General features: G+C 38.6%; 3 protein-coding genes and 1 pseudogene across 3 annotated transcripts; 2 read left to right on the top strand and 2 right to left on the bottom strand.

The window, feature by feature from the left end:
• Nucleotides 1–22,014: 22,014 nt before the first annotated feature.
• On the bottom strand, nt 22,015–38,781 carry eef1g (eukaryotic translation elongation factor 1 gamma). Its single transcript, XM_063000625.1, has 10 exons — nt 38,731–38,781; nt 36,867–37,025; nt 36,716–36,779; nt 35,977–36,119; nt 34,556–34,699; nt 34,121–34,250; nt 31,013–31,244; nt 29,744–29,916; nt 22,701–22,825; nt 22,015–22,317 (listed from the first exon to the last, which is right to left on the bottom strand). Exons 1-10 carry the CDS (start codon nt 38,740–38,742, stop codon nt 22,159–22,161), a joined length of 1,341 nt encoding a protein of 446 aa, XP_062856695.1. The 5' UTR covers nt 38,743–38,781; the 3' UTR covers nt 22,015–22,158.
• Nucleotides 38,782–41,183: 2,402 nt separating this feature from the next.
• Nucleotides 41,184–46,210, bottom strand: polr2g (RNA polymerase II subunit G). The gene is made up of 8 exons (XM_062999974.1): nt 46,110–46,210; nt 43,740–43,849; nt 42,882–43,041; nt 42,726–42,776; nt 42,472–42,537; nt 42,322–42,393; nt 41,889–41,922; nt 41,184–41,704 (listed from the first exon to the last, which is right to left on the bottom strand). The coding sequence occupies exons 1-8, from the start codon at nt 46,119–46,121 to the stop codon at nt 41,691–41,693; spliced, it is 519 nt and encodes a 172-aa protein (XP_062856044.1). The 5' UTR covers nt 46,122–46,210; the 3' UTR covers nt 41,184–41,690.
• A 3,753-nt stretch (nt 46,211–49,963) lies between these two features.
• Nucleotides 49,964–53,112, top strand: LOC134318712 (proteinase-activated receptor 2-like; annotated as a pseudogene).
• A 7,171-nt stretch (nt 53,113–60,283) lies between these two features.
• LOC134318711 (proteinase-activated receptor 2-like) lies at nt 60,284–61,350 on the top strand. Its single transcript, XM_062999645.1, has one exon. It carries the CDS (start codon nt 60,284–60,286, stop codon nt 61,301–61,303), a length of 1,020 nt encoding a protein of 339 aa, XP_062855715.1. The 3' UTR covers nt 61,304–61,350.
• Nucleotides 61,351–72,089: the final 10,739 nt, after the last annotated feature.

Raw genomic sequence — 72,089 nt, 5'->3', positions numbered from 1 at the left:
ACATTTTCAGCCGGAGCCTGTTTCTATGGATTTCTGGAACGATACATATACTTTTCTTGCCTGGCATGTCTAAACTTTGTAGTAGTATGCTGGATGATGTCTATTCATGCACTCCACCTCCCCCATTGGTAATCTGAGCTTTTAAAGTTATGTATGGGGTCTCAAGTCCCAACATGCAGGGGTTTCTGTTTTCCCTCACTCATCTGATGCCTACACTGAAAAATTAACCACATTCTTGTCGGGAGTAAATTCTACATAGCAACTCAGATATGCTTTGAAATCTTATAATAAGTTTAAAGCGAACTGATTGCAAGCTAGTGGGGAGGATTCCACATTCTCCTTTAGCACCCTGACCTCCAACCCCTGCTCTGGAATGCAGAAATGCATCTGCAAATGTTTCCTTACAGTCCTCATGAAGAGCTATACCCGATCATAATTTAAAACCTGTCAGGGGTAAAATTACTTAGCTACTTGTTGTATCTTTGTTATCCAGTGATAGAAGTTTTGCTATGCTGGTTTTTCTTGAACTGATTCCAACCTGTCTTGTTATTTTTTCCTGGCAAAACAGAATGACTGACTCTAGTGGAAAATCCCAATATCAGCACAACACAGTGCAACCCAATTTTAAAGACGACACGTACGGATTGTTAGTTTTTCTTGTGTCATCTTTAATCAGCTACCGAAAGTGACATTTGCTATTCTTCATGTCATCTAACCCAGTATTGTAATTTATGCTTTACCTGAGTGTTTTTACTGTACCAGGATATACCAAAAGCCCGATTTTCTAGTTTCCAAAGTGGTGAAAGTGTTCTGGCACTGAGCAGCTGTTTTAGATGTGTAGAATATTTTTATACTTTACATCACATGGTACATGTTAAAGAACGCTTGGCCTGTATGAAGTGTATGTGCGAATGGAAAATATGCCGAGCAACTGCAACAGATGGACAAAATAACAAAAACCCCTAACAGTATATAAAATAATTTTCAATAAAGTTGGGACAGTATATAAAATCCAAATTTGTAAACTAAAACATAATAATTAAGTATTTCTGAGGTATTAAATTGACAACAGCACAAAGAAGAAATATTTTGTTGTACTTAATTAACTCTTTTTTGAATTCTGAAAAAAACTCATTTGATGCCTGCAACACATTCCAAAAAAAGTTGTTTCAGGGAAATATATGTCTTGAAAATTGGAATGTTCAATAGGTGATGCTGCCATGAATGTATATAAAAAGTGCACTAACAAAATGCTCAGTCATTTACAACAGAGGATTGGTCAAGGTTCAAAAAAGTGTGTGAGTACATCCGGCTGCGCTGGGCGGGAACATGAACAACGACTGGCTGTTGTTCACAGGGTGGGACAAGCTGGACCAGGGTTCCTCATAACTGGTACAATTACGACCTCTGCTGGCTGAGTAGAGGAATAATGCCGGGTGTGGCTCTCTGTGCACAAAGCCGATCCTCATATGAACTCGCCTCGTGCTGGTGAAAAGATGCATTCGGTATTGCACACGTCGAAGGGGGTGTGCGTCAGTTGCGAAGCTCCTCAGTCAGCAGTGGAGGGCTGTATTGGTAGAGGTGAAGCGTAACGCAATCAGGGTAATTGGATACGACTAGATTAGGGGAGAAAATTGGGGGGGAAAATTGGAGAAAAAGAGAAAAAAAATTTTTTGTAAAAGTTTAACAGTAACACATGATTTTTACCATCTACAGTCCAGGACATGACTGAGAATCCAAAGGGATCCCTGTACTTAAAAAGGTAGGGTCAAAACCAATTTTAAATATCCATGATCTACAATATTTCAGATGGCACTGTATTAAAAACTGACATATTTCTATAGTGAATGTGACCACATGGGCTCATGAATACTTCGGGAAACCCAAGTCAGCAAATACATATGTTGTTGCTGCATCTACAAATGCAAGTTAAAACTATGCCATGCAAGGTAGAAAGCTTAAGCTTAGATATAAAGCAAAGTGAAACTGTGTGCTGTGTTGTCTGACAAGTCTATCTTCATAATTGTTTTTATAAATAATGCACATTCTCAGAAATGTGTTCTCAGAAAATGTGTTCTGTAAAAATGCCTTACATATATTGGCAACAAATAATATAATCTAAGATGACCTAAGATGCCCCTTAAGATGCCCATCCTTCACAGTAGCAGATATTTTGGGGTAAATTCCTTCTTTTGGCTTTCTCCAACTATGCAGATGTATTAAAATTTGTTAAAAAGTTTATTCATAAGACCATTTTACTTGTTTCATGGTTCAGGTTTCTGCCATGTTGTGCTGCTTACACAGACTTGTTTTGGCTAGTGACCTTAAATTAGAAAATACTTTTAAATAGCCACTCTGGCATACATTTCTTCTTTGTAATACTCACAGTATACAGCTTATATGTTTTTATTTATTTAAGTGCTACATATCTCTGTCAGTATGCGTCTACTTTTAACTACTGTTTCTCTTTGCTGATACTGTTTGTTTATTACTGACATATGCTGCCATGACATTTGACACAGTTCCCTTTTGAAACATTAAGGTATTTTCCAGTTTGTAACTAAAGCTGCGGTTTCTGCACCCACTATTTGAATTCTGTTGTAGTTACCTCATGTTGTTTTTTTCAATATGTACAAGTGCTCATTGACATTTTATTGATACATGGGTTAGTAATTGTGATTGTTACTTCAAATTCAAAATGTGAGTACTGCTACTTTTTATACAATAAAGATAGTGTCTGTATGTATGGAGCTGAATACTTTGATTTTATGTAGCCATGTGTAAAAATATATCATCATTAATGCAAATGATGTAGGTCACAGCTGCTTGCAGCCAACAGGCACCTAACCTAATGTTGGATAAATTGTATTAGTCAAAGGTAGGAAGGAATCAGATTTTTGTATCAATAAAATTAGACTATAATTGGACTTTACTTTAGTTAGTTTTCAACAAACAGACTGGCTTAATAAATTTAACATGTAGCTAACAGGCTGAACCTTCTGATGTGACTGTTGCAAAAGCTAAACTACATATAAACAGTCTAATCTACAGGTATAGTAGGATAGCAACTAGATGTATATGAATAAAGAGCTTAAAGTTTTGATGTCCTCGTTTCAAACTCAATGTGTAGGATTACTGGTTTTAATCCAGTTTGTACAATAAACCCTGAGTGTATGATTTTTGTTTGGTTATGCCAAATCAGAAATCTATACAATACACATACAACACTCCTACTACTTCATCTCGTAAATGAAAAACAGCTTTGTCATTAATGTGACTCAGAAATACTTTATACTCTATAATCCATAATCATTCAAGATAAGTTGTTACTTTAATTTTAGTGTTGGTCTTAGTCAGTGTGGCAGCTCTGTGCAGAAGCTTGCTGCAGAAATGCAGCATGGAGGAGGTACTTGGTGGGGAAAAAATGGGGCGGGGAGAACCTTCTAAAGCCAAGAACACACAAGGGAGCTCGCTGGGCTTGTGTGTACGTGTGTGTATGTTTGCAGGCAGTGGGGGTGGAGGTAAGAGATCCAGGATTTTGCAGTGTTACTGTTGGCACTACATTGTGTATTGTTCTTCAAACTGGTTTGTTCGAGTCATTAAACCCTATTTTGAGTGAGCATGCACAAGGAAAGCGGAGGTTGGGTCCAGCTCTCCAAATGCAGTTAGCTTTTGGAAAATATTTCATCGCTTACTTCCCTTTTTCTTTTCTTGTTATAAATAGGTTTCTAAGATTCTGTATAACCTCGGGGTAAAACAACAACTGATAAGCCTTTATTGATGCCTAAACTAAAAAACAACCTTCACATTACTTTTTAAAGGCAAACATGAAAGCAAAAAGTGGGCTTAAGCCCAAGCTTCTCAAATTATATACTTTCCTGTTTTATTACAAATCTGAGCTAAGCTGATCTGAAAGGACCTTTGAAATTGAAAACCTTGTTTGCAAAACAAGAAACTTTGATAAATGCGGGTCTTGTAAAAACGTCAACCTGCAGCGTCCAAACTTACCCTCAAAGGGCCGATCAAGCTGCAGGCTTCTATTCCAGCTGAGCACAGCTAACACAACTTGTCCTTCATCTGAAAACCAATTGATTAAACTGGAATCAGGTGTGTTCCAGCTGGACCAAAATTTAAATCTATAGACACGTCGGCCCTTTGCAAATAAACAGAGGTTAGTAGTAGCAGGCAATGTTTATTCTTCAATGTTTCTTTAGGACCTTTTTTTTTTTGGTGGTATGTGTACTTTTACTCATGCATGCATGTAGACACAAATGTACTTTACTTGTGTACACTTCACCTAAAATCATAAATCACATAAACTTTTCTCCAGAGTTTAAGTTCATGGAGCTAACTGAGAACAGACAAGGAAAGTAACTCCTGACCATCCTAAATTGCATTTATTTTACGACTGGCTAGCAACTTTCCTCACTCAACATACTCAAATAAAGAAGAAGATAACACCAAGAGAATTGTAGGACATTCTCAGCCTAGGGAAGGTAGCCAAGAAACCTTATTAGTAGCCAATACCATGCCAGTGGTTTTAAATAAAAACACATGATTGAGGATCAGGTTTAAAAAAACGATTATTTATTATTTAGTCATCTATGTCCCTCTTTTCCATTCTTTTCACACTCCAGCACATGCAAGCTTATTTGGGCACACCAACATTCCTGAAGAAGGACACTACCTGCCTCCCTCTATATAAGTATGAATAAGTGTGAATATAAACAATTTAGTTAACAGTGCTTTCATACAGTGGTTCTTAACCTCCTTATCCAAGGGTAATAATGAGCTAAAATATAAGAACCACTTCCAAAAAATGTGCACAGCAATGCCTATTTTGTAACAATTACGCATGTAAAACTATATTAAATGTTGTGCTGATGGGGCGCCCAGGTGGCGCAGCAGGATATTCCGCTAGCACACCAGCGACGAGATTCTGAACACGTTGCCACCGGTCAGCTGGGCGCCATCTGGTGGGCATAATTGGCAGTGCCTGCAGAAGATACTAATTGGCCACCACTGCAGGGTGGGGACCGGACTATGTGTGTGTGGGTGGGACCTTCGTATGCTGTGTAAGGACCTCGATTGGTGGAAGAGACGCCTGTGCAGAATGTAGGGGCGAGAAGAACAGTGACGTGCTCTCCTTGGATGCAATCGAGTATCCCTCAGCAGCGGAAGACAAATTAAGTGCGCTAAATCGGGAGGAAAAATGGGGAGAAAATGCATTAAAAAATGTTGCGCTGATGTTAGTTATTTATAGTACACGTCTACAATGCAGCATTTATGAAAACCTTAGTGACTTTGATATGGGCCAAACATTTTATGGCCAGACAATGATGTTAAAGTATCTCCAAAACAGAAAGGGATGCTCACAAGCAGCTGTGGTGCAGACAGGCTATTGAACGGCCAAGACTTTTTGTTGCCAGTAATAAACGCTATGACACCTGGGTACAAACCAACAGAATGACCACTGTGGCACAAATTCCAGATCATTGTAATACTGCTGATGAAGTAATTGTATTACAACACACAGTGCATCAAACCCCTCTGTGTATGGGGCTGTATACTAGCAGGCCAGCCAAAGTGCCCATGCTAACTCCTGTACACTATCAGAGGACCTCCATGGACATGCAAGCATTGAAACTGGCCATCAGAGCTGTGAAGGTCAGAGGATAGCCATAAATCCTGTTTTTTTCAAGATCATGAGGACAGCCAGGTGCATTATTTACCCTTGGAAGAGAAGACAACAAGATCTATTGTAAGACAATCCATCTCACAATGGATTGAGCTGTTTGACAGCATATTAGGTGGGTATGTTTAATGTTTTGACTAATTTCATCATACAGAATGTGTTTAGTTGCAGGTTAATGCAGCTGTTACTTTCACAGAGGTGATGTGGTTGTTAAATCACTTGTCACTATGTCATCGGAATATTTGTATGTCAACAATGTAATGTTAAAAAAAAAAGCGCTGGAGCAGTTATGACAAATGTTGACAAGAAATGATCATCTTTATATTTTAGAATTTACAACATAGGTTCTGAACTTATATGAGTTTCATCAGGTGCAATACACGTACTGTATGTCTTCTATAAACCTGGTTTGGACCACACTCTTTTCCATCTGATTCTAATCCAAACAGCAGCTGAATTATGAAGTTAGAGCACAGAGGACATGCTTTGTATTTTGGGCTTTTGTGGTCTGTGCTGTCCATTTTGCCCCAGGCAACTGTCTAGTGTTTTTAAGTAGGTAGTTCAAGACCTGACAATCTAGAGTTAGAATTAGTTTTAGTGTATGTGTGTGGTTAAAGGATCTGGGTTTTCTTATTCCCAGGCACAATAAAAATGTCTCTGTTTGAACGTGCAAACACAGTGTGTTGTGAAACATGGAATCTTTTTAAAAAAGCATGAAAATTATATGTGATGGAGGATAAAGGAGGGTTTGCCATGGCTGATGAAACACGGCTCTGCCCTGTCCTTGGCTTCACTGGATTGCGCAGCACACCACCTCTTGAGGAACTACATCAACACAGTAGTGTCCTATTGTGATTACAAGTGCAGTATATTCCTAACATTTAGCTAGACCTTGGTTACTGCTGGCTACACCATGTGTGAGTTTGGGTAATCCTTGAGTTACCTTGGGTAATCCAGTTCATATCACTTCCCCAAATAGTCAGAAGGTAAAATTACTGGTGTAGGGGTAACTGTGTGATGCCCTGACTAACATTCAGTTCCAGGTGTATCCCAGCATGTAGACTGGTTACTCAGCCTTGTGATACTTTCAATCTAAAACATAGTTACTGGGTGGATTGTCTTCACTTAAAGAGAGGTGGCCTAGCATCCTGTCCAGGATGTGTTCCTGCCTTGCTCCAAGTTTTTGGAAGGCTCCAACTCTCTGATGCCATATCAGGAACTCATGGGAACACCAGTGGATCCTAACATTACACAAAGCTAGTAAGGGGAATATGTCTGTAATAATTTTATATTAGTATACTGAGAGGGGACGTTTTGATCATATCTGAATAACAGGCACGTGCACAGATAGACCCATAGTGGTGCTCAGGCACTTGCCCTTTTGCCCTGGATGAGAAAAGTGCCCTTTCTGCTGGAGCCCAATTTTTTTCTACATTCATCAATATTTAAAAATAAAAATTACCCTCTCTGTCCTCAAAAGTGTTTTGATATCTGACGAGCATTTATTTGAGTTCTTGTCCACCTTTAAAAAGCCACCTTTAGTCAAGGAGTTATTTTCATGCAAGCATTTATACTTCAACAGTTTACAAATGAGGAATAATTTTGCTAGGTAATTAACATTACAAAACTAATATATGTAGAAGGCTAAATATAATGTGCTATGATATAGAACAGCATACAAAAAATGATGAATAAATAGGAAAATGTTATTTAGCTGTTTATTTGATTTTATTGGCATAATAATAGGCCCGTTGTTAACATTAACTACCCAAAGTGGGTTTCTGATTTGAAATTAAAGGTAGGTCTTAAGTTGAGCTACATGACAGTCTGGTGAGGTAAATTGATACTAGTAATGGTATATTATTAGTGTAATGCTTCAACTATGTCAGAAAACAGTAAAATGATGTATACTGTGTTCTCCCCATTATAGAGATTCAGTAAGTTACTCTTGATTATTATGCACAACATTGATTTATCTCATTTACAAATTTTGCAGCATAATGCCAAGAAAAGAAAGGTTACAAAAGCAGAAAGAAAAGGAACTACAGCAAGCAGCTCGGGGTAGCAGCTCTCTTTTATCCTGGATTAGGCCATCTAGCAGTCAAGCAAATGAGGGAGATGTATCAGTATCAGTTGTTTGATTATTAAAAAGCGTGCACAATATGGCCTTGTTTTTGCCTGTTTTTCATTTCTTTATGCAATTTGATCATTTGAGTTATTTGATTAGATGTGTATTGATTGTGTTAACAAAAATAAATATATAAGTTAAATATCCTACTGTGTTTTTTTTAATTATTATTTTATTAATAATTTTGGCGATGGGTGCCCTTTTTTTTGGCTTGAGCACCTGCCCCCAAAAATGTCTGTGCACGTGCCTGCTGAATAATGTATATTGTGAATCGACCTTGATCAGGATTAAGTGAATGTTTGAAGTTGTATAACTTAGTGAATGAATAAATAAATGCATAATTAATTATTTAATTGATGTAGAATTTCTAAAAACAATCATTCTATCAATCTGAATGCTTAGAAGCTCTCCCTCCCTGCTGCATCACTAAACAAACTGTAACAGTGCTGTAAGGGAAGCAAAAGTCTCCTACCAACACCTATATTACAGACCCAAAAAGACATAAATTAAAACAATCAATGGGATATAATACGAGAAAAAGGGTGTATGAAGTGGTGTAAAAAAATCACTTTATGCGGGATTAAAACCGAGCTGTTGCACAAATACGTGTGAGGGATTCAATGATTCGGACAAGCGAACCGACTCTCGCTAAAGACTGAAAGTTCAGAAAAAAGACCAACTAAGCAAGTGAGTTGAAGCGCTAGGGAGAACCGCGACCGTGGACAGTGTATTAGCTACTCGGTTCAACAACACACCACTTCATGATCGTAAACCCTTAGTTTCGAGCACTCGGTCCTACCCTCACCCGGTCCTGTCTAACATGAGTCAAGTGACTCGTTTGAGGAGTCGATACTGTCGCCAAAAAGATCACAGTAAGAGTCGTTATTAGGTATATGCGTATAAGCCTCAGAAGTTATAAGGAAATATAGCGAGATACTAAATATGGTTACAACTCCATGCAAGCTCATGTCAAGTCATCTTTATTTATATAGTACATTTAAAAGACAGCCAGTGTTGTTGTGTAGTGTACAGTGCTGTAGATGTTTGGTGTGGAGGAATTTGACAGGCCTGCACAGAGCCTGTGTTTAACCCTATCCAACACACTGAAGACAGAAAACCAGTCCTCATTGTCCAAAACATGTCCCTAATGTCAGTAATACTATAAATGTAAATAAATTACTGCAATCATGTTCCAAAATCCAGTGGGAAGTCCATGTTACAGTTTTCTTAATTTTACACACACAAATCAAACAATGCACACAATTCTAAAAACTTAAAGCTCATGTATCAATGGCATGACTCCATACTGCTAAACGCTAAATACAATACCATTTGTTCAAACTCAAATATTATTCTAAGTTACAATTCCTCACATGTCTGAACACAAATTGCATAATTTAGCGCACTTCAGCCACCTATAAACACTGGGATTCAAAATGCAACACCCTGATCACCAATTAATCTTTCTCATGTTGCACCAAATCATTTGTCAGTGTATAAAAGAGGCATCAAATGACTTACCAGGTGTTAGGCAAGAAGAGCAGCAAAAACACAGAGGAAAAAAAACAATGAGAGTAAGATGTGGCCTAACAAGCCTCTGAGGCCACCAAGGACAAGAAGAATTAAGCGGAAGGCAAAGGCTTGAAATATTTCCAATGAAATACGTGCAACTTTGGTGACAATGTAATCAATTGTGGCCTTTCCTACTAGATGGGATGGGAACCAGGCGTGTTTGCACCAAAAATTTCCAAAACTTACAACGGACTTTATAACAGACTGGAATGAACAATAAGGAACTCCAATACATTTTTGCTAGTTATAACTTTTAGTTCAATTAGTTCAAAGAGGATGGGTCCCTGCTGAGACTGGTTCCTCTCAAGTTTTCTTTCTGTAATTTTAAGGGAGTTTTTTCTTGCCACTGTTGCCTTCGGCTTGCTCAGTAGGGGTTTTTGGTCTGTTGGTCCTGGATTCTGTAAAGTTGCTTTGACACAATGTCCATTGTAAAAAGTGCTATATAAATAAATTTGACTTGACTTGACCTAATCATGACTAAAGCTGAGCAGTGAGTTCATCAGCTGTACAGTAGCCTCAGTTATCCGGGCCATCCATGGATATCTACAGTGCTCACAGAAATGTACACTATCAGTGTAATGTTTTGTCTTACCTTTACATACATATACAGTAAAATGTGTCTTCTATAATTTATACATGTTACAAAATAGGAAAATGAGGAAGAGGTGTCAGGTGCCAATAATGTACAGATGAGCAAGCCACCATAGTAAACATGGTTTTGGAAAATAATGCCATCACCTTGAGGGAAATCAGAGACAGAGTCCTGGAAGACCATTTCACTAAAACGGACCAGATCAGGCTGTCCACAATCAATCATGTTTTGAATCAACACCAGGTGAGGATGAAACAGGTATATTGTGGACCATTAGAGTGCAACTCCGAGTGAAGGAGCAATGATACTTATATGTGTGTGTGAGTACAGCATCCTCTTATGCTGTCATATATCACCAAGTGCATCTTGGTCCCTATAACTTTTCCAGTTTGCTAATATTCCTTGATAAACTTTTAAAAAAATCCTCAACCTCCCACAGGAAGGGGAACAAGAGCAGCACACCTATGTTGTCAAGTTTCAACTGGGCCGTCCTGGTCCATGACTGGTGTGCCAACAACCCACATTTTGTAGTGCTGTACCTTCCAACATATTCCCTACTTCAAATTCCAATAGAGGAATACTTTTCAGCATGGATGCAAGTCCCACAAACGTGTGGCACTACTCCAGGCAATGAAAGAGGCATGTGATGACATCCACGCAGATGCCAGGGATAGATCTGCCATGCCAGACGTTTTTTTACCTAATGCTTTGCCAGGAAGAACATCACAGTCGATATAGATAAGGTTCTCTGGCCTGACCACGATCAGAGGATCAGAGGCAGTATGCAGAGTGATTGCATTTTGCATTTTTTTTTTATTCAGCTAAATCGTGAAGTAGAAGATAATTATTTTGTTACCTGTGCAATTATTTTGTATCTGTGCACTTATTTACTTTATTTACTTCTCATTGTGCTTACCTAGGTGAAATTGTAACATAACATTTGTGTTGCGTATACATGTAGTACTGTACATTAAATGCTATCTTAGTACAAAGTTTTTATTTCATCCCATCAGTGTTTATTTAATGCTGTTAGAAATAAGCATACAATAGCTGTGTGTATTGTTTTGGTGGAAGGAATGCGTTTTGAGCAGAGAGAACATGCTTTTAAGTGGTGTTTCAATTTGTAGAGTTTTGACAAATGCTTTTTAGTTTGTGTTTAAAGTTAAGAAATTGAGACATTGTTTTAGGAATGTGTTTAAACATTTGGGAAAAACTGTAAGGGTGTAATTTTACCCTGCATTATTTTACCCCCACAACCAAGAAGTATTGTTTTAAAGAACAACAACAATATCTGTTTGTATAATCTGCACTTTATTGCCGTGCCATATTTCCTCCCCAAATTTGTTCATCTTACCATTGAGATTTGCTGCTTCAGGAACAGCTTGTTTGTTTAGATTTCTGGTGATTAAGAAAGTAACATACAGCATGCACTACTATTAAGGAGGCCATATGTTTCTTTAATATACAGTGTATCACAAAAGTGAGTACACCCCTCACATTTCTGCAAATATTTCATTATATCTTTTCATGGGACAACACTATAGACATGAAACTTGGATATAACTTAGAGTAGTCAGTGTACAGCTTGTATAGCAGTGTAGATTTACTGTCTTCTGAAAATAACTCAACACACAGCCATTAATGTCTAAATAGCTGGCAACATAAGTGAATACACCCTACAGTGAACATGTCCAAATTGTGCCCAAGTGTGTCGTTGTCCCTCCCTGGTGTTATGTGTCAAGGTCCCAGGTGTAAATGGGGAGCAGGGCTGTTAAATTTGGTGTTTTGGGTACAATTCTCTCATACTGGCCACTGGATATTCAACATGGCACCTCATGGCAAAGAACTCTCTGAGGATGTGAGAAATAGAATTGTTGCTCTCCACAAAGATGGCCTGGGCTATAAGAAGATTGCCAACACCCTGAAACTGAGCTACAGCATGGTGGCCAAGGTCATACAGCGGTTTTCCAGGACAGGTTCCACTCGGAACAGGCTTCGCCAGGGTCGACCAAAGAAGTTGAGTCCATGTGTTCGGCGTCATATCCAGAGGTTGGCTTTAAAAAATAGACACATGAGTGCTGCCAGCATTGCTGCAGAGGTTGAAGACGTGGGAGGTCAGCCTGTCAGTGCTCAGACCATACGCCGCACACTGCATCAACTCGGTCTGCATGGTCGTCATCCCAGAAGGAAGCTGACGCACAAGAAAGCCAGCAAACAGTTTGCTGAAGACAAGCAGTCCAAGAACATGGATTACTGGAATGCCCTGTGGTCTGACGAGACCAAGATAAACTTGTTTGGCTCAGATGGTGTCCAGCATGTGTGGCGGCACCCTGGTGAGAAGTACCAAGACAACTGTATCTTGCCTACAGTCAAGCATGGTGGTGGTAGCATCATGGTCTTGGGCTGCATGAGTGTTGCTGGCACTGGGGAGCTGCAGTTCATTGAGGGAAACATGAATTCCAACATGTACTGTGACATTCTGAAACAGAGCATGATCCCCTCCCTTCGAAAACTGGGCCTCATGGCTGTTTTCCAACAGGATAACGACCCCAAACACAACCTCCAAGATGACAACTGCCTTGCTGAGGAAGCTGAAGGTAAAGGTGATGGACTAAACCCAATTGAGCACCTGTGGCGCATCCTCAAGTTGAAGGTGGAGGAGTTCAAGGTGTCTAACATCCACCAGCTCCGTGATGTCATCATGGAGGAGTGGAAGAGGATTCCAGTAGCAACCTGTGCAGCTCTGGTGAATTCCATGCCCAGGAGGGTTAAGGCAGTGCTGGATAATAATGGTGGTCACACAAAATATTGACACTTTGGGCACAATTTGGACATGTTCACTGTGGGGTGTACTCACTTATGTTGCCAGCTATTTAGACATTAATGGCTGTGTGTTGAGTTATTTTCAGAAGACAGTAAATCTACACTGCTATACAAGTTGTACACTGACTACTCTAAGTTATATCCAAGTTTCATGTCTATAGTGTTGTCCCATGAAAAGATATAATAAAATATTTGCAGAAATGTGAGGGGTGTACTCACTTTTGTGATACACTGTATGTGGCTTATTCGGTGGCTTAGTGGGTAGCGCTGTCGCCTCACAGCAAGAAGGTCCTAGGTGCAATCCCCAGGTTTGGCCGGTCTGGGTCCTTTCTGTGTGGAGTTTGCATGTTCTCCCCGTGTCTGCGTGGGTTTCCTCTGGGAGCTCCGGTTTTCTTCTACAGTCCAAAGACGTGCAAGTGAGGTGAATTGGAAATACGAAATTGTCCATGAGTGTGTTTGACATTAAACTTGAGAACTGATGAATCTTGTGTAATGAGTAACTACTGTTTCTGTCATGAAAGTAACCAAAGTGTGTAAAACATGACGTTAAAATCCTAATAAATAAATAAATATTCACAGTAACCACAACATGGGATTTAATCATGAAATGTTCGTCCATGTTCGACCTATATTTTTGTATAAGGCTTAGTAAATTATATAAATAGCAGTTTTTGTTGATGTGTGTAAACAGTGTATGTTTAAAACTGGGTGTGCAAAAGCAGTTCTACCCCAGTCATTCCACCCATTGTACCCCCACGTGGACACTTTTATAAAATCTTGCAGAAGATTTTCTTTAGCTTCCTTCTTTTAGTAAAGTAGGTTAGACGACTTTTCAGGAAAATTTTAATATTTTCGAGCTTTCATGAACATAAAAAGCCCTTTAATACCACCTACACTGAGCCTAAAGGTGTGGTTCAGAATAAAAAAATTGGCTTCCGTGGTTTAGGCTTACCTGTGGCTCCTCCAGGCTTCAGGGTGTGGCATCTGACATCCCAGCATGCCTTTATGCAAACTATTGTTTATGCTTGAGAATAAGCAGGCAAAGTCGACAAAGCAGCATGCATATTTTATTGTATTTATACCACATTCTAACTGCTGGGCAAAAAATGCACCATGCAGAGCTCTTCTATCTTTTACTAATCCTTTGTTTATTCTGCGTCTTTAAAGATTCATAAACCAGAAAGACCAGAGCATGTTAATTTAAGCATGAACTAACAGCCCTGGGAAAAAGGGCGAGCGGATAAACAAAGAAGAGGAATTTAAACTCAGTTTAATGTTAAGGCTGAAGTACAGTTCAAGACACTGCATACTTTTCTCAGCTAATCCTGGCTTCATGTCTTGGCTTGCTTACATAATTAAACATAATAGACTGCAAAACTTGTAAACGTAGCTAAAGTTACAGTGTCTTTTACTGCTCATCTATTGGGTCAAAATATACATACAGCGTGCCTAATATACTCACTTAGCTTTACACAATAGCCATTTGCTTTTGATAACCATAAGCTAGCTTCTGTCAGACCTTTGACCTGTTAGATCTTTTTATTTCGGAATTGAGTTTAACCAAATATGTTTTTATGGCTTTCCTGCATGGACTTAACTCTTCTCTACAGTTACAGTCCAATGGTAAGTGCTTTTCCTTTTTGAAATGTGTTGCTGGCTAAAAATGCAGAAATGGTTGTATATAAACAAATGAAATAAAGTTGGCAAAAAAATGAAATGTTTTGGATTAATACTGCATTTTTCAATTTGTATTGTCCATTCTGTCCGAACTTTTTCTGATTTGGGGTTGTATTTTACAATAAAATAAGTGTCCAAAAATTATAAAAAGAAAATAGGACAGAAATTGTCTATATTTAGTTAGTCTATATTGGCAGAATATGCATACAGAAAATGTAAGTAAAAGGTTAACAATGCATGACTGCCTCTGGTAGTTTATACATTAGCAAATAATATAAATATGACAATGTAAAAGGGGAAACTTTGAGCACGTTACCATTTTCCCTATTTGTTTCATTATTTTATAGGGCACTTAAAGTAACAGGGTTGCAGCAAATCCAGATATTGACAAATAATAACAATAATAATACATAGACTGTTATTATTAACACTACCCCGGGCAGTGGTATCTCAGCAGTTAAAGTCTAGAAATGGACTGGACTAGTAATCAAAAGGTTGAAGGTCAAAGCCCCCACCGCCACCAAGTTGCCACTGTTGGGCCTCTGAGCAAGGCAGTACGATGGCATATTAGGGCCACTTTAAAGAAAAATATTTTTTTAAGGTTCGATTTCGAGAATAAAATCGCATAAGTTCCGATTTCGAGAATAAAGTCGAAATGATTTCAAGATTAAAGTCGAAATATTATGGCCATAGCATTATGGCCTTGTGTTAAAATGAGGGATATTCATGATTTGGAAAGAAATCTCCTGGCACATCAGCACCAGTTTGTTATTATAATGTTATGTTATTATAATAAGGAAAACGGCTTTGCAATAAACCGAATGTGCGCCACCGGTGTGCTCGGTGTCTGCGTCGTCGCCAGTACTTCAACCGGCCTTATGGACTCGAACTAAAGCTGTATGGCATCGCTATAAATTGTTGCATTGACGGGTTTAGTCGTCATGTCATGTGGATGGAAGCGTACAATACAAACAACGACCCAAAAAAGTAATCGTGGGTTATTGGATAACCACAGTAACATTGGAGACTGTCCTCAGCACTTGCGTGCCGATCCAGGTATTGAGACCCGAGCTTCTCTGAACTGAAAAGCCTACGACGGCTGCATACGCTCTGGCCATAATATTTTGACTTTATTCTCATAATCATTTCGACTTTAATCTCGAAATAATTTCGATTTAATAATTTCGAAACTTATACGACTTTATTCTCGAAATTGAAACTTATACAACTTTATTCTCGAAATCGAAACTTATATGACTTTATTCTCGAAATCAAAACTTACAAATATTTTTTTACAGTGGCCCCCTAATACACCGTCGTAACGCTTTATCCCGCTTTTACTTTTATATTTTTGTCTAAGTTACATTGATCACTTGCAGATAAGAACTTTTTAAAAAGCATTTTAAAATATGAGGTTTTAAACACTTTAATAAAGTTTATAATATTAAAGTTTGTAATAATAAAATTATAATAAAGTTTTTTTTGCAAGGTGTAGGAGGTTTATTGAGGTACTAACCCAAATATAGTGTAAAAGTACAAACTGCTTGTTTTCAGTTTTAAACTGCATAGTTTTGTAAGGTAACTACTCAGCTTTGTTATTTAGACGTGTTCCTAAACTCCATTTCCAGAACACACCCTCTGTAGCTGGAGATTTTGGAAGTTGGTCTCCATTTTAGGAGTAGCACTGAACTGCTGGTATGTGAAGCTTTGGGCGACCTCTACTGTTTTAGTGGGGTAGCCTTCAAATGTCAGCCCTAATAATTTGACTTGGAAGCAACAATTCCAGGAATAGACTGTATAGATAGTTTCAAAGAAGTATAAAATCACCTCAGTATTGCAATAATTTACCTAATCAAGCAACAATTAAACATTTTGAACCAAAAAGATCAAAATGCTACAGGGTTGCTCAAGGGCTCAAACTGACAGTGGTGGGGTTTGAATCAGCAACCTTTTGATTACTACTCCAGTACCTTAACCACTAGGCTACAACTTGAGTCCTGACCTCAAGTCCATTAAAACCTTTGGATGAACTGGAACACAATCAAGACCTTATTGACCAATATCAATGCTTGACCTCACAAATGCTCTCACTCACCCATTCACTCACTCTCTTAACAGCTTATCCAATTAGGGTAGTGGTTGGTGGGGTTTGGTGCTGGAGTCTATCCCAGGTTTTCAATGGGGCGCCAGTCCATCACAGGGCAGACACACATACACACACTCATTCACCTATAGGGCAATTCAGTGTCTCCAATTAACCTGACTGCATGTTTTTGAACTGTGAGGAAATCCATGCAGACACGGGGAGAACATGCAAACTCCACACAGAAAGGACCCAGACCGCCCCGCCGGGGGATCAAACCCAGGACCTTCTTGCTCTCACAAATGCTTTAGGGCAAATTGGGTACAAATTCCTAGACACACCCCAACTATTGTGGAAAGCTAATTTACACGATGGATTACAAAAGTGAAACAACAATATGACAAACAGCAGCTTTGTTTAGACACAATACATTTAAATGTTATACTGTAGGTTATACTGCTTCCAAAATATAGTGAGCAAATGACATCCTAATTCAAATAAACTGCATTTATTATTTAGATGATCATTGAATACACTTTGGTTACCCACTTTTGCTAATGATAAAGAAAACCTTGGGTTATGTAATGAGATCATGGTTATTAGATTCCTTAAATATGTATACTTTAATAAATACTTCTATGTATGTACCTGGGATTATACCACAATGTTGATCCTTAAGAGTGAAGTTCTTTGCCGGATGGAATGTCTCAGCTGGTCAGTTGTACCTATCAAGCCATAGCCACCAAACCAAAGTTTGGCAAAAGCTTGTGATTAAAGACAGTTATTTTATTTCCAGTGTCAATTGAACAGATAAAAAGAACGAACAGATCAATGTTTACTGCTGTGAGTAACTTGACATTTGCGACTTTTGTCACTGGCATTCATAGGTAAACTAAAGCCAATGTCCAATCACAAATGACATGTGACTGACATTTAAAAAAAATAAAACGACAATGCTGCAGTTTTTTGGGAGCAACATGAATTTGTTGCACAGAAATTTGCTTATGTTTTGTGTTATTAAATAGATTGTTTTTTATGTATTTATTTGTTAATTAATTTCTATGCTGTTTTAGGCCTGTAGTTGTACAGTGTCCTTGGGTTTCCTGAAAGGCACTTACAAATAAAATGTAATTATTATTATTAAGTTTTCTTCACCTCTAAAATGTATTGTTTTAAAGCCCTAGCATATTCCTATACCCCTGACAACCCTCTGAACGTTAGTGCAAGCTCCATCACATCTAATTAGAGTTGCACCAAATCGAAGTTTTACAAAAGCCAGTCAGAGCTGTGAAATATTTTGCCTCCACAGTAACATTAATTCTTTCAAAATGTTTTGTAGTGTAATAATCTTAGATAGTTCTAAAGTGTGGACTGATGAGTAGCTCTTTATTATCTTTTAAAGAAATAGATTTGATACTTGGGGAAGCTATAGAAGAAGCTTGGAGATGCCTTGGTGTTGCATGTGTCCCTGAAACCTTAAATGTTTTGAGCAGTATCGAAGGGTGCATTAATAAACTGGAATATATAAACATTAGAAATATTGTTGGCTGCTATATGACCATGCAAAATTATTTTGGACCCGTTTGTTTGACACTGGTTTAAAAGCAACGCTGGACTTCCAAGTAATTAGACTATGATTCCTTTACCCCAAATCAGTCATGGGTCTAAGAAATGTTCTTTACACTTTTATTAAGGCTTTGCCACCGATTCATAGGGTGTTTTCAACCAAATATAAAAAAAAGACAGCTGTAAAAGAAATCTGCGTAAACTTCCTTCATACACATTTACCACATACCCTTTGATGTTTACCAATCGCATCCTGTTTTGCTCACTCCTCACGCATGTAACAGTATTATCCAAGCTCAGCTCAACCCTATGCTGCTAACTGTATATCAGAATGTTGTTGTTTTTTTGCCTCACTTATTATTTACTCAGTACCATGTACTGGCCAACACTACACTTGTCTCCTTGAATTACTTTTTAGATTAGAAATGTCTTCTGTATTTATTGTAAGTGTATATTGTATGGTCTTGCACTTTTTGTTCTGTGTTGCACCCTGCTCCTGGAGGAACATCATTTCATTTCAGTATGTACTTGTATATACAGTGTATCACAAAAGTGAGTACACCCCTCACATTTCTGCAAATATTTCATTATATCTTTTCATGGGACAACACTATAGACATGAAACTTGGATATAACTTAGAGTAGTCAGTGTACAGCTTGTATAGCAGTGTAGATTTACTGTCTTCTGAAAATAACTCAACACACAGCCATTAATGTCTAAATAGCTGGCAACATAAGTGAGTACACCCCACAGTGAACATGTCCAAATTGTGCCCAAATGTGTCGTTGTCCCTCCCTGGTGTCATGTGTCAAGGTCCCAGGTGTAAATGGGGAGCAGGGCTGTTAAATTTGGTGTTTTGGGTACAATTCTCTCATACTGGCCACTGGATATTCAACATGGCACCTCATGGCAAAGAACTCTCTGAGGATGTGAGAAATAGAATTGTTGCTCTCCACAAAGATGGCCTGGGCTATAAGAAGATTGCTAACACCCTGAAACTGAGCTACAGCATGGTGGCCAAGGTCATACAGCGGTTTTCCAGGACAGGTTCCACTCGGAACAGGCTTCGCCAGGGTCGACCAAAGAAGTTGAGTCCACGTGTTCGGCGTCATATCCAGAGGTTAGCTTTAAAAAATAGACATGAGTGCTGCCAGCATTGCTGCAGAGGTTGAAGACGTGGGAGGTCAGCCTGTCAGTGCTCAGACCATACGCCGCACACTGCATCAACTCGGTCTGCATGGTCGTCATCCCAGAAGGAAGCTGACGCACAAGAAAGCCAGCAAACAGTTTGCTGAAGACAAGCAGTCCAAGAACATGGATTACTGGAATGCCCTGTGGTCTGACGAGACCAAGATAAACTTGTTTGGCTCAGATGGTGTCCAGCATGTGTGGCGGCGCCCTGGTGAGAAGTACCAAGACAACTGTATCTTGCCTACAGTCAAGCATGGTGGTGGTAGCATCATGGTCTTGGGCTGCATGAGTGTTGCTGGCACTGGGGAGCTGCAGTTCATTGAGGGAAACATGAATTCCAACATGTACTGTGACATTCTGAAACAGAGCATGATCCCCTCCCTTCGAAAACTGTTTAGACATTAATGGCTGTGTGTTGAGTTATTTTCAGAAGACAGTAAATCTACACTGCTATACAAGCTGTACACTGACTACTCTAAGTTATATCCAAGTTTCATGTCTATAGTGTTGTCACATGAAAAGATATAATGAAATATTTGCAGAAATGTGAGGGGTGTACTCACTTTTGTGATACACTGTACACTGATCATCCATAACATTAAAACCACCTCCTTATTTCTACACTCACTGTCCATTTCATCAGCTCCACTTACCATATAGAAGCACTTTGTAGTTCTACAATTACTGACTGTAGTCCATCTGTTTCTCTGCATGCTTTGTTAGCCCCCTTTCACGCTGTTCTTCCATGGTCAGGACACTACAGAGCAGGTATTATTTGGGTGGGTAATTCTCAGCACTGCAGTGACACTGACATGGTGGTGGTGTGTTAGTGTGTGTTGTGCTGGTATGAGTGAATCAGACACAGCAGCGCTGATGGAGTTTTTAAACACCTCACTGTCACTGCTGGACTGAGAACAGTTCACCAACCAAAAACATCCAGCCAACAGCCCCCCGTGAGCAGCGTCCTGTGACTACTGATGAAGGTCTAAAAGATGACCAACTCAAACAGCAGCAACAGTTGAGCAATCGTCTCTGACTTTACATCTACAAGGTGGACCACCTAGGTAGGAGTGTCTAATAGAGTGGACAGTGAGTGGACACGGTATTTAAAAACTCCAGCAGTGCTGCTGTGTCTGATCCACTCATACCAGCACAACACACACTAACACACCACCACCATGTCACTGCAGTGCTGAGAATGATCCACCACCTAAATAATACCTGCTCTGTAGTGGTCCTGTGGGAATAATGACCATTGAATAACAGGGTGAAAGGGGGCTAACAAAGCATGCAGAGAAACAGATGGACTACAGTCAGTAATTGTACAACTACAAAGTGCTTCAATATGGTAAGTGGAGCTGATAAAATGGACAGTGTAGAAACAAGAAGATGGTTTTAATGTTATGGCTGAAATGACAAAGCCTCTTGAACTATTGGTTGTGGCCGGCAGACTTCAGGCAGACACCTGCTAATGCTAAACATCTCTGGGTCATCAAACAATTTGACCTCACAGTAACTCTGCCATAAATTCCACCACTGCCAGACTCATGAAACACTGTGTCTTTTTATGGTTTGACTTTAAACGCAACTACCAACCAACCTGTAAAGTGCCATTCATTTGCAGTATTGTTGGTGAGTCTTAACCAGTGTTCTCAACTGCTAAAGACGATATGTTTATTTTACTCTGGTGCAGTGATTTGGATATAGATATTTAGCTGTTTTTGTAGGTCAGGTTTAACAAAAGTAGCGTGGCTAGCTCCAGCAGGTGGTAGGTGAACTTGCGCTTCCAAGAAAACAATGAGCTCAGTTGTAACCAAGCCTGTGACAGTAAGTGATTAGATGAAATGGAAGTATCTGGTATTAGTTACATCCACATTACTTCCATGTAGCTAGTTAACCAATATAACACTACCAATTCACATGTGCATAGCATGATGTAAACAAGTAACCGCTATGAAGCTTTAACTATTGTTCATCCTGTAAACTGTACTGCCAATAAATTCACAATTGTTGCATATTTCTACCTAAAATCTGTCACAAATGCACAACTGTCCTTAAGAAATCATAGAAACGATACTTTTTCAAGTAAAGTAATTTCTAATGTACAAATCTTAAATTTACACCAACACACCAGAATTGACATTTCGAACTCTTCGGTTCGAAACTCAGCTCTGCCATCCGGTTGGGCGGCTACATGAACAATGTTTGGCTGTTGTTCATTCAGGGAGCAAAAAGCCGAATAGGGACCTCATAACTGATGCAATTACGACCTCTGCTGGCTGATTGGTGGCGTCTGAACAGAGTTGAGGGACAATGCGGTCAGGGTGATCCACATATGAACTCGCCTCGTGTAGGGAAAGATGCAGTCGGCTACAGAACACGTGTTGAAGGGGGCATGTGTCAGTTCGCTCTACTCAATCGGTGTGAGGGTCAGCACCAGTTAAGAGAAAGCATAACGCAATTGGGTAAAAATGGGAGAAAATGCATTAAAAAAATAAAAATAACAATAATTACTATTTGATTTAAATGCTAACAAAAACTGAGTGAATACTGAGCCATTTTATTTATTTAAAGGTATGAGGAGTCCATCTAAATATTACTTACAACCATCAACCTAAATTTGGCAGGTGACAATACCACAAATAAAAAATCCTTCCTTTGCATTAGAACAAATAAAAAGAAGAGAAACTGAGAAAAGCATTTTATTTCTCAACTCAAAACCTTTTTAGCACACAGCTCTCCAACTATGCATTTAAGTTCTTTTTTTCACACCAGGTTCCCTTCTGCATGTCCTTGGATTTCAACGTTGATTGGTAAGTGCCATCAGAGCTTACTTGAAGATCTTGCCTTGATTGAAAGGTTTGCCTACATGCTTAAATTCACCCTCCCATGCAAAGTACTCCTTCACCATGGTCTTGCACTCCTCGCTGTCCACATCCAGCTTGCGCCAGCTGTAGGACTCGTAGTCGATCTGCCAGTCGTCGGACAGCTGAAACAAGCAAACAATTATAAATATCCTGCAGCATGAGAATGTTTATTGTTATTATTAGAATTTTAACATGCTTTACACTTTGGTTACATTCATGACAGGAACGGTAGTTACTTAATACACAAGGTTCATCAGTTTACAAGGTTACATCGTCTTGGACAATTTTGTATCTCCAATTAACCTCACTTGCATGTCTTTGGACTGTGGGAGGAAACCAGAGCACCCGGAGGAAACCCACGCAGACACGGGGAGAACATGCAATTTAATAAACAGTAGCAAATAGATGGCACATTTAAAAAGAATTTAACTGAATATTATTAGAGACTAAAACAACTTAAGTACTACAGAAAGCTAGAATTAAAAAAAAAAACTGAAGTGCTTACAGGGAAAGCTAGATCCTGGCCTCTGACTACCCAGATGCCAGAGATGCAACTGTCGTTGTTGGTGCCAAAGAGGATGACGCTAGCAAAAGCATTCTTGCGCAGTTTATCCAGACGCTGGAACATTCCTAAAATCGGAGAACAAAAACGGGTGCGTAATTACAAACTCATCTATAAAACAAAAGACTACTGTTGTGACAATAAAATGTTTAAAGTAAAAATGTTAATTTAAGAGAAGTTGGGTCTTGTTAAGTAAAAGGCAAATAAAAACAATTTGGAAAATAATTTTGGCTCGTGTTGAAACAAATAGTACAAGGACAATTTTTCAATGTTTTATCTTATCAGGTATGTTTTCTAAAATTGATGCAGACAACACTTTACACAAGATGGAACAGGACTGATGAAAGACTGGAAGATGTCTTTCACATCCATGCCATCATGCATCGTGTATCAGGTAATCAAAAACACCAAGTTCTTTTCCCCATGACTGACCACATTACACACAAAACAAGAGGCAGGCTAGTCAGGATCAGTAATGTGTGACTGCGCTGACAAAATTGTCGCTGAAAAGGTCTAGACCCCCCTTATTATGGGGCATCAGAGCAGATTATTCTAGATGAAAAAAATATAACGAGCAAAATTTGCTGCTTTCTAAATAATCTTTAAAAGGCATATATGGTGGTGGGGACTAGGGCTGCAACTATCGATTATTTTTGTAATCGAGTATTCTATCGATTATTCCAGCGATTAATCGAGTAATCGGATAAGAAATACTTTTGCTTTAATAAAGAGCAAAAATAAATACATACTGCACATATAAGATTAAATACGACATGTCTCTTGAAACAAACTGTATATTTTTATTACTTGCATACAGGACAGTTTGAAGGGTTTATTATATATATATAAAACTTCTGTAAAGGTTCATTCATTCTTACTTTTCACTGACTAGTTCATCATGGGCCCCAGTGCAAAATGTTGGGCCCCCTCAACAAATATTATATATGTATATCAGCATATATACATATATATATACAGTGTATCACGAAAGTGAGTACACCCCTCACATTTCTGCAAATATTTCATTATATCTTTTCATGGGACAACACTATAGACATGAAACTTGGATATAACTTAGAGTAGTCAGTGTACAGCTTGTATAGCAGTGTAGATTTACTGTCTTCTGAAAATAACTCAACACACAGCCATTAATGTCTAAATAGCTGGCAACATAAGTGAGTACACCCCACAGTGAACATGTCCAAATTGTGCCCAAATGTGTCGTTGTCCCTCCCTGGTGTCATGTGTCAAGGTCCCAGGTGTAAATGGGGAGCAGGGCTGTTAAATTTGGTGTTTTGGGTACAATTCTCTCATACTGGCCACTGGATATTCAACATGGCACCTCATGGCAAAGAACTCTCTGAGGATGTGAGAAATAGAATTGTTGCTCTCCACAAAGATGGCCTGGGCTACAAGAAGATTGCTAACACCCTGAAACTGAGCTACAGCATGGTGGCCAAGGTCATACAGCGGTTTTCCAGGACAGGTTCCACTCGGAACAGGCTTCGCCAGGGTCGACCAAAGAAGTTGAGTCCACGTGTTCGGCGTCATATCCAGAGGTTGGCTTTAAAAAATAGACACATGAGTGCTGCCAGCATTGCTGCAGAGGTTGAAGACGTGGGAGGTCAGCCTGTCAGTGCTCAGACCATACACCGCATACTGCATCAACTCGGTCTGCATGGTCGTCATCCCAGAAGGAAGCTGACGCACAAGAAAGCCCGCAAACAGTTTGCTGAAGACAAGCAGTCCAAGAACATGGATTACTGGAATGCCCTGTGGTCTGACGAGACCAAGATAAACTTGTTTGGCTCAGATGGTGTCCAGCATGTGTGGCGGCGCCCTGGTGAGAAGTACCAAGACAACTGTATCTTGCCTACAGTCAAGCATGGTGGTGGTAGCATCATGGTCTTGGGCTGCATGAGTGTTGCTGGCACTGGGGAGCTGCAGTTCATTGAGGGAAACATGAATTCCAACATGTACTGTGACATTCTGAAACAGAGCATGATCCCCTCCCTTCGAAAACTGGGCCTCATGGCAGTTTTCCAACAGGATAACGACCCCAAACACAACCTCCAAGATGACAACTGCCTTGCTGAGGAAGCTGAAGGTAAAGGTGATGGACTAAACCCAATTGAGCACCTGTGGCGCATCCTCAAGTGGAAGGTGGAGGAGTTTAAGGTGTCTAACATCCACCAGCTCCGTGATGTCATCACGGAGGAGTGGAAGAGGATTCCAGTAGCAACCTGTGCAGCTCTGGTGAATTCCATGCCCAGGAGGGTTAAGGCAGTGATAATAATGGTGGTCACACAAAATATTGACACTTTAGGCACAATTTGGACATGTTCACTGTGGGGTGTACTCACTTATGTTGCCAGCTATTTAGACATTAATGGCTGTGTGTTGAGTTATTTTCAGAAGACAGTAAATCTACACTGCTATACAAGTTGTACACTGACTACTCTTAGTTATATCCAAGTTTCATGTCTATAGTGTTGTCCCATGAAAAGATATAATGAAATATTTGCAGAAATGTGAGGGGTGTACTCACTTTCGTGATACACTGTATATATATATATATATACAGGGGTTGGACAATGAAACTGAAACACCTGTCATTTTAGTGTGGGAGGTTTCATGGCTAAATTGGACCAGTCTGGTGGCCAATCTTCATTAATTGCACATTGCACCAGTAAGAGCAGAGTGTGAAGGTTCAATTAGCAGGGTAAGAGCACAGTTTTGCTCAAAATATTGCAATGCACACAACATTATGGGTGACATACCAGAGTTCAAAAGAGGACAAATTGTTGGTGCACGTCTTGCTGGCGCATCTGTGACCAAGACAGCAAGTCTTTGTGATGTATCAAGAGCCACGGTATCCAGGGTAATGTCAGCATACCACCAAGAAGGACAAACCACATCCAACAGGATTAACTGTGGACGCAAGAGGAAGCTGTCTGAAAGGGATGTTCGGGTGCTAACCCGGATTGTATCCAAAAAACATAAAACCACGGCTGCCCAAATCACGGCAGAATTAAATGTGCACCTCAACTCTCCTGTTTCCACCAGAACTGTCCGTCGGGAGCTCCACAGGGTCAATATACACGGCCGGGCTGCTATAGCCAAACCTTTGGTCACTCGTGCCAATGCCAAACGTCGGTTTCAATGGTGCAAGGAGCGCAAATCTTGGGCTGTGGACAATGTGAAACATGTATTGTTCTCTGATGAGTCCACCTTTACTGTTTTCCCCACATCTGGGAGAGTTACGGTGTGGAGAAGCCCCAAAGAAGCGTACCACCCAGACTGTTGCATGCCCAGAGTGAGGCATGGGGGTGGATCAGTGATGGTTTGGGCTGCCATATCATGGCATTCCCTTGGCCCAATACTTGTGCTAGATGGGCGCGTCACTGCCAAGGACTACCGAACCATTCTGGAGGACCATGTGCATCCAATGGTTCAAACATTGTATCCTGAAGGCGGTGCCGTGTATCAGGATGACAATGCACCAATACACACAGCAAGACTGGTGAAAGATTGGTTTGATGAACATGAAAGTGAAGTTGAACATCTTCCATGGCCTGCACAGTCACCAGATCTAAATATTATTGAGCCACTTTGGGGTGTTTTGGAGAAGCGAGTCAGGAAACGTTTTCCTCCACCAGCATCACGTAGTGACCTGGCCACTATCCTGCAAGAAGAATGGCTTAAAATCCCTCTGACCACTGTGCAGGACTTGTATATGTCATTTCCAAGACGAATTGACGCTGTATTGGCCGCAATTCAGTATATATATATATAAAATAAACAATAATACATAAACATTGCCTCTAATTTGTGCAACTTTCAGCTACAGCTCACGTGTTCTGAGTTTTCGTTTTTTCCAGTTTAAAATGATCTCAAACTTTCAGTCGTTTTCTCTGTTCCTCTCTGCTCATCCCGCTATATGCTCTCTCTCTCTCCACTTTACAGTCCGCGCTATCAAATCTCGGCTCCGTTTCAAATCGCTACTACATGAACAGTACGAGTGTGTACAAATAGGTGAAAAGTCATGTTAGGTACTGTTTAAGTGAGAGATTTGGGACGCAGCCGTCGGGCTTCCTCGCGTCACCTGAACACAGCGTAAACGCGTTGTGAAAGTGAAAGTCCGTGCGGAACACCGTGAGCTGTGTATCGGTGCATGGAATAAACGATTCCTCGATGCAAAAAATTTGAATCGATCATTTTTAGTAATCAAATTACTCGAGGAATCGTTTCAGCCCTAGTGGGGACACATGTTTTTGGGATTATGCACTTGTCAGCATGCTCTCATTCCTGGATAAAATAATAAGGGTTGCACCAAAAAGGGCAAGGTGCTAGACTAGTCTGCAAGTAGTCCAGACCCATATCCTATTCAAAACCAGTTAGATACAAGGATAAAGAAAAAGCATCACTTTTAAAATTGGATCGGCTGACAATTTTAGTCCCCCAAACAATTTCAGGCATCACATTTTATGATAATACTTAAATTTACATTTTCAGCATTTAGCAGAAGCTTTTATCCAATGCGACTTACAGTACTGTGACAGCATACAGTCTAAGCAATTGAGGGTAAAGGGCCTTGTTTAAGGGCCCAACAGTGGCAACCTGGCAGTGGTGGGGCTTGAACCGGCAACCTTTTGATTACTAGACCAGTACCTTAATCACTAAGCTACAACTGCTCTAATACTTCAAAGTAAAACAAGACTAAATTAGGTAATTTAACATGAAACTACCAGATTTATTTCAAATGTCTTAACAGCAGCTACATCTATTAGACACCAAACTATGATCCACATCCGTCCTTTACAATCAGAGGCAAATCCACCAAAGCCATGTTTCAGGAGGTGTGAAGAAAAGGCAGGGGGGTGGGGGGATTCCATGCTGAGAGACACAGAGAATATTTAAATCTTCTCGTGACATGGGTTAAATCCTGGCCACTTGTCAGTGTCTTAGGACACGTTGCTGTGCACACAATACAAGCCTATTGAACACACCACCCTGTTATTCGATACTTTACACTTTGCATAATTTAGCAGATAAAGCATGCAGACAGTCAAGCTGACGCATCTCCAGGTTTGTAAAAAAAATACTGAATTAAATACATTAACATTTTAATTTTATTTAATTTCACACCCCAGAGCTCAAATGCAAACAGATTCTGTAAATGTTTGTTCGTTTGTTTATTTATTGAGATTTTAACGTCATGTTCTACACTTTGGTTACATTCATGACTGGAACGGTAGTTACTCATTACACAAGATTCATCAGTTCACAAGTTTTAATATTAAACACAGTCCTGGACAATTTTGTGTCTCCAATTCACCTCACTTGCATGTCTTTGGACTGTGGGAGGAAACCCATGCAGACACGGGGAGAACATGCAAACTCCACACAGAAAGGACCCGGACCGCCCCACCTGAGGATCGAACCCAGGACCTTCTTACTGTGAGGCGACAGTGCTCCCCACTTAACCACCGTGCCACCTGATTCTGCGAATGTACACACCCGACCGGCCAACAGCACAGCTGGGGATTCAAACCATTGATACTAGCGATAGTAGCGAGATATAGCAATTTACCACAGCGCCACCAAAACAAACCCAAACAAAAAAACTTTCGATAATAAATTAACAATAAAAATTACTGGCAGACATGTGTGCAGTATGCATGTGTGCTTATTTTTTTTGGGATTTTAATGCCATGTTTAACATGTTAAATGCAATATGCAATGAACTGACTGCTTTTGAATCAAGCACCACAAGTTGAGTAATTTAGAATAGATTACATTAACAATATTAAGTTGCATGTTAAAGTAGAAGCCTGTATTACATTATTTGAAATAAGACTAATGCATATCAAGTACATTTAAGCTTTGACTCACTCAAATACCCTAAAAATAACCTAATATATTAAATATAACATTTTAAGTCCTCCCTTAAAGTTAAAAAATTTAGGCCTTGAAAGTACGATTGTACTGTAAACTTAGTGTAGTTTTGCTGATTGTTCCACCTTACTGAAACAACTTGCATAGATGTAATGAAAATACAAAGTACCAGTGCCAAAACTAAAGTAGTAGCTGCACTAACGCTGGATTAGTGCAACTCCCTTCCTGGCAGGTTCTCCCATGTCCACTATTAAAATCCTGCATCTATAATGCACTTACATCAGCCCAATGTCTTTTTAAATTGCTGTCCACATTCAGTTTAAAACAATGATGCTTGCTTACAGAATCATGCAACCTCCAAGCCACAAGTCACGTTTGGCTTGATCCTCCACCCATAACTCAAGGAAGACACACATCAAGGCTATTCTCTGTACTAGCACCCAAGTGGTGGAACAAACTTCCATCTGAGCCGATCACCATCTTCAAAAGATAATAAGACCCACCACTTACTTAGCACTTAAGTTGAGAACTAACATGCACTTACTGATCTGTCAAAAAATCTGTGTATACCTTTGTTCTAACAGGGTTCAGCAGATTTGTATCCTTGGACTGATGTCTACTTGAACTAGAGTAGGAAATTGTTTACTATGGAAGCACTTTTGTATGTCACTCTGGATAAGAGCATCTGCTAAATCCTGTAAATGTAATGCTGATACACTAGCGCCATCTAGGGACTATTCAAACAACATGACAAATGTTTTATACGGTTACATTTTTCAAGCACCTAGCAGACACTTCTATCCAATGACTAACCCTAATTACTTAAATTGTATTTGGTCAAAATTGGTCAAAGGCCTCAAGGGCCCAGTAATGGCATCTTGGCCATATAACATAGTGGGCAGCAACCTTCCAGCTGTCACGGCCCACTTCACAGTACTAAGGTTACAGAAGTGTACAAACATTTTCTAGCTGAATGAGCAAATGGATAATAAAAAAATTGGGTGAATTTAACTTAAAAAGTAGAACAAAGCAGGCCTTACTTTTCAACCAACATAAACATGAAATTTGTTAGTGTACTGTGTGTGTACCTGTGATAAGATTGCAGCTCATGAAGGTCATGGCCAGCTCCTGTGGATAGCGGTACTCGCCATACCAGATAGAAAAGCCCTCACGGTCAAAGTTTTCCCAGAAGTGTGGCAGAGCTACAGTCAGTGTGTCCTCATTAGAGTACTTTCTCTTGAAGTCGTCCATAACAAAAGCGCTGGTGAACAAAAATAGGTTCCATGTTTTAAACATAAATAGTACATACACACTGTTGTCACTGTACGATATCTCGTTTCAGCATCGTCATCGCGATGTGTGCATGCTCAGTCACATCGCAGTACGTGCGATGTTTCTTAATGCAAATTATATCAAATACGTCATGCTACAACTTTTTTGCTGCTTGACACAAAACGAAAATTCACACCGTTCTCATTTTCAATGACGGCTCACACGCCTTGTGTACTGAGCAGCAGCCAGTCAGAGGACTCATAGGATCCGGGTTCATTGAGATTTCGGACTCGTGATTCCTGATTCAGTACAAAGATTCGAATCATTAACCCGGTTGATTCAGGAACCGCCCAGCTCTAGTACTGAACAGTCTAATCTGCAGCATTTCTCTCCCATTGATAAAATACGGAACAAAGCGACATTTAGTTTTCAAATACGGAACGATTCCGTATTTTACGGGACGGTTGGCAACCCTAGCAGCGCTAACATGTCAATATAACATCTCGATTCGTGTACAGAAAACGGTTACATTTGCTGACAAGCCCAAACTTGCTAATAAAAACGCTCGTTAAAAATCAATAATTATTTATTTACGTTTGAAAATAACTTTGTCCGCTCCGTCAGCCATGTTTATTTTTCTGTGAGAGAAGAGATATTGAAGCTTTCTTAGTTTAATGCTCAGTTTCAACAACAGTACAAAGATGTAGCTTGTCATAATCTTTTGTATCCCTTGTAGGCACCACCCTTTTTCACAGATGAGCCCCTTATTTAGAGTAAGATACATGCATTATTAATATTATTAATAATGTGGTGAAAATTCCTGCATTTTTTTAATATCGCAATATATATCGCAGGGGAAAAAAAAATCACAATGTCAGTTTTTTCCAATATCGTGCAGCCCTATTAGAAAGGCTGTTTAGTTTTCTTAAAACCATCTACCAATATTTTTAAGTTTAACACATCAACCAAAGAGTAGATACAACCCAAACAAGATTTAAGTACAGCTTATTCTTACCCAAGTATTTAAACTCAAAATAAGCTCAACAAAATGGCATTAAAAAGGCAGAAGTGCAACAGGTTTATACCTCTTCGGAAGGTGTGCAAATGGGTCCTTGATTTTGGGTTCAGAAGCCAGAGCTGCTTCACACTCATCCATCTCTTCAGCAGGAGGGGCAGCTTTCTTCTCCTCCTTTATCTTTTCCTTTTTCTCCGGCTGTTGCTGGGGCTGCTGCTGCTGCTGCTTCCCAGCATCCTTGGCAGCTTTCTCTTTCTTGGCAGGTGTCTCTTTCTTGGGCTGGTTCTCAGCAAACTTCTTGGCTAGAATAACACAAGATAGGATACTTAAGCACCTATTAAATGGTGAGTTAATAAACTCCTCTTATTCTTGCTAGAAAATGACTTTTCCATAGTTTTTCCCAGCAGCGTGAATAATACAAAGCCGGCTTTATACTTCTCTCATGGCCAAGGAAGTTCAGAAAAGTCACACTGCCCACCTTGGTCAGCCAATGCATATCTAAAGAGCTAACATTTTTCTCTAGTAACTTGCTCAAATGCATGCTCATAACAGCAGTGGTAAGGAGTTGATTAAGTCTGCTATATAAACAAAACTATCTGTACACCAATACATTAGCATTGTTGTAAAGTTGCCCCCCCATTCACAGACACCTCCGCAAAATGTGTCTCTACTTTTCCACTAATGTTGGATGATAAGGCCTGGCTTAAAATCTACATTCCATCCCAGAGTTATTCAGTGGGGTTGAGATTGCAGGTCAATGTAGTTCCTCCTTACTAAACTCACCAAATACTACTTTGTAAATGGCACGGTCAAGCTTAAACAGACAGGCCACATTTCTGCCATGAAATACTTCACTATAATCAGTTAAATACATCTGTTAGCTATGTCCATGGCTAACAGAGGCAAAATTGAATTGGTAGATCAATTGTGTTGAACCAATGTTGACATGAGCTTGTCTTAATTGGTTTGAGTCAGCCTCTTGAGCTAAATAACTAAAGAATAATGTTTAGCATCTCACAGCATTTAGGTGATCGTTACTGACAAACCTGATTTAACAGCACCTTTTTTTGGGTGGGCAACTGCAATAAAAAAATGTGATTGAACGATGGTTTCCAAGGGGGTCAGCATTCCTCCTGAGGTCACATGTTCAAACACTATTTTGTAAGTAAACCTTGACAAGAAATACAATCATAAAGAAAGAAATACTATTCCTTCCACCCATACAGCAATGCCAATCATGCACCATCAGCAGATCTTGGGTGGCTACAAGCTCAAATGAAAGCAGCAAATAAGCACATTCATCAGCTTAACTGCATGGAACAGAAAAACTGAGGATGTTAAACTACATTAAAAAGATTAGACAATTGCCAATTGGACAAAACAGCACAAATTACTTGAATCTATGTAAATCATGCAATTGCAAATCTTTTAAGGGCTGTAAAGAATGCAAAATCATGTCCAATTGTTATTTAAAACCAACAGTTTTTCATTAATCATTAAATTTTCTTCACTAGTGTCTAGGGCTGGGCGATATATCGATATTTTAAAAATATCGATATATTTTCATACACGATATAAGATAAGACAATATCGCATATATCGATATAAATGTTGCGTTCCAGTTAGATCCGACAGTTCGTCTTTCTCTTCTCCCAGTTTGTCTCTGCACATGTTCACCTGCCCCGCCCTCACTGAACACAACTCGCCCCGCCCCCACCGCTTCACCAGTAAGTCCTGCAGGCAGCGATAGCATGGAGACGGATAAAGACATGACAGAAGCTATCGAAGAGGAGCTGCTTACTAAAAAGAAAAATAATGACTAATTTTGTAATTATTTGGAGATGGTTCGAATTCAAAGTGTCAGATGAGCAGCAGAATAATGTATTCTGTAGAGAACGCCGAAAACAAGTCCAGATAAAAGGTTCCAGCTCCGTGTACCTTCATTCGTGTTTCACTTCAAATACCAAAGTTAAAGAACAAGAAAACGAGTGGTTATTCTTTTCAAAAACCAACACAAGCGCATGCACGCGCTGACATGCACGTATTTACTTCACATTAAGTGTTGAGAAAGTAATAATAACGTAACGGTGCGTCTCCTGTTGTTCTGACTCTTGTGTTTGTATATGTGATGTGCATATATTTGCTCTATCTGTAAAAACAAACATTATGGGGATTTCTGTACTGGATGTTGTACGTGGTTGTGTTAGTTTATACTGGACGATCACCCGACGTCCGACACGTCATTTATTTATTTATCTTCTATTATAGTATTTCTTGTTGTCGGCCAATAAACAACCAAACATTATTAAATTGCATGAACTAACTCTGCAGTAAACAAGGAGCAAACAGCAATTAAACAACAAATAAAGCTGTTAAATAATAATAAAGTGCATGAAGAAGAACGCTGATTAAAATGCATTAAATGTTGTAATAGTTACACAGTAACATGAACGATTAGTTCTGCCTGTATTACAGAACTGAGTTCTATACAGTAAAAGAAAATATTAATGTAAATGTTAATGTTGTGGCGACATATACATAAAATAATGTATAAAGTCCAAACATGGGGGGGTGGGGGGTTAACGAGGGGTTTACTTTAACGGGGTTTTACTTTTAATGTCACACAAGCTCAGCCGGAAACCGTGTCATTCCAACATCTTCCCTACACACTCGCTCCCTGCACCCTATAGTACACTTAACATTCTTAAAGGGCCAGACAATATATTTGTAATTCACGTTAGACAACAGGAGATGCCTTAGAAAACAACTTTTTTTTTTTTCTTAGAATAGCTCTTTTTTTTTTTTTTTTTAAGCAAAAATAATTCTTGTGTGAAGCTTCCCCAGCATGAATTTTAATAAAAGTGCCTGTACAAAAATTGGAACATGTAGCTTTGTCTCAGAAGTGTCTTTTTGTTATTACCTTATGGAATAAAAAAATATCAAGATATATATCGTATATCGCCATTCAGAAAAAAATATCGAGATATAATTTTTGATCCATATCGCCCAGCCCTACTAGTGTCCAAGCATTTTTCATGTCAATATACAGTATATGCATGCTTATTGATTACCGCTAAGCTAATAGTACAAACTACAACAACCACCATGACTTTTAAACATCAGTCGGTGTATGACGTCACTGCTGCTGAAACAGAACCAAAGAGAGACAGTATTTTACCATCAAACTGTGCCATCTTCTCACAGAGCTTGACCTCTCCAAGAACAGCCTTAAACTGGGGCTGGTTGATGCAGGTCACAAACCAGCGGTTGACGTTGGGGTAGGGTTGACGGAAAGCAGGCTCAAGAACCTAAAATTGAAAGAGCAGCAAATGATAAAGCAGGATAATCAAAAAGTATGGATGTCTTCTAGCATTTCTGACTAGCAATTGATCAATAGAGGACAATATTAATTTCTAATTGTAATTTTTCTGTAAGTAAACAGATGCAAGCTTGTGAAACTACTGAAATGATAACAGCTCAGTTTTATTTAACTTTACATAAAAATGCCACAAAACAAGGTGCAATCTGCCTCCGTTATCCGTTATTTAAGAATCATTCCATCCGACTAAATGTGCATTGTAGTTTACAATAAGAAATTATTACAAAAATGTACCTGCTTGTAGAGCCAAAGCAAAGAGCAGACCACAGTGATGTCAGCCAGGCTCACACGCTCGCCAACCAAAAAAGTGCGGGTGTTTAAGTGCTGGTTCAGAACAGCAAGCACACGCTTCACCTCCTCCTTGGCCTGCTCAGTGGCCTAGAAATGAGAAAGAAGACAGAAAATCAGTACAACATCTATAAAACTGGAGCCCACCAGAAGTATTATACATCTACATCAACGTCTAGCAGACACTTTTATCGAAAGCAAGTTATAAATGTGCCATATGAAACATGCGATTAATGATTAATTAAGATATCAGCAATGGCAGAGTAATGCCTAGCTCACACTACACGATTTTTGCTCGCCGACTGGTCGCTGCTAGATGTGGCAGCTCGGAAGCAACTTGGCGTTCGCTCGGGGATCTTAACTCTGCTCTCGATCACTGTGTGTGAACTGTTCAACAACTCGATCAACGACTGAAGAAAAAATATCTAGAATGTGAAATATCTGGACCAGTCTCCAACTCAAAATTGTGTAGTGTTAAAGGCATTACGAGCAGGTTGAGTGGCAGCGAGTGCCATGTCGAACTACAGCCAATGAGAACACAGGATACGGGGTGAGGAGAAACCCAGGGGAGGAGATGTAAAAACGTGGGACAGAGGAATAATATGATTTCTATCAGAATACATCGGCACACACAAAGCTTCACAGTATTTTGTGATCTTATCATTCACGCCAAACCATAATACCAACGATGCATTGCAAAAAATATATATTTACCTCTAATTCACTACAGTACAGACGATCCTTGCTGGTCACGTAACCCAATCCACTCAAATTCCTTTATTTTTCCTACTTGCTTTTACGCTGCACATCAGCACACAAACAACTTTGATCGCTCGCTTTCTGTTGACGTGCATTTTTGAACGTGGCATCATTAAACCCCTCGACTTCTCGTGACAAAACATAGTTTGGGAGACCAGACAGATTTGCCTGCGATTCCTCATGGTGACAGATCCCCTATTGCAGATCAGTCTTGTAGTGTGAAATACACAAAAACTTAAGACTCCTGACTGCAAGAGATCCAGTTGTGTAGTGTGAATTGTACAGCAATCTGAGGACTTGGAAAATCATGTAGTGTGAACTTGGCATAAGCTTGGTGGTTAAGGTACTCAACTAGTAATCAGATGGTTGCTAGTTTAAACCCCACCACAGTCACCAACGTTGGTTGCTAGATTTTTCGGGAGTCTGTGAGCAATCAGCAAGCCTCTCTGATTGTGCCACGTTCACACATAGCAACCAAGAGCCAATTTTTGAGCCCTGAGCAAAGGCTGAGTCTGACGGGCGAACAGGGTGAAAACCATGTAGTGTGAACTTAACCTAAGCCAACACCGACCGATCTACTTAAGACTAAAGCAACAAAAACTACCCACCTGTTTGTTGAACTGCATGATACCCAGAGTTGGAAAGACCCAGGCACTGGCTGGGGGGATGATCTCAGAGTCAGCAAAGTTGACCCACTGCAGCACCTGGGCACTGGCTTGAGGAGTGCTTCCACGGAGGGCATCATTGCTCACTAACAGAAACGAGATTGACAAGGTCATGTGTGCAGAACTGTTACAGTATTATTTACTAATGAAATACAAAAAGCAACCATAAATACATATGTATATAGTCTATCCACCTTTTAATGCCGCGTTTACTCTTGTGAGTTACATTCACAGTAGGAAAGGTATCCGTTAGGTAGTCTCTGATATGGTGTGTATTCCTAATTTAGTGATTGCAGTGAAGTTCTAGGTTAAAAATGTCAATCATTGTTCCAGCTATGGTACCCCTTTGGTGTTTAGACCGGGTCAGGCACCTACACAGACATGACTGGCTATTTCTAAGTGGGGAGGTTGAACAGCCTAGTCACTGGGACATACACATGTCAGGGCACTTTTGGTGCCAGTCCCAAGTCCAGAGAAAAATAAGGAGGGTTACTTCAGAAAGAGCACAAAAACTGTGCCAAATCAGGTATGCAAACCAGAATGACTCGTAAATAAAGGAGCAGCCAAAGAACAAAAAATTATCAATGAAAAATGAGAACTCCACTAAATGTAATGACAGTCAAACATACCATTTTGACACATCAGCATATGTCTAATGTATATTTGAAAAAAATATGCTTACGGTAGTGAGCGATGGCGTTGCTCTCAAACAGACAGAAGCCATCATCACCCTGATAAGCTGGAACCTAAAGACAAAACAAGCCATGAAGAAAAACAGACAACAAATACTGTATTGTAGGTACTTTATTTAGCAAAGACAGATTAATACCTACCTTGCCCAAGGGAAAGTTGCTGAGGAAGGCAGGGGAGCGGTTTGTCTGCCCGAAGGTGAAGGCAGGGGGGGCGCTCGCCACCTTCAGACGAGCCCCGCTGTACTGGGCCGCAATCTGAGCCTTGAAGGCCCTCCAGTTCTCTGGGTATGTGAAGAGAGTCTGTGGAAAGCAGAATGCTACAGTTAAGGTTTCTATTCAACATGGAATTACTACACTTGTACAGACAATGCACCAATCCTCATTTCTTGGCAAGGCTAATGCTACTACTAGCAGTTTGGTAACAAACACATTTTACTATAGACGTTTGTCAAAGAAGGCTGATATTCACAGCGTGACAAATCCAATCACATACCAGGCCTACTTTTAAGGCCTGTATCAGCTATAACCGAGTCAAGAAACTGTTTTCCAGTTTATAATGCCCGAATAGATGTTATGTTGGGGGGCATCCGTCATTAAATGAAATCCAGCGCACCAATGCAATTCAAATTGCACAGTGTAACAAAAGCTGTGGCTCTCAATTTTTGGCAGCACGGGGGCAACAGTTGCCAAAAGCCTGTAAAGGGTGCTAAGGCTATTATGTAAAAACACACCAATCCAACATAAGACTAAACTATTAATAGTCTTTATTAAACATATGGTACAAGACAACCCCAGTAGTGGCAATAGTGATTTAACCAAGGAACTTTTAATAACTACTGCAATAGTTTTAACAGGTGTGCTTAAACATATATCCTATAAGACAAATTTCTTTACATGTAGTGCAGCCGGTATTGAGTCTAAGCCATCATTTAATGTATACAAATAAAATTACATACATAGTTTAGCTACAATTGGAAATATTCAGCTCACAATTTGATTACAATTTGCATAGTAACCCAACTTTAGTTCATACAGACTAGCTGTAGATTTTAAGATCATCAGTATTACATAGGGGTTGAATAACTGACATGGCAGTATTTACATATACTGCTACTCTAGAACACTTCATTTACTTTATGAGTCCACTGATAAACACTTAATGTAAAGCAAAATCTAGCTCTAAAATGCATAATCCTCGTTTCATTAAAGGGGGTGAATATTTGTGCAATTGCCACTGTATATTCAAAATAATGTACAAAAGTATGCTGTATGAGCAATCATTCGATCCTTAGCTAATATAAGGCTGACTAACTGTATAAACAGTTTTTACACTTCGTGCAAACAAAGTTGCACCTCAGGTAAGTTATTAACCACAGAACGCACTAAGTAGGGTGTATGACCTGCTGATATTTAAAGCTAAAACAATCATTATTAGATGAGTAGTGCGCTATACAGCTGGTAGCTGTTACTTTATTCATCAGTCAGTAAAAAACTAATACCCACAGCTAATTAGAAGACAGACAGTGGATAACATAAGGCAAGGGAGTCATTCCACACACATACAATATGAGGTTGAAATCTTGGATAATTACACACAATAAAAAGGGCGCTTAGGTAGTGAACAAAACAGCATTTGGGACACAGCCGCGGTTTGACATAACTAACGTTAATCAGCAAACAGTGTTGTCATTTACACACCAGCGAGCTGACAACATAATATTTTAATCTAGGTTTGTAGCAGGACAACAGCAGGGCGTTAAAGCAGAACGTTAAACGTGGCACAAACGACCCGGTGTAGCAGTGCTTCATTCACACAAACTGGTAACACCGGAGACCCAGACAACGTTTCACCAAAATAACCAGCTCTGTGTATTGTATCCAACCTACAAATCAAGCCCGTAACACGAACAAAATTTTAAGAAAGAGGATGGCGGTGATGGAGGACAGATTGAAGGGACAACTATAAAGCTAGCAAGAAAACTAGCTTTTCTTCCATCTTACTCACCCCTGCCGCCATCTTCAGGATGAGAGAAAGAAGGAGCGGAGGCGCGCTCTGCTGTCGTATAGAGCCCCATGTCGCACAAATAATACGTTGCACGTGCCGGTCAGAATTACTTTCTTATTTAATTGAAATAAAACATTTCTGTGCTCGATTTCTTAACTGTTATTTAACATAGGAAATAAATTACATTATTTTAAAAAAAACTATCATTAGTTTTGCTCTGGAAGAATGAATTATTTTATCTATGAATATTCATTATAATTTAAATTGAATTAAACCTCATTACCCCGATAGATAAATAAATAAGTAAATAAATCAATATTTCAATTGATTATAAGAAGGTACAGTAGACCCTTGACTTACGAACTTAATTGGTTCCAAAGGGCTGTTCTTAAGCCAAAAGGTTCGTACCTATTTTTCCCATAAGAAATAATGTAAATACAATTAATCCATGCCAGACCTCCCAAACCACCCCCTTACCTAACCTTTCTAATGTCTTAAATGGTCTTTTTTGTTATAAATACAACTATATTTCCCTTAAATCTTAAATTATAGAATAGACATTCCTGCAATAAAAAATAATGAACAACAATCCAGTAGTACTGTACATAAAAAAACACACATCACATTTTAGTACAGTACGTGTGCTGTACCATACACCATAATACATTTCCTTCTTTTTTTTTTTAATATAAAATGTATCTACCAGAAACAACAATAACTCTCATATTTCTCTATTATTTCCTTTTTTATTTCAGTAGTGTTGTATTTTGTAGGTGTAAGTGCACGAAAGAAAGAATACTTTACTCAGCCGATTTCCTTCTTCTCTCTCACTCACTGTCCCCTCTGCCTGATACACGGTGACAGCTACTGGCAGGAGTAATTATACAACAACATATGTAATGTTTCTTAGCTCTGCGCTCTCTCTGCACCTTATTTGGGGACATTTTAATATTGAAAACACCGGAAAAACACAGTCCGCTGTGCGAATGTTCGCTCTCTGTATATATACAGAGAGAGAGACGCTCGGAGTCAACTTGTTCGTGACGTCACGTGTTTCGCGAATTTTGGTTCGTAATCCGAAATTTGTTCGAACGTTAAGTTGAAAAAGATCGTTCGTAACCCGAAATGTTTGTATGGTAAACCGTTCGTAACTCAAGAGTCGACTGTAAGTGCATAAGCTCAGTTATTTTTATTTTATTATTATGCTGACCAGTGTCTGTTTAATAGCCTATACCTGTTAAAAATGAATTACGTTGATGTCACACAACACTGTTAAAGTATTACAATAATTATTTTTGATTTTTTAACACTCATTGCTCTTAGATGGCAAGGGAGCATAAATATGATTTTAAAAATCTGGTAGTTTGTTCAATATGACAAACCAATCAAATAATGCTTGATGAAATATATACATGGTGGATTCAGAAAGGATTCAGACCCTTGACTTTTTGTGCACTTTACTGTTTTGTGGATTTGTTTTTGATCTAACTGCCCTTTTATTCATCCATCCACACAACCATAATGACATAGGAAAGTGTTTTTACATGTTTTCCCCCAAAATTAGGCTATTTAACTTCAATGCATATTGCACTCTAATCCTCTCAGGTGTATAGAGCTAACTATCAAGGCCTTAATAAATCACTCTACAGGTGTAAGCAAAAGTACAGTTAAACGCTGTAGGACTATGTGCAGCCATCTGGTAAATGAATAGGTCTGTTGATTTGGATGTATAGCAGCTAATAAAATCATTTAACAGTACTAGGTGCAAATGTTTTTTTGTTTTATTTAATTAATTTGGCTCTTTTTACCCAAACTAGTCATATTCATATGCAATCCTGCTTCTGCTGCCCCCACCTCCAACCTGTGCATAGGGAGAGTCGGCACTGCCATCCACAATCAACCATCCCTTGTGTTGGCAACTTAACCGGTCAGCAGAGGCCATAGTTTCAGCAGTGAAGAAAAATACCTGCTCAACCATAGTTCCTCACCCCACATACCACAGCCAATCGTTTGTCCATATAAGCACCTGGATGGTCGTTAGCACAGCTGAGATTTGAACACTGATGTCAGCGGTGAGCAAACACATCTTGTTTATGATTTTTACATACTCCAGGTTGAAACACTATTGAAGTGGAGTGCAAAACATTTTTAGAGATGGCTTTGAAAAAATTCAAAATTCCCCAAAAATTTTAAATCTGTATAATTTATATCTCCAGATATGGGCCAAAACTTAAACACACGTATACAGTATACGTATACTGTAGTTATACAATATCAGTGTATTCAGAGTGTTCAATAGTCTCAGTTTAAAAATGGCATACTATTGACTTTCATTAATAAATGGTTTATCAACTGGCCTTGCCCAAACAGGTAACTGTACATAAACAACAAATGTGATAGAAAAAAGGCTGGGACAATATTTCTTTAAATAAATAAATACACAATAAAACATGTTTCTTTTACAAGACTTATTTATAAAAGTATGTACAAAATCATTGGACAATTCTGACATGGCATAACGAGAAATCTGGACATTAGTTATCGAAACGTAGGCAAATCAGTTTTATAGTACAGCAAAAACAACTAACTGCAGTGTTAAAGGCTAACTGGTGTTGCTTGATGAACCTTTTAATCAGCGATGTCTAAAGCAATAGCAAAAAGCTTCACTTTGTAAGAAGTTGACACCAAACATACTTATCTAAAAGCATCATTGACTGACCAATTATCTGATTGCTCAAATTCTGTCCATGACTGCAAATGTCCCAGCTGAAGGCTGGTAAATGACTTCCCTTTACACAACTCTGTTTGCATTTTGTTTAAAGTTCTAACAAAAAAAATCTAATTAGGTCTAGAGAAAAAAACAAACAATAAAAGAGTAGCAGATGTGCTAGATTCTACACTAGATTTGTGCAGAGAAATACTATATACAAGCATATATGAGGACTCCTCTGAGAGACACATCAGCTAACAAGACCTGAAAGACAACAAAGAACTTGAGTTAATAACTAGCAAACCAGGAACCTTTTGCAGATCAATAAAATATTCTGTTAATTTTAATCATCCATTTAACCATTTATTATCCAGAAAGAATAAAGAAACAACTACCTTTTGAAATACTATATATTCTACATGAACAAAATTAAGTCCAAAATAATTACCCAGATAGTCGTCCATCAGAGAGCCAATGGCAAACTACAAAAAAAGAAAAACATCATTACATACAGTATATTTACATTAACACAACAATTATACAAACACAAAAAATTGCCACTGCAGTGTTCAGACTCATGACACACAAACACATTTGGCTGTGTTTGAGGGAGGGAAGGTCAGACGGGGTCTTTCTCCACTGCTGCTGTGATATGCAAAATCCTGGACTGGTCAGGGTAGGGGGCCTTACACAAAGAAATAATGTGGCTCTCTGTACACGACATGGCTCTGTGTGGGAACACAATTAAAGTGGCTGGCAACTGGTGGTGTGTCAGAGGGGCTGCATGATGGTCTACAGCATCCTTGGCCAAATGAAGGTAGTGCAAGCAGGTAATGGGAAATGACTAGATTAGGAGAAAAATGGCAAAAATTAAGACTTACAATATCATTCTTGTCCACTCGAGTACCAACAATCTTCAATCTGATTTCATCGTCTTGTTGAATTACGATGTCCTAAGGAAAAGAAAGCATGTAATAAATAAAAATCTATTTCATATTAGAACTAACAATGTATTTAGCTGTTAAGCTTACCTCATCCAGTGTCTTGTAGCAGGGAGGATTCGAGTTTGGATCAAATTCCATTTCTGAGGGTATAGACTAGACAAGAAGAGAACAAAAAAATCTATAATTAATAAATTATTAAATAATTAAAGATTTCTGGATTTAAAAAAAGACAGATCAGGTCCAATTAAAGACAGATTGTAATAGAAATTATAGTGTCAATCTATTATCTATAATCTATCTATTATCTGACAGTGTGACATGTACAAAGTGAAATGACTTACATGGCGTGAAATAAAGCAAGACATTGGTCCGATTTCTGTGAACAGTCCAACCTGTAAAACACATAAAAGTTAAAAACACTAAAAATTTTCCAAAACAAAACAAAAAAACTAAAACTAGTACAGATAAGGGGACAGATAGATATGCTAAATCCATACCTTGTTAACCTGAGTAACCACCGCATCCACTACCTCCCCTTTAAACGGCCGGAACACAATGGCTCTGTATTTGACAGGGTACAACACAAAACCCCTGCCTGGCTGGATCACACCTGCCCCGATGTTGTCAATTGTGGTCACTGCGATGACAAAGCCATATCTAAAAACACAAGAGAGACCCAGATCAGTTGGCTGCTGACAAAAGAGTAGATGAACTTTGTTGCTGAAGTTAATACCAGCCACTGATACACATTTTCAATCAATCAGCCAGCAGAGGTTGTAATTGCCTCAGTTATAAGGAGTTCCCTGACCGGCTCCCATCCTGTATGAACAACAACCAATTGTTGTTCATGTAGGCTCCCAGCCCAGCTGGATGGCAGAGCTACGTTTTGATCCGATGAGTTCGAAATGTCAGCTCTGGTGTGTTATCGTGTTTTACCGCTGTGCCACCTGAGCGCCCTATCTTATTTTTTTTATTAAGATATGTAAACAAGGTAAGTTTGCTGAAGATGAGGCTGTGCCATAATTTTCCATGACTGACTGAAAACAATAGCAGTAGCAGCAGTGTCTCAGCAGTGTTTTTGGAGCCATGTTTTTTCTCTAATGCTTTGCTAACCTCAACATTTTTTTTCTTTGGTAATTATGTGCATATGAAACTCCTATCATTATGCCCACTACTGCCGAGATTCAGGGTTTGAATCTGGAGTGATGCTTTCGACCAGTCGGCAACTGTACAGACACGATATCTGGTGGCCAAAGAACATAACCATTGGGAGGCGTAATCAACCAATATTTCCCTTATTATATTAGAAAAGATGCAATAAAATGTACATTCATAATTAACATTGCTGGACTTACTTTCCAGTGCAAGTTCCTTCCACCTCTGTAAACAGCTTCTGCTTGACAGTGTTTAACAGGTTTGGGCCGAAGTAGCGAGGGTGAAGGAGAATCTCATGTTCTAAAGAAATCTACAAAAACATACATGTAAAAAAAGTACGGCATTGAGATATCTTGTAATCTTTTGGCCTTTTCTGATCTTACAGTAGTCTTTACACCATTATGTTTCTCCTACAAAATACAAATGTATTACAAATGTGGTATCTTCTGACTGGATCATGTTTTACAATAATGTAATGTTAACATGTTAGTCAGAGAGTTAAGCTCACAGGTAAACAGTAGTAATGTAAAGTCGTGGTATTCCACATATTGTTTAAAACGCATAATTTTTTCCAACTATTTAACTCTGCAGACGAATAATTATCTTAATCACCTGGATAATGACTTACTTGCATTTAGGACCTAAATTATTCAGTTTTAAGTAACCATGTAAAATAAAAATAAAGTGTAATATCCACTGGCTGATGTGCAGTATCAAACAAAATAGTGTTAAGCGAAATTCAAATTATTAATAATGCCTCCCAAGTACTTTGGCGTGAAACAGAAATATATATATATATAACGCAATTCATAAACAACTTTTGCAGAGACTTGATGCTTTCTATTGCGATTCTTGCTTCAGCTACACAACCGATGCTTCAGCTACTACTGCGTAGACATACAGGGGTTGGACAAAATAACTGAAACACCTGGTTTTAGACCACAATAATTTATTAGTATGGTCTAGGGCCTCCTTTTGCGGCCAATACAGCGTCAATTAGTCTTGGAAATGACATATACAAGTCCTGCACAGTGGTCAGAGGGATTTTAAGCCATTCTTCTTGCAGGATAGTGGCCAGGTCACTACGTGATGCTGGTGGAGGAAAACGTTTCCTGACTCGCTTCTCCAAAACACCCCAAAGTGGCTCAATAATATTTAGATCTGGTGACTGTGCAGGCCATGGGAGATGTTCAACTTCACTTTCATGTTCATCAAACCAATCTTTCACCAGTCTTGCTGTGTGTATTGGTGCATTGTCATCCTGATACACGGCACCGCCATTGGATGCACATGGTCCTCCAGAATGGTTTGGTAGTCCTTGGCAGTGACACGCCCATCTAGCACAAGTATTGGGCCAAGGGAATGCCATGATATGGCAGCCCAAACCATCACTGATCCACCCCCATGCTTCACTCTGGGCATGCAACAGTCTGGGTGGTACGCTTCTTTGGGGCTTCTCCACACCGTAACTCTCCCGGATGTGGGGAAAACAGTAAAGGTGGACTCATCAGAGAACAATACATGTTTCACATTGTCCACAGCCCAAGATTTGCGCTCCTTGCACCATTGAAAACGACGTTTGGCATCGGCACGAGTGACCAAAGGTTTGGCTATAGCAGCCCGGCCGTGTATATTGACCCTGTGGAGCTCCCGACGGACAGTTCTGGTGGAAACAGGAGAGTTGAGGTGCACATTTAATTCTGCCGTGATTTGGGCAGCCGTGGTTTTATGTTTTTTGGATACAATCCGGGTTAGCACCCGAACATCCCTTTCAGACAGCTTCCTCTTGCTTCCACAGTTAATCCTGTTGGATGTGGTTTGTCCTTCTTGGTGGTATGCTGACATTACCCTGGATACCGTGGCTCTTGATACATCACAAAGACTTGCTGTCTTGGTCACAGATGCGCCAGCAAGACGTGCACCAACAATTTGTCCTCTTTTGAACTCTGGTATGTCACCCATAATGTTGTGTGCATTGCAATATTTTGAGCAAAACTGTGCTCTTACCCTGCTAATTGAACCTTCACACTCTGCTCTTACTGGTGCAATGTGCAATTAATGAAGATTGGCCACCAGACTGGTCCAATTTAGCCATGAAACCTCCCACACTAAAATGACAGGTGTTTCAGTTATTTTGTCCAACCCCTGTACTTGTATTAAATCGGTAAAAAAATTGTGGGAGTTTAAGTTCAAGCCTTGCCAACGACCCACTGTGACCCTGACCAGGATTAAGGAGCTACTGAAATTACATTAATAAATTCAAGGCTAACTTTAATGTAACACAATAGAGTTTAACGGAACACCGCGACTTTACGTAAATTAAATAGATAAAATAATTTAATTACAATATTCTTACACTATTCAATGCTGTAAAACTAAACATATTTGTTATTTAAACATTATAAACGCTTTTATAAAAAACTTAAGCTAACCATCGAAATACAACTTGCACTGCTAGCAGCATTGGCTATGTAAGCATCACACTCGTCGTTTATATAAAGCAGTTAAATTATTACTCATAATTTATTTAAATAACTAGGTCATAAAAATTTTAATTAATAAAAACTTACGTGATAAAACATGTCTTTCTGTTATTTCAGAAGCGTTTATTGCTACTAATTTGCTAATACACGCTACAGTAAACCGAACACTAGAACAACGCAGTCGCAGAACTGACTACACTACCTTCCGAACATATTTCATAATAAAAGTCTTAGCAGTTTCTACTCGGTTATTTTGAAAATACTTATTTATATTTCCAAAACTTTACACAGTTGTAAAATCTTAAACATGAACAAAGGTGAAAGATGAAATGATAACATTGTGGTATTTCCAAAGATATGTTTATTTCTATTTTTTAACAATAAATTGTTGATGTATTTATTTAAATGAATACGACAATTGAGATGTCCGCGGATATATATATATATATATATATACAGGTCCTTCTCAAAAAATTAGCATATTGTGATAAAGTTCATTATTTTCCATAATGTAATGATAAAAATTAAACTTTCATATATTTTAGATTCATTGCACACCAACTGAAATATTTCAGGTCTTTTATTGTTTTAATACTGATGATTTTGGCATACAGCTCATGAAAACCCAAAATTCCTATCTCAAAAAATTAGCATATCATGAAAAGGTTCTCTAAACGAGCTATTAACCTAATCATCTGAATCAACTAATTAACTCTAAACACCTGCAAAAGATTCCTGAGGCTTTTAAAAACTCCCAGCCTGGTTCATTACTCAAAACTGCAATCATGGGTAAGACTGCCGACCTGACTGCTGTCCAGAAGGCCATCATTGACACCCTCAAGCAAGAGGGTAAGACACAGAAAGAAATTTCTGAACGAATAGGCTGTTCCCAGAGTGCTGTATCAAGGCACCTCAGTGGGAAGTCTGTGGGAAGGAAAAAGTGTGGCAGAAAACGCTGCACAACGAGAAGAGGTGACCGGACCCTGAGGAAGATTGTGGAGAAGGGCCGATTCCAGACCTTGGGGGACCTGCGGAAGCAGTGGACTGAGTCTGGAGTAGAAACATCCAGAGCCACCGTGCACAGGTGTGTGCAGGAAATGGGCTACAGGTGCCGCATTCCCCAGGTCAAGCCACTTTTGAACCAGAAACAGCGGCAGAAGCGCCTGACCTGGGCTACAGAGAAGCAGCACTGGACTGTTGCTCAGTGGTCCAAAGTACTGTTTTCGGATGAAAGCAAATTTTGCATGTCATTCGGAAATCAAGGTGCCAGTGTCAAGTACCCACAGTCAGTGATGGTCTGGGGTGCCATGTCAGCTGCTGGTGTTGGTCCACTGTGTTTTATCAAGGGCAGGGTCAATGCAGCTAGCTATCAGGAGATTTTGGAGCACTTCATGCTTCCATCTGCTGAAAAGCTTTATGGAGATGAAGATTTCATTTTTCAGCACGACCTGGCACCTGCTCACAGTGCCAAAACCACTGGTGAATGGTTTACTGACCATGGTATTACTGTGCTCAATTGGCCTGCCAACTCTCCTGACCTGAACCCCATAGAGAATCTGTGGGATATTGTGAAGAGAAAGTTGAGAGACACAAGACCCAACACTCTGGATGAGCTTAAGGCCGCTATCGAAGCATCCTGGGCCTCCATAACACCTCAGCAGTGCCACAGGCTGATTGCCTCCATGCCACGCCGCATTGAAGCAGTCATTTCTGCAAAAGGATTCCCGACCAAGTATTGAGTGCATAACTGAACATAATTATTTGAAGGTTGACTTTTTTTGTATTAAAAACACTTTTCTTTTATTGGTCGGATGAAATATGCTAATTTTTTGAGATAGGAATTTTGGGTTTTCATGAGCTGTATGCCAAAATCATCAGTATTAAAACAATAAAAGACCTGAAATATTTCAGTTGGTGTGCAATGAATCTAAAATATATGAAAGTTAAATTTTTATCATTACATTATGGAAAATATCACAATATGCTAATTTTTTGAGAAGGACCTGTATATATATATATATATATATATATATATGTATATATATATATATATATATATATATATATATATATATATATATATATATATATATATATATATATATATATATATATAAAATTTGAAAGCATATAAGAAATGTGTTTTTGAGATTCTGAAATATATACTGTAGTAACACAAAATAACCACTAGATGTCAGAATAACTATATTAAACGTGCTTCTCGTTTATGAAAAGCAGTACTGAGACCAAACACATGTAGCAGAGCGAGGTGTGGGGATATTTTACTGCAGTAAATGAAAAAAGAGAAGTGCATCAAAAGAAGAAAATTTAATTTTGTTATTATATTATAGTACAACCCCAAATCAGAAAAAGTTGGGACAGTATGGAAAATGCAAATAACATAAAAATGCAGTGTCCCTTCCATTTATTTTGACTACATTTATTTGATTGCAGACAGTTTGAACTCAAGATATTTTATGTTTTGTCCGCTCTTCATTTCATTTGCTAATAAACCTCCATTCCTGCATTTTAGGTCTGCAACACATTCCAAAAAAAGTTGGGACGAGGGCAATTTAGAGCTAGTAATGAGGTAAAAAAAACTAAATAATGATGTGATTCTAAACAGGTGATTGTAATCATGGTTCAGTACAAAAGCAGCATCCAGGAAAGGCTGAGTCTTTGATGAGCAAAGATGATCTCCAGTTTGTCAACAAATGTGTGAGAAAATTATTGAAATGTTTAAGAACAATGAACCTCAAAGAAAGATTGAAAGGGATTTGCATATCTCCCTCTACAGTGCATAATATCCTGAAACGATTCAAGGAATCAGGAGAAATTTTAGTTTTCAACTAGACAATGCAAAACCACATGCTGCACACATTACAAAGGCATGACTGTGGACGAAGAGGGTATGGGTACTAGACTGGCCTGCCTGCAATCCTGACCTGTCCCCAATAGAGAATGTGTGGAGGATTTTGAAATGAAAAATGCGACAACTACGACCCCATACTGTTGTACATCTTAAGACGTGTTTGCAGGAAGAATGGGACAAAATAAAAGCTGAAACACTAAATCACTTGGTATCCTCGGTGAGGAAACGTCTTTTAAGTGTGGTGAAAAGGAATGGCAACATTACAAAGTGGTAAATGCTTTACTGTTCCAACTTTTTTTGGAATGTGTTGCAGACCTAAAATGCAGAATGAATGTTTATTAATAAATGACATGAAGTTGACCAAACAAAACATGTCCCAACTTTTTCTGATTTGGGGTTGTATATTAATCATTAGCATGACTAGACATAATTAGTTCAAAATAATTAACCACCGTTAAAATTAAACATGGGGTGGCACTGTGGCTTGATGGGTGGCACTGTTGCTTCACAGCAAGAGGGTCCAGGGTTTGATTCCCAGGCGGAGTGGTCCAGGTCTTTTCTGTGTGGAGTTTGCATGTTCTTCCTGGGTCGCTCCGGTCTCTCCCATAGTCTAATGACATGCAGTCAGGTTACATGGAGACACTAAATTACCCCAGGTGTGTGTGTTTGCCCTGTGACGGACTGGCAACCTGTCCAAGGTGGTTCCTGAACTTCGCCTAGTGAATTGTACCAGTGCAACCTTAAATCTGAAACAAATGAATAAATATGATGGAACACTTAACATTACTAAACATACTGTATCAGCAAAGATCCTTTTCTCAGCAGACACATACTGTTGAAATCATAAGCTGTAAAAAACTGGCACTTAGGTTTTGGGCTGCAGACGCTCCATTGCCGGAACTGGGTGATTTAGCTGGTCAATTATGCTGCCAGACTCACACACACACACACACACTCTTATAGTGAGGGTGTGTGACTTAATTGAACCCATTAAAAACAGAAACGCCATTAGAATTAGCATTGGTTACAAAGATAATTGATGTAAAATCATTTGAACAAATAAAGAGCCATGCTAATGGTGTTTACTCACCACTTCACATTTTTCAGTCCAATTCGACAAGAGACCAGCACCAGAGCAATACCTGAACCATCTGAAGCTGGCTTTGGTCTGCTGTGACACACTTTTGGGAATCTGTGCCTTCAGTAAACAGCTGGATATTCACTATAACACTGATACTGTCAACTTTATTCTTGATATTTAATATACAATGAATTTAAGCGTGGTAAACTATTTAAAAATACAGGAACATCTAGGTGAGTAGCTTTGTTTTATCAACTGCATTACATTTACTTTCTTGACAGGTTATTTATATACGGACTGGTTGGTGTGTGTTCAATGTGGTGTTTTCTTAACTTTGTTAGTGAAATAATGTTATAAATATACAATAAAACAAAAATACGTATATACAATAAGTACATTTACTCAAATACAATTAGTTAAAAAAAACACACTATTTTTAAATGTTTGAATATGGTGGTAGGTCCATTGTAATTTTGTCAAATCTTTGTTGGTCAGAGTCAGCGTTTGTCAGACTTCCCAGAAATCATGAGACACAATGCAGTAACACACACTGCACCCCTTTATTAGATACTCTGATCAGCCATAACATTAAAACCACCTCCTTGTTTTTACACCTACTGTCTATTTTATCAGCTCCACTTACCATATAGAAGCACTTTGTAGTTCTACAATTACTGACTGTAGTCCATCTGTTTCTCTACATACTTTTTAGCCTGCTTTCACCCTGTTCTTCAATGGTCAGGACCCTCACATGACCCCCACAGAGCAGGTATTATTTAGGTGGTGGATGATTCTCAGCACTGCAGTGACACTGACATGGTGGTGTGTTAGTGTGTGTTGTGCTGGTATGAGTGGATCAGAGACAGCATCACTGCTGTGTCCACTCTGTTAGACACTCCTACCTAGTTGGTCCACCTTGTAGATGTAAAGTCAGAGACGATCACTCATCTATTGCTGCTGTTTGAGTTGGTCATCTTCTAGACCTTCATCAGTGGTCACAGGACGCTGCCCACGGGGCGCTGTTGGCTGGATGTTTTTAGTTGGTGGACTATTCTCAATCCAGCAGTGACAGTGAGGTGTTTAAAAACTCCAGCAGAATTGCTGTGTCTGATCCACTCATACCAGCACAACACACACTAACACACCACCACCATGTCAATGTCACTGCAGTGCTGAGAATGATCCACCATCAAATTAATACCTACTCTGTGGTGGTCCTGGGAGAGTCCTGACCACTGAAGAACAGCATGAAAGGGGGCTAACAAAGTATGTAGAGAAACAGACGGACAGTCAGTAATTGTAGAACTACAAAGTGCTTCGACATGGTAAGTGAAGCTGATAAAATAGACAGTAAGTGTAGAAACAAGGAGGTGTTTTTAATGTTATGTCTGATCAGTGTATAGCCAATCATTTCTGTATGTAGATACTAGACTGGCCAATTTGCACTGCTGGGGATTTGAATCCTGAATCACAGCTGTAGTGAACTAGAGCATATTTTTCTAATGTTGATAAATGACCAAATAAATTTAGCCTTTAATTTGTTTTTCTGTGTAATTCTGAGCTAGTAACAAAAGTTCTTATAACCCGGCGGAACGGTGGCTAACTGGGTATCACTGTCGCCTCACAGCAAGAAGGTCCTGGGTTCGATCCCCAGGTGGGGCAGTCTGGGTCCTTTCTGTGTGGAGTTTGTATGTTCTGCTTGGGTTTCCTCCGGGGGCTCCGGTTTCCTCCCACAGTCCAAAGACATGCAAGTGAGGTGAATTGGAGACACTAAATTGTCCATGACTGTGTTCGATATAACCCTGTGTCAAATGATGATTTTGTAATGAGTAACTACCGTTCCTGTCATAAATGTAACCAAAGTGTAAAACATGATGTTAAAATGCTAATAAACAAACACACAAACATCTCATAACCCTTTTCTTAACTGTCTTTAGTTTTCCAATAATTTTAAACATTGTTTTTTAAGTTCCCCTTGGAGTTTTGATGCATTTTCCATCTGCGCTTTCCATTAACTGTCATATTAATTGTACTTTTTAAAATTAATTTTATTTTCTATATATATTTAACTTTATTTTATTTTTTTCCAAATAGGTGATGAAAACCCTTATGAGGCCAAAACAGGAAGCTTTCTAGGAAAACCCCTGTCAGGTTACCCAGATCAGAAGATAAAAGAGGCTGCTATAAGTGTAGCTGGCAAGGAATTAATTAAAAGTGATCTCACCAATGTCTTCATACATCTACATCATTGTCTTTATCATGGGACTTCCCACCAATGCCATGGCCATCTGGGTCTTCCTGTTTAGAACCAAGAAAAAGCATCCAGCGTCCATCCTAATGGTCAGCCTGGCACTGGCTGACCTTCTCTTTGTTATTTGGCTTCCACTAAAGATCGCCTACCACTTTAATGGCAATAACTGGATTTTTGGAGAGACACTGTGTAAGGTCCTGGTGGGGTCTTTCTACAGCAACATGTACTTGTCCATTATATTCATAGCATGCATCAGTGTGCAGCGCTACTGGGCAGTTGTGCACCCACTTTCTGATAAACTGAATAGCCGGGTAGCAGGGTTTGTATCTGTGTTAGTATGGGTTATAGTCTGGCTCCTCAGTATACCACTATACCTGTATGACCAGACGATTAAAATTAGTAACATCAACATCACCACCTGCCATGATGTTGCGTACTATAGTCAATCACAGTTCTATGTTGCATACTTTCTGACTATGGGTGTTGTGGGATTTGTAGTTCCCTGTATTGTGTGTGTGGTGGCGTATGTGCTGATGTTTTACCATCTCAGAAATTCTATTATAGATGGCAATAGCAAGGAAAAGAAAAAGAAAGCGATCAGGCTCATGATTGTGGTATTGGTCTTGTTTTTGGTGAGTTTCACTCCCAGTAATGTCTTACTGATGGTGCATTACTCTAAGCTGAGTGCAGGGTTAAATGATGATGTCTATGGCTTATACATTGTTGCACTGTGCCTGTCCAGCCTCAACAGCTGTATCGACCCATTTGTGTATTATTTTATCTCAGAGGAGTTTAGAAATCATGTAAAGAATACGTTAATGTGTCGAAGTGAACGAACAGCCAAGAGAATAAAGATTTCCACAACTGACAACAGCAAATAGCAATTGGAGAGCAGTTATCCCATTAAATCTGGAATGAAAAAGAAAGTTCAGATTATTACTTATTAAAACGTTAAGTAGATTTCATAATGCAACATAATAATAAATCGTTTTACAGTACGGTACATTACAGTAGTACGAGACATGCAATGATCAAAAACATATCCAATTATAACTCATAACAATATCAAAACATTCCAATTAAAAATCTGTCTACCTCTGTCAAGAGCTGAATTATAGTAGGATTATGTCTGGGCCCTGTGTCTAGTCATTAACTACCCCAATGATGGACCTCTTTTTGTGCACAGACTAATAGAAAACGTTGAAATGGTACTTCTCCAAACAGTTGTCACCGCCTATCAAACACAAATGATCTCAATTTTACTATAATCATTGACATTAGTATTTCTCTGCACTAGAACTAAGTGGTCTATCCCAAACACAAACTGCACACAAAGCCATTATTTATAGTCTACCTGGGCAGCTCCAGAGTAGAAATGTATTCAAGTTCTTCTGCATGCTTTTCTATTTACTACTGTTTGTATATGCTTCAGCTTTAATATTATATTACAAATATAAATGTTTGCAACATACTGAGTGTATTACATCTAATAGCATGTTTCATTTACAGGCAGCATTAGCATTTAAACAAATAAATAAAATATGTAATGAAATACGTATTTATGCTAAATGAATTAACCTTCTATATAAATGTGTATGTGGAGCTTACTTTAGTTTATTGTAAAACATTAAATAAAGTTTAATCATAAAGAATCATTTTGCTGAGTTTTTGCTGACTTCTATAGCTGGTGTCTTCCCTGTGCCCCCCAGTCTTGGCTTCTTCCTTCAATGTCCCTGATTAGGGATTGTACAGTATATTAATTATTGGCATGACTAGACATAATTAGTTTAAAAAAAAATTACCACCGTTGAAATTAAACATGGGGTGTCACGGTTGCCTGATGGGTAGCACTGTTGTCTCACAGCAAGAAGGTCCAGGGTTTGATTCCCAGGCAGAGTGGTCCGGGTCCTTTCTGTGTGGAGTTTGCCTCTTATAGACCACTGAAGTCGTGCGTCATTCTGTAGTCCTCGTTATGCCCATATTTGGAGACCCGGGTCTAAGCCCGATTTCCAATGGCAAAAATTAATGGGGTTTCCAGAAATCGGCTCTAACGCATCCTGTGCTAAATAAACATGTTTAGTACCCTATACGTTTTGTCCTATGTACATTTTTCTCCTGTATATCACTGGATCCTCTGAATTACGAGGTTGTTAAAGGGTAATACTTTAATACGTAATACTAATAATGCTACACGTAATCAGTGCTAATGCTACTGCACAATAATTAGACGTCACTGAACTACACCAAACGAATCGACGGAATGAGCAAGCCCGTATTTGTTGACTTCAACCAAAGGTGTAACACCCAACCATCCTTGCTTTCTACTTTAATGTAGCTAGCTACTAAAAATATAAACTAAAACTGCGCTGCTTCGTGTGGTTATTTAAGAGGCTTATAAAAGAGAAAAAAAAGGAAAAAATTAAGAGGCTTTCAGTCTAGTGACATCAATTCAGTGCGCAGTAGCATTAACTTAAATGTAGCAATATTCATATTTTGACTCTTTATTAACTTCATAATTTAGAGGATCCAGTGATAATAGACAGAAGAATCTCCATAAAACAAAACGTAACAGCTTTGGAACACTTTTTATGACTACAGGATGCGAAAGAGGCAATTTTCGAAATCACCATTCATTTGTTCCATTCAAAATTTCTCTTAGACCCGGGTTACCAAATATGGGCATAACAACATGATTTATCTGGTCAATTACGCTGCCAGGCTAACACACACACTCTCTTATAGTGAGGGTGTGTGACTTAACTGAACCCATTAAAACCCATCTGAAGCTGGCTTTGGTCTGCTCTGACACACTTCTGGGAATCTGTGCCATTAGTAAACAGCTGGATATTCACTGTAACACTGATACTGTCAACTTTATTCTTGACATTTAATATACAATGAATTTAAGCGCGATGAACGATTCAAAAACACTGGAACATCTAGGTGAGTAGCTTTGTTTTTATCAACTTCATTACATTTACTTACTTGACATGTTATTTATATACAGACTGGTTAGTGTGTGCTCAATGTGGTGTTTTCTTAACTTAGTGAAATAATGTTTTAAATATACAATGAGATGTGTTTACAAATATACAATAAGTACATTTACTTAAATACAGGAAGTAAATAACCACTATTTTTAAATGTTTGACTATAGTGGTAGGTTCACTGCAATTTTGTCAAATCTTTGTTGCCATTGAGGTGCCATTTATTTGTGTAAATGTTTAATTAGTGATCTTAAAATTATCTTTATCTTTTCATTTTTTTAATGGCCTATTTAAAAACCAGCCTCACTGTGTGGGGGAGCAAAGTATCCTTTTTCCAGAGAATGTCAGAACATCTCTGGTTAAATTTGTATGTATTTACCTTAACTCATTCTGTGTTTTTACAAGAACACATATGTTGCATTTCAGTAAATGAACTTTATTTTCAAGTTTTACTACAGCTTTATCCAGGTCAGAGTCAGTGTTTGTCAGACTTCCCCGAAATCATGAGACACAATGCAGTAATACACACTGCACCCCTTTATTAGATACTCTGATCAGCCATAACATTAAAACCACCTCCTTGTTTTTACACCTACTGTCTATTTTATCAGCTCCACTTCCCATGTACAAGCACTCTGTAGTTCTACAATTACTGACTGTAGTCCATCTGTTTCTCTACATATTTTAGCCTGCTGTCACCCTGTTCTTCAATGGTCAGGACTCTCACAGGACCACCATAGAACAGGTATTATTTAGGTGGTGGATGATTCTCAGCACTGCAGGGACACTGACATGGTGGTGGTGTGTTAGTGTGTGTTGTGCTTTTATGAGTGGATCAGACACAGCAGCACTGCTGGAGTTTTTAAATACTGTGTCCACTCACTGTCCACTTTGTTAGACACTCCTACCTAGCTGGTCCACCTTGTAGATGTAAAGTCAGAGACGATTGCTCATCTATTGCTGCTGTTTGAGTTGGTCATCTTCTAGACCTTCATCAGTGGTCACAGGAGGCTGCCCACGGGGCGCTGTTGGCTGGATGTTTTTAGTTGGTTGACTATTCTCAGTCCAGCAGTGACAGAGAGGTGTTTAAAAACTCCAGCAGCATTGCTGTGTCTTATCCACTCATACTAGCACAACACACACTAACACACCACCACCATGTCATAGTCACTGCAGTGCTGAGAATGATCCACCACCCAAATAATACCTACTCTGTAGTGGTCCTTGGAGAGTCCTGACCATTGAATAACAGCATGAAATGGGGCTAACAAAGCATGCAGAAAAAACAGACGGACTACAGTCAGTAATTGTAGAACTACAAAGTGTTTCTATATGGTAAGTGAAGCTGATAAACTAGACAGTGAGTGTAGAAACAAGGAGGTGTTTTTAATGTTATGTCTGATCAGTGTATAGCCAGTCATTTATCTATGTAGATACTAGACTGGCCAATTTGCACTGCTGGGGATTTAAATCCTGGACACAGCTGTAGGTACAGTGTATCACAAAAGTGAGTACACCTCTCACATTTTTGCAGATATTTAAGTATATCTTTTCATGGGACAACACTGACAAAATGACACTTTGACACAATGAAAAGTAGTCTGTGTGCAGCTTATATAACAGTGTAAATTTATTCTTCTCTCAAAATAACTCAATATACAGCCATTAATGTCTAAACCACCGGCAACAAAAGTGAGTACACCCCTTAGTGAAAGTTCCTGAAGTGTCAATATTTTGTGCGGCCACCATTATTTCCCAGAACTGCCTTAACTCTCCTGGGCATGGAGTTTACCAGAGCTTCACAGGTTGCCACTGGAATGCTTTTCCACTCCTCCATGACGACATCACGGAGCCGGCGGATATTCGAGACTTTGCGTTCCTCCACCTTCCGCTTGAGGATGCCCCAAAGATGTTCTATTGGGTTTAGGTCTGGAAACATGCTTGGCCAGTCCATCACCTTTACCCTCAGCCTCTTCAATAAAGCAGTGGTCGTCTTAGAGGTGTGTTTGGGGTCATTATCATGCTGGAACACTGCCCTGCGACCCAGTTTCCGGAGGGAGGGGATCATGCTCTTCTCAGTATTTCACAGTACATATTGGAGTTCATGTGTCCCTCAATGAAATGTAACTCCCCAACACCTGCTGCACTCATGCAGCCCCAGACCATGGCATTCCCACCACCATGCTTGACTGTAGGCATGACACACTTATCTTTGTACTCCTCACCTGATTGCCGCCACACATGCTTGAGACCATCTGAACCAAACAAATTAATCTTGGTCTCATCAGACCATAAGACATGGTTCCAGTAATCCATGTCCTTTGTTGACATGTCTTCAGCAAACTGTTTGCGAGCTTTCTTGTGTAGAGACTTCAGAAGAGGCTTCCTTCTGGGGTGACAGCCATGCAGACCAATTTGATGTAGTGTGCGGCGTATGGTCTGAGCACTGACAGGCTGACCCCCCACCTTCTCAATCTCTGCAGCAATGCTGACAGCACTCCTGCGCCTGTCTTTCAAAGACAGCAGCTGGATGTGACGCTGAGCACGTGCACTCAGCTTCTTTGGACGACCAACACGAGGTCTGTTCTGAGTGGACCCTGCTCTTTTAAAACGCTGGATGATCTTGGCCACTGTGCTGCAGCTCAGTTTCAGGGTGTTGGCAATCTTCTTGTAGCCTTGGCCATCTTCATGTAGCGCAACAATTCGTCTTTTAAGATCCTCAGAGAGTTCTTTGCCATGAGGTGCCATGTTGGAACTTTCAGTGACCAGTATGAGAGAGTGTGAGAGCTGTACTACTAAATTGAACACACCTGCTCCCTATGCACACCTGAGACCTAGTAACACTAACAAATCACATGACATTTTGGAGGGAAAATGACAAGCAGTGCTCAATTTGGACATTTAGGGGTGTAGTCTCTTAGGGGTGTACTCACTTTTGTTGCCGATGGTTTAGACATTAATGGCTGTATATTGAGTTATTTTGAGGGAAGAATAAATTTACACTGTTATATAAGCTGCACACAGACTACTTTTCATTGTGTCAAAGTGTCATTTTGTCAGTGTTGTCCCATGAAAAGATATACTTAAATATCTGCAGAAATGTGAGGGGTGTACTCACTTTTGTGATACACTGTAACTAGAGCATATTTTTCTAATGTTGATAAATTTTGCCTGTGTCACCTACACTCTAAAAAGTAATTCAGATGGCCTTTAACCAGTACTTAAATATATGCACTGCTGTATGACAAAAAATCAAGTTACATTATATTACACAATTTTTTACTTGCAGTTGTTATTTTATTGAGTTCTGATAACGCACAAATTATAAGTGTTGTTTCAACACACTATAATGAATCACCTGAACTTAAGATATTGGGTTGAACAATAAAGAACAAAATTTAGCTTCTAGCAACTTAAAATACATACACTGTAGGACTTAATTTTCTCATTAGTTTGAATTCGCCCCGCCCACACGGACAGAAACGGTCTGTGTTTTCAAGGCGCCCTTTCTTCACTGTGGAGTGAGTCTTTCACAAGCAAGGTGAGCATTCTAACTGTTACAAACATTTTTTTGACCTATATATCTACAGATTTCACTTTTGTGATTTGAATAATTTGCCCGCTTTGCAGTTGAAGGTCGGCAGGCACAAACTACAAGAGCGAGAGAGCGGGAAAGAGAGAGTTTGAGTGCTATGCAAATGAGCTAGCTAGCTTTTCTTCAGAGTGGCATGGACCAACACACCATTTGGTGATATATACTGAGTAAAACTTGACTTTTTCATGGATTAAAATATTTCCAGTGACATAAAATTTCCCTGGTGAGCTATTAAAAACTTATTTTTTGTCTAGTCTATTTTACGATGTTTGTGTAGCAAAAGTAGCCAACAACTATGCTAAGGTTGGCTAGCTAATTATTACGTGTTTGCGTTCTAGGTAAAAATAAACTAAACAATAAACATTACTCATTTGTTTAATGCATATAATTTTTAAAATACTGATTTTACAGACTGATATGTGGAATTTGTTTTTTCATAGTTTTTATTGTTGTCCACTAATGGGATTTGTTAAAAGTAGATGTGTTCTGTAATAAATGACTTTTGGTAATAATTCATGTTTCCTTGTTCTTGTATCATTGTTTAAATTGTTTTACATTCAGCAAATTCAGTGCAATGCTAACAAACATTAAAATTAATGTTTAGAGATATTAGGCTACAGGATGTTGGATCAACGTAATTCTACGAGCAGTTGGCATAACTCAAAAAGACTAATGCAAAATGTTGCCTTGATTTTTTCTGTTGACCCAATGTTATATTTAGTATTAAAACTTTTAAGTTAAATGAATATTAAATAAAACATTGGGTCAACAAAAAAAATCAAGGCAACATTTTGCATTAGTCTTTTTGAGTTATGCCAACTGCTTGTAGAATTACGTTGATCCAACACAATATTTTAGGTTTTCATAATTCAGTAAAAAGCATTTTTAAATAACACTAACTTAAAAATATGTGTTCATGTTGACAGTTATTAAGTTTGTGTAATTTAAAATATTGTGTTGGGTCAACGTAATTCTAGGAGAAGTTGGCATAACTCAAAAAGACTAATGCAAAACGTTGCCTTAATTTTTTTTGTTGACCCAATGTTTTATTTTTTAGAGTGTATGCCTATGTTTGTTCAATTGAATTTGGGTTTCTGTGTTGTCAGTGTAACTCTGAGCTAATTAACACAAGTTCTCATAACCCTTTTCTTAACTGTCTTTAGTTTTCCAATAATTTTGAAAGTTGTTTTTTACGTTCCCTGTTGAGTTTTGATGCATTTTCCATCTGCACTTCCAGTAACTGTTATTTCAATTGTACCTTTTAAAATTACTTATAAATTATATAATTATATATATATAAATATATATATAAATATATATATATATATATATATATATATTTTTTTTTTTATATATATATATATATATATATATATATATATATAACTTTACTTTATTTTTTCCAAATAGGTCAAGAACCTGATGAAATCCGTCGAACGCTCCATCCAGTGGTCAATCAAATACATTTCATGTTCATGGCAACAAACTTTCTAGAAGAACGCCTGTTAATTTCCACAGATCAGAAGATAAAAGAGGCTGCTGTAAGTGTAGCTGGCAAAGAATTCATTAAAAGTGATCTCACCAATGTCTTCATACCGGTCATCTACATCATTGTCTTTATCATGGGACTTCCCACCAATGCCATGGCCATCTGGGTCTTCCTGTTTAGAACCAAGAAAAAGCATCCAGCGTCCATCCTAATGGTCAGCCTGGCACTGGCTGACCTTCTCTTTGTTATTTGGCTTCCACTAAAGATCGCCTACCACTTTAATGGCAATAACTGGATTTTTGGAGAGACACTGTGTAAGGTCCTGGTGGGGTCTTTCTACAGCAACATGTACTTGTCCATTATATTCATAGCATGCATCAGTGTGCAGCGCTACTGGGCAGTTGTGCACCCACTTTCTGATAAACTGAATAGCCGGGTAGCAGGGTTTGTATCTGTGTTAGTATGGGTTATAGTCTGGCTCCTCAGTATACCACTATACCTGTATGACCAGACGATTAAAATTAGTAACATCAACATCACCACCTGCCATGATGTTGCGTACTATAGTCAATCACAGTTCCCTGTTGCATACTTTCTGACTATGGGTGTTGTGGGATTTGTAGTTCCCTGTATTGTGTGTGTGGTGGCGTATGTGCTGATGTTTTACCATCTCAGAAATTCTATTATAGATGGCAATAGCAAGGAAAAGAAAAAGAAAGCGATCAGGCTCATGATTGTGGTATTGGTCTTGTTTTTGGTGAGTTTCACTCCCAGTAATGTCTTACTGATGGTGCATTACTCTAAGCTGAGTGCAGGGTTAAATGATGATGTCTATGGCTTATACATCGTTGCACTGTGCCTGTCCAGCCTCAACAGCTGTATCGACCCATTTGTGTATTATTTTATCTCAGAGGAGTTTAGAAATCATGTAAAGAATACGTTAATGTGTCGAAGTGAACGAACAGCCAAGAGAATAAAGATTTCCACAACTGACAACAGCAAATAGCAATTGGAGAGCAGTTATCCCATTAAATCTGGAATGAAAAAGAAAGTTCAGATTATTACTTATTAAAACGTTTAGTACATTTCAAAATGCAACATAACAATGAATTGTTTTACAGTACTGTACATTACAGTAGTTTGAGACTTGCAATGATCAAAAACATATCCAATTATAACTCATAACAATATCAAAACATTCCTATTAAAAATCTGTCTATCTCTGTCAAGAGCTGAATTATAGTAGGATTATGTCTGGGCCCTGTGTCTAGTCATTAACTACCCCAATGATGGACCTCCCTTTGTGCACAGACTAATTGAAAATGTTGAAATGGTACTTCTCCAAACAGTTGTCACCGCCTATCAAACAAATGATCTCAATTTTACTATAATCTTTGACATTAGTATTTCTCTGCACTAGAACTAAGTGGTCTATCCCAAAGACAAACTGCACACAAAGCCATTATTTATAGTCTACCTGGGCAGCTCCAGAGTAGAAATGTATTCAAGTTCTTCTGCATGCTTTTCTATTTACTACTGTTTGTATATTCTTCACCTTTAGTATTATATTACAAATATTAATGTTTGCAACATACTGAGTGTATTACATTTAATAGCATGATTCATTTACAGGCAGCATTAGCATTTAAACAAATAAATAAATATGTAATGAAATATGTATTTATGCAAAATTGATTAACCTTCTATATAAATGTGTATGTGGAGCTTACTTTGGTTAATTGTAACACATTATCATCATTATGCTGACTTTTTGCTGACATCTATAGCTGGTGTCTTCCCTGTGCCCCCAGTCTTGGCTTCTTTCTTTAATGTCATAGATAAGACAAGTGTAAACTACACTGCTAGGAATGAGATACTAATATAAGTGAGAGGACGCTAAAAAAGATCTTCATCTGCACAACTGGCAGTGCCTGCAGCAGACAATAATTGGGTGGGGTCTTCAAACACTGTGTAAGATCCCTGGTTAGCAGATAGAGACGTCTGTGCAGAAAACATGGGTAAGAAGAGGTGGGGCCGCTAAGGAGGAGGCGTGAGCAGAAAATATACCCTCCTTGAATGCAATCAGGGACCCCAGCAGCGGAAGACAGATTGACTACGCTAAATCTGGAAAAAAGTAAAGAAAATGCATTCTGCATGAAAGACTACACTGCTTAATATAAAATATTAGTAGAATGCACTAGTAGAAATGCTAGTAGAATATATTAAAACATGAAATACCAGTACAATAAACTATCAACAAAGAAACGCCAGTCAAATTGCAAATAAAAGCCAATATAATACAATGCCAGAAATGTAAATACAGTGGACCCTTGACTTACGAATTTAATTGGTTTCAAAGGGCTGTTCTTAAGTTAAACTGTTTGTTAGTTAAACCTATTTTTCCCATAAGAAATAATGTAAAAAGAATTAATCTGTGCCAGACCTCTCAAACCACCCCCTTACCTAACCTTTCTAATGTCTTAAATGCTCTTTTTTGTTATAAATACAACTATATTTTCTTTTGAATCTTAAATTATAGAATAGACATTACTGTAATAAACAATAATAAACAACAATACACAGTAGTAGTACTGTACATAAAAACACACCACATCACATTTCAGTATGTGTGCTGTACCATACACCATAATACATTTCCTTCTTTTTATATAAAATGTATCTACCAGAAACAGCAATAACTCTCATATTTCTCTATTATTTTCTTCTTTATTTCAATAGTGTTGTATTTTGTAGGTGTAATTGCACGAAAGAAAGAATACTTTACTCAGCGAATTCCTTCTTCTCTCTCTCACTCACTGTCCCCTCTGCCTGATACACAGTGACAGCTACTGGCAGTAGTAATTATACAACAACAAATAGTGATTTTTTTTTTTCATTTTCTCGTCACTGCACTTCCTCTGCACCTTCTTTGAGGCTATTTTAATATTGAATTTTACAAAATATAAAGAAAACACCGGAAAAACACTGTCCGCTATCCGAATGTTCGCTCACTGTATATAGAGAGAGAGATGGTTGGAGTGAACATGTTCGTGATGTCACGTGTTTCGCGAATTTCTGTTCGTAATCCGAAATTTGTTCGTATGTTAATTTGAAAAAGATCGTTCGTAACTCGAAATGTTCGTATGTAAACCGTTCGTAACTCAAGGGTCTGGTGTACAGTGCCATGGTAAAATACAGTGCCAAAATGAAATTCAAGCATATTCTCTGCAAGAAATAAATTACCAATAAAATATACTGCCAGAAATAAAATGTCAGTAGAACTCACTTCCAGAATTACCAGTAAAATAAATCAGCAATAAATCTTACTGCCAGAAATAGAATGGCAGTAGAATACTATAATCGTGTCTCACTGTCAGAAATACAAAAAAGTAAAATGCACAGCCAGAAATTAAAAGCCAGTGGCACTAATTAGCAGAAATGAAATGTCTTTGCACCATACTGTAAAATGTATATGTTGCTCTGTACTCTTTGTCACCCTGTTTTACTATATTCATCAATCAAAATGGATCAAAAACTCCACTAATTGTAGTTAAAATGAAAAGAAGTACAGCAAATGTTTTGATTTTTAAGAGTAATGTTTTGTTTTTCCACAAGAGGACGCTATAGTCCAAAACAACTCGATTACTGTGCACGTTTGGAGTTGATCTACGAATTGGGAACTGCTATAAAACATACAGGTCCCATTTACTATTGAAACTTTTACTTTTGCTATTGGGGTAGAAGATGCTGCAAAAATATTGTATAAAGAGAGGTAACAGCAAAGTAATGAACTGCCTAAGTGGCTGCTACTAGTGAGGGTCCTTAGGACCTGTGTTTATTTCTCTCTTCTGGACACTATCTGTGAAGAGGTTTTTAATTATTATATATTTAACCTAATGTTCTGAACATATTTCGTAAATACAGTGTAGTGTTAGTAAATCAAGAATTTTATATGTATAGTAGGTTTTACTTTATGCATAGATACACCATGTGAATAAAGGTATGTAGACATCTAACCATGCGCATGTTGGACATCCCATACCAAAACCATTGGTATTATTATGGAGTTGGCCTCCTATTACAGCTATAAGAGTCTTTTCTTTTCTGGGGGCTTTCCTCAACATTTGAAGCGTTTTTGTGGGATTTAAATGAGGTGGACGGTTAGGGTTCTGTGCAGATAACTGCTTTTCTGGACTTTGCTGTGCACAGGGACACAGCCATGCTGAAACAGGCACATCCTACACAAACTATTGCCACATTGTTGGAGAAATATAATTTATACACAGACTTAATACACAAACTGTCCTCACACTGACAAGTCACCCTTTTCCCTGCACTGATTCTACATTTCATACTACACACATATGTATATATTTATATATAGTATAGATTGTGTTTTCTTATATAGTTGTATTTGTGGTACTGCATTTAATATTTTTTATAATTGTTTTACTTTATTTTTATTTTATTCTACTCTATTTTATTTAGTCTATTTACTGTATTTACACTGTACTGGAGCTGCTGCAACACAAAGGAATCTTATCTTATTTTATGTATTTTACACTTTTTAACATTAGGCATTACTGAAGATCCTGAAGTCATTAGGAAAAGCAACCACATCACATACTCTGGCCATATAATAAACAGTAGACAAAACTTCAGGACTTTAGATTTTTATGGACTAGCTGACTAAGACTAATATTTGTAATGTTATTTGTAGACTTATATAGTTCTCTACTTTTTCTCAAACTCTATACTTGGTTGTTCACAGTGTTTTTCTTCCCACTTCGTGCACATCTTTTTCTTTTATACAGATGGGTAACACCAAAAACATAATAGAAAAAACATAATAGTTACAAATGTTGTTGGATTATTTTGCTGACATGATTTGGGTCTGCTTGTCCCCTAAGAGCAAATAGGTCTATACTAATGTTCAATACAAATGCCAATCAATATAAATTTATTCTGATAGATCACCTGATCAATAGTAAGGAACATTTTTATCTCAATACAAACCGTCTCTTCTAGGATGCCAGCGCCTCCAATCCACAGGGCATGAGGAGTCACAAAATGGTTTAATAAGAATGATTTTTTTCTCTTTTATTTAATTTTTAACCTCTGCATCCAAGTCAGGGTCGTGGTGGGTCAAGTTCCAATCAGAACCATTGAGCACAAGACATGAATACATCCTTGATGGGGGCCAATACATTGTACGGCTTCGGATTATGGTGGGCAAGCATAATTTGTCGCTGTGCCACCTGAGGACCAAATGAAAATTTTGTAAATCATATTCTATAGCTTCTGCAGTCAGTTGATTTCAACCCTCTTAAATACATATGGAAGATTTGTGTTTAGAAGAATGGTGTTCCATCACTCTATTACAGTTTCAGATCTATTCTAGTGCACACTGATGCTGTTCTAGCAGATTGTAATGGCCCGACACCTTACTAAGACAGTTTTCCTCCTTTAATTTGTCACCCAACCATTCTATAAATTGTAATCGTTTCTGTTAAGTTTAGTGTTGTAAATTTGTGAAACGTTATTCGGCAGCACTGGGTGGACTGTTTGATTTTAGCTGGCACATGGTTAAATTGTATTCAGATTCATTTGTAAATGCCTTTGAATAAAAGCTTCTGCCAAATGAATAAATGATGTAAGTTGAGCTTGCCAAACCTATGTGTTCAAAATGCACATAACAAGTCTTTATTTAACTGGGGCCTCTCTGTAAGCTTCCATTTTCCTCAGACGCTTCTCTATATAACTTACTAAAAGACAAAGGCTAAGAAAAATTGCATGTGCCAGTGCAAGAAGCCAGGAGCGGAAACATCTTTAGACTCCTCACGGGTCTGTAGCAGTTTTTCCTAGCATTAAAAGGCCAGTTTTTAAAAGCACGTCTTTGACAGGGGCATAAAAGCAGAAGCAGCGGTGTGCCATAGATCAGACTGGCTTGCCATTGTGGCTTAGGCAGGTCAGATAGCTCCAAACTGAGGCCATGCATGTTGATGAGCCTGGACAGATGTCCACAAATATCTGAGCGCTGTGCATGGTGTTTGCATCAAAAAGAGTCGTCTTAACTGATGGAGGTCCTTAGGGACTTCCTCATTTTCTTCACTCCGCATTCTTACAGAGTGCCAGGCCCTCGTATAATTAACCTTGATATCAGAGCGGACAGGGGATGGAATACGTACAGATGTCTTCACATTAACAAGTTCATGGCCTGTGTGTAATGCAGTAACCCAATATTTACAAATCCAGGACCCATGTAGAATTCTGCTCTTTTACAAAATACACACAGAACCTGAAACAGTTTTATAAGGTACTATGCTCATAGTGCTCTAATGCAAGAACAAATGCAATCAGTAAAAATATCATTAACCACCTCTTTGTTTCTATACTCACTGTCCATTTTATCAGCTCCACTTACCATATAAAAGCACTTTGTAGTTCTACAATTACTGACTGTAGTCCATCTGTTTCTCTGCTTTGTTAGCCCCCTTTCATGCTGTTCTTCAATGGTCAGGACTCTCCCAGGACCACTACAGAGTAGGTATTAATTTGGGTGGTGGATCATTCTTAGCACTGCAGTTAGTGTGTGTTGTGCTGATATGAGTGGATAAGACACAGCAATGCTGATAGAGTTTTTAAACACCGCACTGTCACCAACCAAAAATATATCCAGTCAACAGTGCCCTGTGGGCAGCGTCCTGTGACCACTGAAGGTCTAGAAGATGACCAACTCAAACAGCAGCAATAGATGAGCGACATGGTATTAAAAAAAACCTCCAGCAATGCTGCTGTGTCTGATCCACTCATACCAGCACAACACACACTAACACACCACCACCATGTCATTGTCACTGCAGTGCTGAGAATTATCCAACACCTAAATAATACCTACTCCGTGATGGTCCTGTAGGTGTCCTGACCACTGAAGAACAGGGTGAAAACAGGCTAAAAAGATATGTAGAGAAACAGATGGACTACAGTCAGTAATTGTAGAACTTCAAAGTGCTTCTATATGGTAAGTGGAGCTGATAAAATGGACAGTGAGTCTAGAAAAGAGGAGGTGGTAATGTTATGGCTGATTGGTGTATATAGTAGCTTTATCTTGTTTACATTTAGTCTTTCATTTCAAATCTAACTTTTAATTTGTCCTTTTGTTTCATGTGCATTGCTTGTGAATAAATTATAAGAGCAAAATGCAGCAGTGTCTCAGCTGGTAAAGTGGGTGCCCCACAGCAACATGGGTTCCGTTCTTGCTGTATCCATGTGGGTTTTCTCCTGGTACTTCAAGTTTCTTCTTATCTCTGAAAAACATGCAAAAGCATGTATTAGCTACTTTTTAAGAATGCATTTAAGATTAGTGCCCTGTTCAGGGTGTATTTCTGCTTTGCCCCCAGCTTTTATAGGAGATGCTGGACTTAAATCACAATGAAGCAGTCAGTGAAAGTAAATAAATAAGACTTTTTAATGGTTTGGGAACTGAGGACACTAATTGTTGCAGTTTTGCAAGGTGAATTTTTTTAAATTCTTGTTTGATACGAGACTTCTTCAGCTTATTTTTGCTCAAGTATTTAGACTCAAAGTAAGCTCAACCAAATGGATGAGCAGACCATTAAAGGATTAAAGCTTATTTTGTAAAACAATCTAACAGCAGTTTAAGATTGAATCTAAAGAGTTTGGGCAAGGAAGGGAAAAGGAAACACACAGCAGTCCTGGTTTGTGTCTCCATAGCACCACTTATTATAAAAGAAGTGAGTATAACCTCTGTACTTTTGTGTTTTACACCTGTTCTTAAAGACGCTGTATAAGCTGAGAGACTATTACCATTGCAGCACATAGCATTTGCCCACTGACTTGGGGGAAGCAGCCTTGCTATTGTCATGGCATAATTGCACTTGTATAATTTGCCAGTGCTCTTTCATTACATGGTGGTCTAGATTCTCTACTAGCTACACCTAATGCAAAAGTGCTGCCATTGTTTCCGAGACCCTTACTGTTCGGACACATTCTTTCAAGTGGCTCTTGTTTTGCTTAAAGTCTTCCAGGGGTTGAATGTCATGTAGTCCAGTTTAACACAACACCATGTTAACATTTTAAGCATAATAATAAAAAATGCATTATCAAGCATTACCATAGTAAAATCATTTAAAAGCAGTTGTTACATATATATTTTTTGCTTTACATACACAGTGATGCATTTTGATTGGTAGCTGAACAAGTATACACAATAATTAATCCCTTATTGATAATATAGGACCATATCTAGACTAATCACAAATCAAGTTACAGAGCTTTATTATTACAAAACGAAATATTATAAAACAACCTCCAAAATTACATTAAATACATCAAAATGTGAAATGTGAAACTAATATGAAATAACTAAAAATATATGATTTTCTGGCTGTTAGGAGAAAAAACATCTAATGTTTAACGTTGGTTGAATTTGTCTGAAAGAAAAGTACTAGTCCAGTGCCTCAATTCACTCCTTTCCTTCCCCTTCTCTGCCCCCATCTCCACCCGGAGCTTTCAGATGCAAAATAAGCAGACATATGGAGAGGAGGTCTTTCCCCGGCCCTCCTAAAGATTCAGATTGTATGACAAATCACGTCCACCACCATCCTCCCAACCCAGGGCTGGATATCCAGACAACAGCTTCATTAGAGTGAAAGAGGGAGTTTTTGCAGCTTTGCCGAGTCAAGCTCAGACCTCTACCCCTTCTCAATTACTCCATTGTTGCTTCCAGCTTCAAGTTATTGCACTCCAAAACATATGGCTTAGTTGAGCACATACAAGTGATGCCATCACCCAGCTCTGTGTCTCAGTTGGGTCTTTAAGTGGGCACCAATATCAAAGTAAGGAGGGAGGAACTATGAAGACTGCCTGAATGCATTTATTTACAAGTAAAATACATATTAGCTGTTATTTTGTGTCTAGGTTAGTGAAAAATCACACTTCATGACTTAAAGTCAAAATCTTATTAAAATTGATGAATAAGTATTTAATATTATATAGTATACATTCATTTTAAACAGTATAAATAATTTTACCACAAAACTTTCCCGACTTTAAAAACATTTTACCATCATTTGTGACTAATAAGACATTTTAAAGAAAGCTTTGTACTGTTTACATTGCATAACACATTAAACACAAGTTGAGTTCATAATATTTCAAAGTTCAACATTTCTAAACCCCTAATTTCTAAAACTTTTTTTAATTTAGATATAAATCATTAAAATATTTTATATTAGCATTGTTTTGGCAAAATGTCACGAAGTTAAATGCATTCAGACATACAAACCCAAGTTTTAGAAAAGTTGGGACATTAAAAAATGCAAAATAAACAAGAATCTTTCACTCATTCATTGTATGTTTTACTGCCGCTTTATCCTGGTCATGGTCATGGAGGGAAAAATGCAGCATTCTTTGGGCAGAATACAGCAAACATACGAATAAGTCCCAGTTCATCACGGGGCAGACACACACACACACACACACACACACACACAGAGTTAGGAAAACAGTGGGAGAAGAACAGATCACCCGGAGGAAACCCATGCAGACCTAGGTAGAAAATGCAAACTTCACACAGAAAGGCCCCTGGTTGCCCAATCGGGGAATCAAACCCAGACCTTTCTTGCTATGAGGTGACAGCGCTACAGACTACACCACCGTATCACCAAAACACCAATCTGTTATTTGTTAATGCTCTTTAACCAAGTACAAAACCTTTCCAATGTTTTTACCGTTCTATCCTGGTCAGGGTTGCGGTGGGTCTGTTTCATTGGGCAAAATGCAGCAAACATACAAAACGAGTCCCAGTTCATCACAGGGCACACACACACACACACACACACACACACAGTTAGGAAAACAGTGGAAGAAAAACAGATCCCCCGGAGGAAACCCATGCAGACACAAGGCGAACATGCAAACTTCACACAGAAACCCAGGCCCTTCTTGCTGTGAGGTGACAGTACTACACACTGCACCACAGTGCCTCCAAAACAGCAATCTGTTATTTGTTAATGCTCTTTAACCTTTAACCTTTCTAACTGAGAAAAGTACAAAAACATTTCCAATGTTTTTACTGACAAGTTTACTCGTATTATTCTTCTTTGACATGGTCACTGTTGTGTGATTCTCCTCTTTATGATGAGCCATGCATTTTTGATGGGAGACAAAACTGGACAGCGGGCAGGCCAGTCAAACCACACTGCTGTATTGCATGCAGAATAAGGCCTGGAACTGTCTTACTTAAACTCCATGAACTTCTTTTTAAAATATGCCACCTTGATGGCACCATGTGTCTCTCTAAAATCCCAATGCACCCCTCAGGGTTAATTGATACCTCGATGTTTATTTTTCAAGCTAAAACATGGACTAATCTGACCACAGCATGATTCCACTGTCTTTCGGTCCATCTAAGATGATCTCGGGGCCAGAGAACTTGGTGATGTGTTGGCATAGAATAGATGTATATCAATCAGAAATCAACAGAGTTTCTGCTGTATCAATAAGTATATAGCTCAGAAGTGTTTAAAAAAAACCAGATCTGCTGCTGCACCAAAACCAGAACAACACCAATGACATGATACACTATTATGGTAGTGTCATTGCAGTGAGGAGAATGGTCCACCATGCAAATAATATCCGGTCAGTAAAAGTCCTGTGGGGGTTCCCTTTACTGATAATTAGTGTAAAGGTGGAAACAAAGTGTACAGAGCAACAGTTGGGCTACACTCAGTAACTGTATACATACACAATGCATATTTGTGGTAGATGTTGCCCAAAAAATGACAGGAATACCAATTAAACTGGTCAGTGAGTGTATGTTTCATGGTGTATGGCATGGTGTTTGCAAATGTGCTTAGTTGTGATTGGATGTGTGCCTCTGAGCACCAAATTTCCCCCACTCGTTAAAAAAACAAACAACTCAGGCTATAACTTTCAGTTCTTTTAGCATTACAGCAAATCAACGGTGTAGTTTATAAGGAGGCTATAATGAGATGAGCATATAGACTGTCCAAGACACAGGGCCGGAGAAGAATAGAAAACAGGAAGTTAAGAACGTGCCATTAGTTAAACATCTACAGTTCACAAGGCCACTGAAAGAAGACTGTAATATATGTGGTAGCTCAGTAAGGTCAGCGATGTGTAGTTATCATTAATCAGGGAAGCACAGTGCATTTGTCCCTCTTTAATGATGGCATAACATAGGCAAAGCATCTTCACATTTGGCCAACTAGTTACCCTGGTAACTTTGAATGATAACGTCTTTAGAGACACAGGTCTTATTGTGAGGACTAATGCAGGGTAAACTAGAGGTAAATTATGCCCTTGCACAAATACACAAAGACAACTGAATGCCTCGCTGTAGGGCTTGTATTTAAACTTTGGCACCTGATTGATAGTGGAATGTTCACAAAATGCTGCGTTCTGTGTCCAGTTCACAATGCAGACCTGAAATTAGCATTTAGATAGCCTGTAATGCAACTCCAAAACATGTTCATAATAGTACCTGTTAGTACTATTAAGCTGTAAATGCAAAATAAATAAATAAATAAAATTAAAAAATTGCACATTATGGAATAGGGAATGGTTAATATGAATTTATTAATGTGATGTATGACAATATAACTTCATATAGACAATTTAATTACTATATTATTTGGTTAGAGCAATCTAAACTGCAACATATATGTACTTTTTTTTTTAATTAAATGTAATACAAAAATTATAAATGTAAATACAGAACACTGTAAGCACGACCACCTAAACAATAA

Source organism: Trichomycterus rosablanca, chromosome 8 (genome assembly GCF_030014385.1).
Source record: "Trichomycterus rosablanca isolate fTriRos1 chromosome 8, fTriRos1.hap1, whole genome shotgun sequence".
NCBI classification, from domain to species: domain Eukaryota; kingdom Metazoa; phylum Chordata; class Actinopteri; order Siluriformes; family Trichomycteridae; genus Trichomycterus; species Trichomycterus rosablanca.
Note: the sequence above shows the minus strand (reverse complement) of the source record. Positions and strands in the feature narration are given on the sequence as shown.

Coding starts and splice junctions, on each gene's coding strand:
- LOC134318711 (XM_062999645.1), top strand. CDS start 60,284: ATGGCAACAAACTTTCTAGAAGAACGCCTGTTAATTTCCACAGATCAG.
- eef1g (XM_063000625.1), bottom strand. Junction 36,120..36,715: donor CAACGCCATCGCTCACTACC/GTAAGCATATTT, acceptor CGTTTCTGTTAG/TGAGCAATGATGCCCTCCGT. Junction 34,700..35,976: donor TCATGCAGTTCAACAAACAG/GTGGGTAGTTTT, acceptor TCTCATTTCTAG/GCCACTGAGCAGGCCAAGGA.
- polr2g (XM_062999974.1), bottom strand. Junction 43,042..43,739: donor GAAGGAACTTGCACTGGAAA/GTAAGTCCAGCA, acceptor TTGTGTTTTTAG/ATATGGCTTTGTCATCGCAG. Junction 42,394..42,471: donor GCTACAAGACACTGGATGAG/GTAAGCTTAACA, acceptor TCTTTTCCTTAG/GACATCGTAATTCAACAAGA.